The sequence below is a fragment of the Castor canadensis genome, chromosome 13 (assembly GCF_047511655.1).
Source record: "Castor canadensis chromosome 13, mCasCan1.hap1v2, whole genome shotgun sequence".
NCBI classification, from domain to species: domain Eukaryota; kingdom Metazoa; phylum Chordata; class Mammalia; order Rodentia; family Castoridae; genus Castor; species Castor canadensis.
Genome location: NC_133398.1, coordinates 75825084 through 75897172, shown reverse-complemented (window position 1 = coordinate 75897172; position 72089 = coordinate 75825084). Strand labels below are relative to the sequence as shown.

At 35.4% G+C, this 72089-nt stretch overlaps 1 pseudogene; it reads left to right on the top strand.

The window, feature by feature from the left end:
• The first annotated feature begins 13647 nt into the window (after positions 1-13647).
• Positions 13648-44665, top strand: LOC109675916 (aldehyde dehydrogenase 1A1-like; annotated as a pseudogene).
• The last annotated feature ends 27424 nt before the right edge of the window (positions 44666-72089 follow it).

Sequence of the window (72089 nt, the reverse complement as noted above, 5' to 3'; positions counted from 1 at the left end):
TTTGCCCTAGTGTGAACTTGTCTGCTTTTGTTAGGAACCTGAGGAGAGGGGGGTCCTCACGGAGACTGGCTAGATGTTTCCAATTGAGTGAGGGATGTAGGGTGAGCACAGATGGACTCAGAGTGAGCAAAGAGTCTGCAGGACATGAGGCTGGGAGGTAAGCCAGGCCTACAACATGCAGCAAGATTAACACAACTTGCAAACAAAACTTCAATTTTATTAGCCAAAGAGCAATGGGAGCCATTGGGCAGGTTTTAGCATTAGCAGGGATATGGCAACTAGATTTGTTTTTCAAGGATATATCTGACTTTGGTGACAAAGGATTAGAAAGGAAAACACTGGTGGGATATTCAATGATGCATTACAGAATTTTCTTCTCCTTATAAGTAATTCTTAAGCACAGTACCTAGAACATTTTAAATGCTCAGTAAAATCTACTAAAGTATTATTTTAAAGAATTTCTTCTAGTATTGTATCACATAGTATGAATATAGAAAAAGCAATAGTATCTTTCTAGAAAATTTCTGTATATCTCTTACCCTTATTTTTTGGCTAAGATTCTTTCCCAAGGAAACTCATTTATATCAATAACCTCTTATCACCCAAGTGAGTTGGGGGAAGGGAGCCTTTTAAGATATAACTTTTAACCATGAACTTTAACATCAAATTAACTTGACCCCAAAACTACCCAATGACAAAGAACTTTGGACATAGCTATTCTCAATGTTATTTAAGGTAAAGATTTCCCTCAATAATCAACAGTTTCTTATTTTCATATATTACAACATTTATGTAATCAGCCCTCCCTGCTTCTTTTCTCAAAGTGCAGTGTCATTTCTGTGATGTCTAATAACAAAAATGGTTTATCTTCAGACTCACTGCCCACATTGCCAACATCAAAAATCAAGACGTTATCTGAATCTTGACTTTGAAGCAACGATTGCTACAGGGAAATCTAAAAGCTCTTTTTGCCTGTAAGCAAGTGAAGACAAGATTAATAATTTTATCTGCAAAGTGATGGGGATTAATTTATAGATCCATATTACATTAAATAGAGACTACCTTAGTCAGTTGTTCTTTAAACATTTGTATGCCAAATAATTTACATTTTTAAGATGAGAAAAATTCATGTCAATCATTAATTTGCTCTCTTTAGGTATATAAATTGAGTCAGGTTATTATGTTCTATTTGATATAAGTATCTAATATGCAGTTTGAGAATATTAAGTGCACATGGATTCATACATTGAAAAGCTTACAAAGCAGATTTATCAACCCTGACATTTGTTCAAAAATTGGAAAAGCAGAGGTCTTGGGTTCAAGTCTATTTCTTGTCTAGTCCAACATTTTTGACTTTTGGAGGTCTGGACCTGGAACTCTAATTCCTGCGTTAAGTCAGGACTATCAACTTTGTCCATCATATTTATTTTATTTGAGAATTTTCCAAATTGGCACTATTAATAAATTCTGAAAAACATAACTTGTGATGATAATTCAGCATATTCAAATCAATAAACATAACACATCCCATCAACAAATGAAGGACAAAAACAGAAAAGGTACTTGATAAAATTCAATATCCTGCAGTGATAAAAATCCTCAACAAAATAGGTATTGAAGAAACACATCTCAACACAATAAATATATGTGACAAACCCACAGATAATTCCCTCTGTGAGTAGCAGGTTTCAGTAAAAGATCAAAGAACTAACACTTGAGACTATCTCAAGGAATCTAGTCATTTCAGAGATTGTAGATCACAATCTTCTTTCAGAATTAGTCAGATTATAAAACAAGGAAGTTGGGCAAAGCAACTTTGTAGTGAAGTGAAGAGGAAAAAGAAAAAATAGTAATTCTTAGTTCAAAGTGAACTTGTGACATGTGGGTCACTAAAATATCCTGTCTATTTGGATACCTGCACACCATTTCATCAGTTTCACACCAACACTATCAACAAATTTCTGATTATTTGTCCTATGGTGCTGAAAATTATAGTTACCAAAGAAAATTTAAATTTCTAAGTAAGAAAAAAGAAAGTTCTGAAAATTATTTCAAAATCCTGGTGCATTTATGAATACAAGGAGGCTAGGTCCTTTGGTATGACATTAATCATTTTCTTTTTGTCCCAATATTTGTAAGCTGGCATTTTCAGGTAGTTTGCAATACTAATTGATATTTATCAACTACTCCTTTAACTTGTAAAATGAAACAGTAAAACAGGATGATCTTCAACATACCTTAAACACTTATATAATGAAAACTTAAGGTAGAACAAACACACTAGTTTAGAACATATATGTAAAGAAGGGAAAGAACAGACTCTTCTCTTTCTGTAAGGAGAGAACATACCTGAACTATGACATTTCTGATAGATGGCTTCACTAGATGTGTCTCATGGAGTTCTGAATGCAACCATGTTGACAACTACTCTAATATGGTAAGTAAAAGTCACAAATGTGGCTTGGAAAGGAATGTCTTTAATCTAAGTAACCAGTTATCTCTGGTTTTTGCATTTATTTATTCATTTTTATTGTTTTATTATTCATATGTGCATACAATGCTTAGGTCGTTTCTACTCCCTGCCCCCACCCCCTCCCTTATCAACCACTCCCCCACTCCCCCCACCCCCTCAATACCCGGCAGAAACTATTTGGCCCTTATCTCTAACTTTGTTGTAGAAAGAGTATAAGCAATAATAGGAAGGAACAAGGCTTTTTGCTACTTGAGATAAGAATAGCTATACAGGGAGTTGACTCACATTAATTTCCTGTGCGTGTGTGTTACCTTCTGGGTTAATTCTTTTTGATCTCACCTTTTCTCTAGTTCCTGGTCCCCTTTTCCTATTGGCCTCAGTTGCTTTTAAGGTATCTGCTTTAGTTTCTCTGCGTTAAGGGCAACAAATGCTAACTAATTTTTTAGGTGTCTTACCTATCCTCACCCCTCCCTTGTGTGCTCTTGCTTTTATCATGTGCTCAAAGTCCAATCCCCTTGTTGTGTTTGCCCTTGATCTAATGTCCCCATATGAGGGAGAACACATGATTTTTGGTCTTTAGGGCCAGGCTAACCTCACTCAGAATGATGTTCTCCAATTCCATCCACTTACCAGCGAATGAGAACATTTTGTTCTTCTTCATGGCTGCATAAAATTCCATTGTGTATAGATACCACATTTTCTTAATCCATTCGTCAGTAGTGGGGATCTGGGCTGTTTCCATACTTGGCTATTGTGAATAGTGCTGCAATAAACATGGGTGTGGAGGTGACTCTGGAGTAACCTGTCAGAGTCTTTTAGGTATATCCCCAAGAGTGGTATTGCTGGATCAAATGGTAGATCAATGTTTAGTTTTTTAAGTAGCCTCCAAATTTTTTTCCAGAGTGGTTGTACTAGTTTACATTCCCACCAACAGTGTAAGAGGGTTCCTTTTTCCCCGCATCCTCGCCAACACCTGTTGTTGGTGGTGTTGTTGATGATGGCTATTCTAACAGGGGTGAGGTGGAATCTTAGTGTGGTTTTAATTTGCATTTCCTTTATTGCTAGAGATGGTGAGCATTTTTTCATGTGTTTTTTGGCCATTTGAATTTCTCCTTTTGAGAAAATTCTGTTTAGTTCACTCACCCATTTCTTTATTGGTTCATTAGTTATGGGAGAATTTAGTTTTTTAAGTTCTCTGCATATTCTGGTTATCAGTGCTTTGTCTGACGTGTAGCTGACAAATCTTTTCTCCCATTCTGTGAGTGTTCTCTTCAGTTTAGAGACCATTTCTTTTGATGAACAGAAGCCTTTTAGTTTTATGAGGTCCCATTTATCTATGCTATCTCTTAGTTGCTGTGCTGCCGGGGTTCTGTTGAGAAAGTTCTTGCCTATACCTACTAACTCCAGAGTATTTCCTACCCTTTCCTGTATCAACTTTAGAGTTTGTGGTCTGATATTAAGATCCTTGATCCATTTTGAGTTAATATTGGTATAGGGTTATATACATGGATCTAGTTTCAGTTTTTTGCAGACTACTGACCAGTTTTCCCAGCAATTTTTGTTGAAGAGGCTGCTATTTCTCCATTGTATATTTTTTAGCAACTTTGTCAAAGACAAGTTGGTTATAGTTGTCTGGCTTCATATCTGGGTCCTCTATTCTGTTCCACTGGTCTTCATGTCTGTTTTTGTGCCAGTACCATGCTGTTTTTATTGATATTGCTTTGTAGTATAGTTTGAAGTCAGGTATCGTGATACCTCCAGCATTGTTCTTTTGACTGAGTATTGCCTTGGTTATTCGTGGCCTCTTGTGTTTCCATATAAATTTCATGGTAGATTTTTCAATGCCTTTAATCAATGTCATTGGAATTTTGATGGGAATTGCATTAAACAGGTACATTACTTTTGGGAGTATAGACAGTTTTACTGTGTTGATTCTACCAAACCATGAGCATGGGAGATCTCTCCACTTTCTATAGTCTTCCTCAATCTCTTTCTTCAGAATTTTATAGTTTTCCTTGTAGAGGTCATTCACATTTTTGTTAGGTTTACACCTAGGTATTTGATTTTGTTTGAGGCTATTGTAAATGGAATTGTTTTCATACATTCTTTTTCAGTTTCTTCATTATTAGTGTATAGAAGTGCTAATGATTTTTCTATGTTTATTTTATATTCTGCTACCTTTCTGTAGCTATTGATGATGTCTAGAAGCTTCTGAGTAGAGTTTTTTGGGTCTTTAAGGTATAGGATCATGTCATCTGCAAATAGGGATATTTTGACAGTTTCTTTACCTATTTGTATTCCTTTTATTCCTTCTTCTTGCCTAATTTCTCTGGCTAGGAATTCCAGTACTATGTTGAATAGGAGTGGAGATAGTGGGCATCCTTCTCTGGTTCTTGATTTTAGAGGGAATGGTTTCAGTTTTTCTCTGTTAAGTATAATGCTGGCTGTAGGTTTGTCGTATATAGCTTTTATAATGTTGAGGAACTTTCCTTCTAGTCCTAGTTTTCTTAGAGCTTTTATCATGAAATGGTGTTGGATCTTATCAAAGGCTTTTTCTGCATCTATTGAGATGATCAAGTGGTTTTTGTCTTTGCTTCTGTTAATGTGGTTTATTACATTTATTGATTTTCGTATGTTGAACCACCCCTGAAATCCTGGGATGAAGCCTAGTTGGTCGTGGTGAATAATCTTTTTGATGTGTTGTTGAATTCGGTTTGCCATTATTTTGTTGAGGATTTTTGCATCAATGTTCATTAAGGAGATTGGCCTATAGTTCTCCTTTTTGGAGGTGTCTTTGCCTGGTTTTGGGATAAGTGTAATAGTGGCTTCATAAAATGTGTTAGGCAGTTTTCCTTCACTTTCTATTTCATGGAACAGTTTAAGGAGGGTTGGAATCAGTTCTTTTTTAAAGGTCTGATAGAATTCAGCAGAGCATCCACCAGGTCCTGGACTTTCTTTTTAGGTAGACTCTTGATTGATGCTTCAATTTCATTTTGTGTTATAGATCTAGTCAGGTGATTAATTTCCTCTTGGTTCCATTTTGGATGATCATATGTATCTAGAAATCTGTCCATTTCTTTAAGATTTTCAAATTTATTTGAATATATGTTCTCGAAGTAGTCTCTGATGATTTCCTGGACTTCCATGGTATTTGTTTTTATCTCCCCTTTTGTATTCCTGATTCTACTAACTTGGGTTTTTTCTCTCCTCATTTTAGTCAGGTTTGCCAGAGGTCTATCGATCTTGTTTATTTTTTCAAAGAACCAACTTTTTGTTTCATTAATTCTTTGTATGGTTTTTTTTGGTTTCTATTTCATTGATTTCAGCTCCTATTTTTATTATTTCTCTCCTTCTATTTGTTTTGGGATTTGCTTGTTCTTGTTTTTCTAGGAGTTTGAGATGTATTATTAGGTCATTGATTTGGGATCTTTCAATCTTTTTAATATATGCACTCATGGCTATAAACTTTCCTGTCAGTACTGCCTTTGCCGTGTCTCATAGGTTCCGGTAGGTTGTGTTTTCATTTTCATTGACTTCCAGGAGCTTTTTAATTTCCTCTTTTATTTCATCAATGATCTATTGTTCATTAACTAATGAGTTATTTAGTTTCCAGCTGTTTGCATGTTTTTTGTCTTTGCTTTTGTTGTTGAGTTCTACTTTTATTGCATTGTGATCAGATAGTATGCATGGTATAATTTCTATTTTCTTATGTTTGCTGAGGCTTGCTTTGTGCCCTAGGATATGATCTATTTTGGAGAAGGTTCCCTGGACTGCTGAGAAGAAGGTAATTTGTGTAGAAGTTGGATGAAATGTTCTGTAGACATCAAGTAGTTCCATTTGGTCTATTGTACATTTTAGATCTTGGATGTCTTTATTGGTTTTTTTTCTATTTTTCATTTTGTTTTATTTTATTTTATTTATATGTATATATATTTTTTCTTTCATTTACTTATTTTTAATTTTTATTTTTATCTTTATTCTTTTTATTTTTTATTTTCAATCCTCTCTCTGTCTCTCTAATGCCTTTTCAGCTTATGGTTGATTAGTACACTGTCTCTGCCTGTTTATATCTTTGAAACTTTTTTTGTTTGTTTCATTGTTTTGTTTTTTTTACTTGATTATTTGTTCTTCCCTTTTCCTGTAACTTCTTTGCTTTCCATACCCTCTCACCATTCCATTCTAAATATCACTAGTGCTATTATTATAAGACAGAAAATACTTAACTGCACGCAGTACAGGGACAATAACAACATCAAGGACAATGATCGGAAGACAGAAAAAACCAGGGAAACCAGTTTCCCCACAACAAAAAATTAGTACAGGAATTAGAGGAGAATGAAGAAAACAGATACTCAGATCCAGACTCCAACAAAATGAAGATAAACTATGCCAAAGAACCCAATGAAGCCCACAAGAATAATTTAAAAGAAGATATACTACAGGTACTCAATAAGAATTTTATAAAGATAATACTGGATAAGGTCAACTAAAATGTACAGGAGACATTCAAGAAATTCTAGGACAACAAAAAAAGAGAATTTGAAAAAGCAAAAGAAGAAATAAAGAAAACCATACAAGCACTGTATAAACACCAAAGTGAAACAGATAACTCGATTAATAAAGAGATAAATGAACTCAGGACAAAAATAGACAACATTAAAGAGGAAATGACCCAGGATATGGAAAACCTCAGAAAAAAGAATGAAACAGAACTGCAAAGCAAAACGGAAGGCCAATCCAGCAGAATAGAACAAACAGATGACAGAATCTCAGAACTTGAAGATAAAATGGTAATTAAAGAAAAAAAAACAAAAACAAAGAACTATTAATTAAACAACTCAAGACCTGTGAAAAGAAAATGCAAGAACTCACTGACTCCATCAAAAGACCAAACTTGAGAATCATGGGCATCGAAGAAGGAGAAGAAGTGCAAGCAAAGGGAATGTGTAATATATTCAACAAAATAATAACGGAAAATTTCCCAAATCTAGAGAAAGATATTCCCATACAGATGCAAGAGGCCTCCAAGACACCAAACAGACCAGATCAAAATAGAACTACCCCACGACATATCATCATTAAAACAAGTTCAGAAACTAGGGAAAGAATATTGAAGGCTGTAAGAGAGAAAAAACAAATTACATACAAAGGTAAACCCATCAAAATCACAGCAGACTTCTCAACAGAAACATTAAAAGCAAGAACAGCGTGGGGTGAGATCTTCTGGGCACTAAATGAAAATAACTTCAACCCCAGGATACTCTACCCAGCAAAACTAACATTCACAATACATGGAGCAATAAAAGTCTTCCATGACAAGCAGAAACTAAAACAATATGTGACCACAAAGCCAGCACTACAAAAGATTCTTCAAGGGATTCTGCACACAGAAAGTGAAACCCAACTTAACCAAACACAGGAAAAGAAAAGGCAAGAAAGTAGACAGCAACCTCAACTTAGGTACACACAATCAAACCTTCAAACAACTAAGACAACTAAATGACAGGAATCGCCACATACCTATCAGTACTAACACTTAATGTTAATGGACTTAATTCACCCATCAAAAGGCACCGCTTGATGTAATGGATTAAAAGGGAAGATCCAACAATTTGTTGCTTACAGGAGACCCATCTCACTGACAGAAATTAAGCTTAGGCTTAGGATGAAAGGCTGGAAGAAGATTTACCAAGCCAATGGCCCCCGAAAACAGGAAGGAGTAGCAATACTTATCTCTGACAAAGTAGACTTCAAACCTACATTGATCAAATGAGATAAAGAAGGACATTCCATACTAATAAAAGGGGAAATAGACCAAAAGGAAATAATAATTATCAACCTGTATGCACCCAATGTCAATGCACGCAATTTCATCAAACATACCCTGAAGGACCTAAAAGTATATATTAACTCCAACACAGTGGTTGTGAGAGACTTTAACACCCTATTGTCATTAATAGATAGGTCATCCAAACAAAAAATCAATAAACAAATCCAAGATTTAAAATATACAATAGATCAAATGGACCTACTTGATGTCTATAGAGCATTTCTCTGGTTTTAAGCTACTGTTAGTGTCTGATCTTTATTCCTTTCACAGTGAGTCAGCATTATTTGATACTGAATAAGAATGCAAATTAACTTCCACACTTGCTGTTATGTGACCTATAAAAAAACCCCTCAGCTTTATCATTTCCCATGGTATTCTAATAACTTTGCACCTCTTCACAACTCAAAAGGCCCTTATGGATGGGCTTCTCTCACAGGGAAGCCTGCATATACACCTGAAGACTTGTTTATATTTGGTTGCTGTGATGTTATCCACAAAATCATTTTCATTGTAGATGTTGTTGTTTGCCACAAACTTTGATTCAGACTTGACTTGTAAACATCCCAATGTAGTAGACACAGTGAATAATGTGTGACTAAATTATATTGTATGGTAATTGGATCTTCTTGAATTCTATAACTCTTGGGCCTGGCTTAGTGAAGACAAACCCACTTTGGTAAAGACATGAGGGGGTAAAGGGACATCATACTCTGAGAAATGAAGCCCCATAGAAAAATGATTCTAAACGAGATGAATTCTAACAGTTCAAGTGGTATAAAAATGTAAGTTTTCTGGTTGCTAATAGCCCTTTTTTAGGATATTCATGAGAGGTAAACATCAAGAAAAAGATTAGAAGGTCATTTCAAACATATTATTTCAAGAACATGTATTACCGTAGTTTATTGGTCAAAAACATGTGAGTCTTAAAGTACTGTTCTCATATAAGGAGAGAGAAATACAGAGTCCTGAATGGCAGCCAGGGATCCAAGTCCCAGAAGGAAATGCATTCAATCTATCACATTATTAAGATTTCTAATCTCTTATATTGTTTTGTAACATTTCACTCCACTAATTGAAATTGTTTCCAAAACGGTCAGAAAGTCTTCAGAGTTGCAAATAAATTACTGCACCAACATGTTTCTGCCACACTGGTCAGTCACATTATCAGATGAATTGCTTCAGTATAAATTATTCTTTGAGGGATTAGACTCAATTGGCTGGGAACATCATATGTTCAATAACCTTCTAACACAAATATATAGGGTCTCACTTGGTGTATGCATTTATAAAACCAACATGTGTTTACTTGGGCTTTAGCCAGGATCATATGTTGAATTCATTCTTGGATGAAACCAACTTGATCATGTTATATGATCTTTTTGATATGTTGTTGAGTTTGGTTTGCCAGGATTTTATTGAGAATTTTTGCATCTAAGCTAACTAAAGAGATTGACCCATAATTTCCTTTTTCTCTGTTGTATTATGGTCTGGTTTAGGGAATGAGTGTAATACTGGCTTCATGGAATGATTTTGGCAGTGTCTCTTCCCTTTCTATTTCATAGAAAAGTTTGAGGAACATACTTCTTTGAAGGTCTGGTAGAATTCAACAGTGAATCTGTCAGGTTCTGTCTTTTCCTTTTTTGGGAGATGATTGTTACTTCCATTTAGTTAATTTATATGCTTTGACTCAATTTAGTTGGAATATGTGCATAAAAAATTATCTGTTTCTTCTACACTTGATAATTTATTTGAATATAACTTTCCAAAAAGTTCTTAATGATTCCCTGGATTTCATTAGTGTTATTGTGATCTCCCCTTTTTCATTTTGAATTTTATTGATTTAGGTCTTTTTTCTCCTTATTTTATTCAGATTTGCTAGGAGTTTATCAGTCTCATTTAACTTTTCAATAAATAGACTTTTTGTTTCATTGATTCTTTGTATTTTTTTATATGTATTTTTTTGATTTCAGTCCTTATTTTTAGTATTTTTTGTCTTCTGCTAGTCTTGGGGTTAGCTTGTTCTTTTTTTTCTAGGATTTTTAGATGTAGCATTAGGTCATGTATTTGCTATCTTTCTATGTTTTAATTATATGTATTCATGTCTGTAGATTTTTCCCTTAGCACTGAGTTTTCAGTGTCTCATAGGTTTCTGGTAAGTTATACTTTCATTTTCATTAAATTCTAGAAAGTTTTTGATTTCTTCTGTTATTTCTTTGATGACTCACTGATCATGGAGCATGTGTGAGAACAAATTCCAGCAAGGAAATGCAAACAAAAACATTCAATGTTTCCAAAATAAAAGGATGTTTAACACTAATACCATTTACAAATATAATTATTGTATTTTTCTTTTGCAATAAAATATTTACATATATTAATTGAAACTGGAAGAAGTTTAAGATGCAAAGCACCTGAAGGATTTTCTTAATCCCAAGTTGCAAATAGAAAGCTTATCTTCAATAAACCTGAGTGATATGCAGAATAACGAGTACATGAACAATGGCAGAACGTACTTTTTGGGTATCTCTGAACTTGAGCATTATTTCACTAGTTTCTTCTCACTGCTGTAACAATACTTCCTAGTTTGATGGTCTGTTATGCACAGGATTACTCTCAAAAAATTTTATTTTATTTTTTCTCTCTTATAATTTTAGAGCTAGATTCACTGGTTGATATCAGCCATAAGGTTTAAAACAAAGATGTTTAAACAAAAACACTTATCCTATAGAGGCTCAAATATACCATTTCTTTTAGAGACCATAGTAACAACTGAGTTTCCTGATAGTCCCAGGTGAGAGAGACATCTACCATATCTGAGTAACATAAGACAATGACAGGCTATGTCAAGAGCAGTAGACCAGAAATTTTTGCTAGATTGAGGAAAAATGTCAGATGAACTAAAATTAGACCACAAATACACACACTCAAATTTCACTTCTATTTTTAAAATCAGCTCACCAGTGAAACACAGATTATCTTGCCTCAAACAAGGTTTGACTTTTCCAAAGTAGGAAAATCTAAATATTTAATTTTAAAACTCAAATAGGCATTAGAATTACGTGTTATCTGATAAAAGCGCAGGCTTCAAAAATACAGACTTACATACACTGCAAAAGGCTGACTCGTCAGCCATGCTTGAAGCAACAGGGTCCCAAGATGTGGCCTGTGACTAAGCAGGAAATTCAGCTTCAATGAATTGTTTAAGATTTTGAAATCAGAAAATGTGAGAGAAGAGTTGGAAGAAGTCACATTCAAGAGATGAATATTATCTTATGTTTCTTATTTCTCTCTCTTATTCTGTGTGTGTGTGCGCGTGTGTGTGATTTAACTTGTCCCTAGGAAGGAAAAGATTAAATACCCCTTGGCAAGAATCCCATGTTGAAGTATCAGCCCTGCCTCTCGCCTGCTGCATAAGCTTGACGTGCAATAAAAGTGCATTGCCCTGGGTTCAGTTTTGAAGTGTGCCTCCCCAGCCCCCTTGTTCTCACCAAAGCCAGTTCCCCACTGGAAGACAAGGAAGTGAAGAAAAATTCTCTCGCTCGTGTAGTCATTCCCAGCAATCTGCTATTCTGCAAAATAAGCTCTTGCAGTGCCTGTTACCCCCAAAATATACATCTTGGGCTGTATTGCTTCTGGACAGAAGAGATCTGCCCTTCAAATAAAGTAAAGGCTGTATAATAACTGACGTATAAATGATACTCAGTAAACATTTGTTGAAATGAAATGGGTAGATGTGGTAACCTGTCTCCAAAGCTGTTTCCTTTATACCCAGTAGTGTCTGGTCTAAGGAGACTGTTCGTTCTTACATGATTATGCCACAAAATCCAATCATGTATGGGCTAATCTAAAGAATGAGATGACATGCCAAGTGTGCTATGAAGTCTTGTGCTTCCACTTCCGGGATACCAAGTAAACTAGTGTTTGAATCCACAAACAACTGTGTAGATAGAAGCAGAAGAAGGCAACAAAACCACTGTTTCTGTTCCTCATGTTACCTAACAGCTCCTAGGCAATTGTGCATTTTACTCAAAGCACATTTATGAAAAAGAAACAAATGGCTTTTCCTAAAAGAAAAGAATTGATAGAGAGAAAGCATATTAAATAGAGCACAGGAGTTTCTATCTGCATCTCTTTTTAGAAGTCAGACTGGTCTGAAATGATATTTTTGGCCTTTTTCTCCTTAGCTCTGTGATGGTAAGCAAGCTGCTTATCATCTCACTGTCTATAAAATGGGAATATGATGTTAGGGTAGAAAGAGAAACAGAGGATCCAACACCAGATTCTTAGTTTCCCCATCCAAGTTCCATATTCAGTGAGCTGACAATTTCATTAGAAAGAAATTGTTACTGTTAATCAGAGCATCCAAAGAATTTTATGCTGCTCCCTTTTTAGCTTTTCCTTGAGGTTCAACACAATAAAGCACTGTACTTAAAATGGGAGTTGTACAGTTTCAAATTGTCCTTTATGAATGTTCTCAGCTTAAAAAATTAAGAATATAAGTTATTTGGGAGTGCTCTTTTAATTCTTTCTTTGTACAATTGTCTATAGCAATGACTGATGAATACAGCCACCTTCCAAAACCCAAGGTTGCTTTCATTTCAGATGAGTTTTCACAAATGACATTGCCATATAGTGTGCTGTGGTAGCTATGTATGGCAGTGTATTCTGAGTTCCCTCAAAGTCTTGCTGACATTTCTTTTTGCACATAGAAAATAGAGAGGTTAGGGCTCCTGAAATCATACGAGGTCTACTTCGCCAGCACTGAAGATATGAAGATACACCTGATGGATTGAATTTTTAAAGCTAATTGAAGGAGGATATAGATAGAAGGCCCTTCTTCCCCCAGCACCACCTGAGGAGATTGATTGATTTACTAACATCCCTACCCTGAGGATAACTGTGTAGTGTCTTCTTCTTCCTAGCTCCGACTGAGGGCAAATGCCCTTTTAGATTCGTTTTTAATTCTCAAATTCACTGATTCCAACTTTGTCAGAGAACCGAAAGTTACATAGTAGCATAAAAAGCATTCAAAGACAAACTCCCACCCAAACAAAAACAAAAAATGTATCTTTAGTGACCAGAGCACAGGTTTCAGCTTTGTAAATTAATTAAGCTGTATATAGTGAATTGTCTCCAGATGCAACTTTCAGCCTGGCGTGCTGGATTCTTAAGGATCTAAGTTTAAAGGCGAAGGCTTCCTTGAAACAAATAAATAGTGTCATTTATGTTCTGCTCCAAGTCTGCTCTTCTAGTCATATCCCAATATGCAAATAAACCTTAACCCTGAGCAGATAAAAAGGAAAAAGTAAAGCCAAGTGCCCTATCAGAACCAATTTGCTGAAACTTTCACCTGTGTTTCAGGAACCAAATCGGAAATGCAGTTCTCTGGAAAGCCAGACTTACCTACCCCACTCACCAATTTGAAGATTCAGTATACTAAGGTTAGTATAACTTTTTAAGTGCTGCTTTGCTTTGAGTTTATGAAGAGTATAGTAAAATGCAGGTCTGGGTTTAGTGTCTTGAACAAATAGTGTATTCTAAATCATATTAAACAATTTTTTGTAAATTTATGTATTGAAATATCTCCAAGTGAAAGGAGTTCTGTTCCGTGAGACAGGTTCACATAGAAGAAGTCAGTGGACTTTGGTAAGCAGTTTTATTAACTTCAGTACAGCCAGCCTATGTGAAAATTGAGGCAAATACTCTAGAATGGGTCAAACAAGTGAGAATTTTTTAAAAGAAAAAAACAGCACAATGAAATAATATAATTTTCCTGTATTTTAAATAAAATGAGTGTTAACATCAGATGACTTAAATGTGATAATAGTTTGAAGGCCGTTTCATAAAATTTCAATTGGACTTGTATTATTTTGCATATTTTGGGAAAGAAGCCATGCACATTTTTTTCTCCAGCCAATTTGTTGTTTTTGGAGCAGATGTGTATTGTTAACTGATAAATATTTAGAACAACAAGAGAAAGAGCCAGACCCAGACTTCAAAATCTGTAGTGAGGGATAATTAGGAAATGGATCCTATTGCTGTTGTTCTGAGAGTTTCTCTCAACTTGGCCTATCGCATAGTTAAGTCTCTTTCCTTACACATCTCAGGATTCCTAAATGAAAAATAAAACAGAAAGAAACAATCTAACCCACATCTTTTTCTCTCAAACTGGACCAGCACTGCAGTTTTTTGAACTCTTTAACATACAGAGAATGATGCTATTTTTGTATGAATAATTGTATTGGTGTGAAGAGGCAAATGAGAAGGCTTGTCCTTATCCATTTTATACCAAATCACAAATATCATAGTGTACTCATGTGCAAAATGTATAATCCTGGTAGCCATCATTTGGAATTTTTAATCACTAAGTAATTTGCATTTAGCATACTAATGAATTTAAACATTATGGAATGGTGTTTAGTACATTGTCCCTCGGGGTTTTAGCTATCAATAAATCATCCTTTAATATCAAGTAAGGACAAGTACCTGAATGAAAATACATTTTAAAACTCAGTCCATAAGTCACCCTTCTTTGAAATCTCTCTATATTGGCCAAGTGTGGTGTCTCATGCCTATAATTCTAGCTACTTGGGAGACAGAGATCAGGGGGACTATAGTTTGAAGGCAGCCCCCACAAAAAGTTAGTGAAACCCCCATCTCAACAAATAGCTGGGCATGTTGGCATGTGCCTATCATCCCAGTTATGTAGGAAGCATAAAGAAAAAGAATGTGGTGCAGGCCAGCCTAGGCAAACCAGAAGAATCTATCCCAAAAATAACTAAAGCAGACTAGACTTGGAGTATGGCACAAGTGGTAAAGTGCCTACCTAGCAGACACAGGCCTTGAGTTCTCTGAATACGAAAACAAACAAAATCAAACAACAAAACAAACAAAAACTGTATGCATCAGTTACCTGTAATAAAAATTAAATAAATAATTTAGCTTAACCATAATGTGTAAGATAAGTAAAGGGATGAAAAAATAAAAGAAATCCTGCATTTCACCAAAACATATTATATTTTTATTCATCACAAAATGGTATTTTTTAAATAAAAACACAGGAAACAACTTAAGATTCATAAAGCATTTGTTTTTTTAAAAAGTAAAAAACAAATAAAATTTAATCCCCATATTCAATTGGTATTTATTTATATATGTATTATTTATAATGGGTATTTATTAATTTCATTCCACCAGAAATTTTTATCTTGTAAAAAGTAAATGAGTTTCTAACATTCATTTCTTAGTGAAATACAAATTTAAGACCTCAAAACTTGGAACCCATACTTGTAAAATGACACTTCATGCTTTTGCCATATTTCTGCTCCTTTCCAGTGTATGCAGAACAACAAAGTTTCTGGAACCCTCTGTTTTTTCACTAAGAAAGGCTCACTAGGAAATTTAGTACCTGATCTCATTGAATTCCAATGACTTTAAAACGTCAGTGACAAAACATAACAAGAGGCAGTTTTTCTAGCAAGCTTCTTTTAAATCCCACTGTAAAGCCAGCTTTAAAGCAGTAAAATAAAGCATCAGAAAGGTGATCAATTGTGGTACCTGATCACCTGTAGCCTCAAATGTGTACGTTCAGATCACAACTGGAAAATGTGAGCAATGCTTACCCCAAATTCACAGCTATTTCAAGAAGAAAACAGTTTTAGCAACAGGTGACATTTTCTTAGTGTTGAAATGACTGGATACCTTCATGAAACTTAAACACACTACACTTTTTAGTGTGTTGTGCACTCATGCTTATGTGTATTGGTGTATGTTTATATATAAAATGTCAGAAACAATGAAAATATTTCTAGAGTATGTAGATACACATTTAGGCATATTGCATAATTCTTCATGTAAGTTTCCAGAAATTTCTAAAATTTGCTGCATAGTTAAATGTTTTTATTGTCTACATTCTCTACATTCCTACAGATCTTCATAAACAATGAATGGCATAATTCAGTGGTGGCAAGAAGTTCCCTGTCCTCAATCCTGCAACTGAGGAGGAAATCTGCCAGGTAGAAGAAGGGGATAAGGTGAGTTTCTAAATGCTGCTTCCCTGTCAGGCCAGGTTTTCTTCCATGTCACCATTCTGAGCTCCCAATCTCCATTGTAAATTCATGAAGACATGTCATGAAAATGTGGCCCTCAGGCAGGCCGGGGAAAGTTTATAAGTTATCCTTGGTCATGGAAACTAAATAGTCATGTAATGACAATGAGCTTCTGCTCTGTGCGATGTAGTTATTGTTTCATGGTATTTTCCTTGATTGTTTTACAATTGGAAAAGTGTTTAGCTTTATTATACAAAAGACTGCATAGAAAGGAATTGACCACAGAGTTAAAAAGAAGATAAATTCTTTACTCATATAAAATTCCCTCTTTATGTAGCTAGAGTATATTAAAAGGTGATATGAGTATTTAAAAACAATGTAATGCCAAGTTATTTCACTAAAAATCACTGAATTAACATTAACCAATATTTTATGACATAATTTTGAAGTGACTAAAGTTGAATAGCAAATTAAATGTTGATATATTTTAGCTAGTAATAACAAAAATGAAACCCAAATTTATATACTGACCATTTTTAAATGCTAAATCCTGTTTTAATTTAATACCTAAGGCAAATGTATGAAGGTGATACTATATTTAATTATATGTACAGATGTTAATAAAATGGAAGAACAGAAGGTTTAGTAATTTACTCAAATTGACATTGCAAATAAATCATGAAATCAGCATTTAAGCGTCATTCTCCCAACCCCAGGCAGAGTATGTGACTGGCAGGGTTATTACTTCACCTCGTGATTAATGTAAAAGTAAGACAGGGTGATGTTAAACAGCCTGAGGGGTGAAGAGAGCAAAAGGCTTCAGAATTTTGATCTGAACTGTATGTAAAAATTTGTGTTTCTAAGTTTAATTTGAAATAACTTTTCTGCTCTTTACCTGCCAAGAGATCACTAAGCTTTAAATCTGTGTATTGTAAGATATAAAGACAAAAATTTGCTACATGAAAAAACTATGATGAAATCAGCAAAATTCAGAGATGATACCATTCATGACACAATATTTCAGTTAATTGTAGCAATCACATGTTCCTGTCCAGGTTCCATTCCTTCATTACCTCAGTCCATGAGACCACAAATCTCAAGGTACTGACTAAGTCATATGGGCCTATTCCAAAACAGCAATAGACCTGGGGAACTTTCTGGATTTTCAGGAGGTTCTGAATTCAGATTGCAGTATCACCAGAACCATGTGAGACGCAGGAATAGAAGGGCAGGAGTACGGAGTTTAAACACAGGAGTCAAAAATTTGAGAAGTAGAAACAGAATCAAATGAACAGGTATCATTGGCTTTCAGATTTCATTTTCTGTGTGTGTGTTAAAGAGTTCAACTATTCATAAATTCTTCATTCCCAATGTCTTGAAGAAGAAGACTTCCCCATGTTTTCTTCCAGTAGTTTCATAGTTTCAGGTTCTTTGGGGATTCATTGATCCATCTAAGTTGATTTTTGTATATAGCAAAACGTAGGTTTATAGATTTAGTCTTCTGCATATGGATACCCAGTTTTGTCAACATCATTTATTTAACATGCTCCCTTTTCTCCAGTGTATGACTTTGATCCCTTAGTGGAAAATCAGTTGATTGTAGATGTGTAAACAGGGGCATGGATTTTGACAAGTAGATAGTTTATGATTGGAATCTGTTGTGACAATCACTTTACACCTTCATGAATTGCTAGAATGCCAAACTTGAGGAGAGAAATACTGATTGTCCCTACAAAGTGCTATAAGGACCCAGAAGTCTGTGTTCAAAGAGGCTTTCCTAGAAATAAGAGAAAAATATATTCTTACATTCAAAAAAGAAGCATGAATACCTTTAATCAGATGCTTCTAGAGATTCACACATTATTTTACATCAAACACACTTCTACTTACTTGAGTGACTCTAGCCAGGTTGAGGAGTTGAAATAAAAAAACACAGTTGTGTGAGCATAAACACACATACACACAAATGTATACACTATGTAGCCTAGGTGTGAAGGGCTGGATTAGAGACAGCAGAAAAATTGTGAACAAAATGTTTGGGCAGGTAAGATGGGGCCCAAGTACAAGAGTTTGTCCCTGGGAATGTCCATAAAAGAGAGCAGTTGCAGACATTAAAAGGGAAACCTATATGAGGAAGATTAACTTGTTAGCAAAAGACAATTGCAAGGAAGAGCATGAACTTGGTAGGTTGTTAGCCATATGAAATTATAAGAGCCTACAATAATAGAAGGCAGTGTCAATTGAAAGGAAATGTAAAAATGTAGAATTGCTGAGAGTTATTATAATGTTGTTTTGTCTTGTAGGCTATCAACAGTTGTCTTATCTAATGAGCAGTTAATCTGATGTCTGTCATGTTGAAATTGTGTATCAAGGGTTATAGTATTTAGGCTATAATACGTCTCTGTGAAGCAGCTTACCATGATTTTAAGTAAAACCTGAACCTTAAAGAAATTGTGGAAGAGCAGAACATATTCCATTTTAGAATACATAGACTCACTGTACCCATAAATTCTTCATCTGTGGATTTAATCAACAATGGATAACAATGTTAGGCTGTTGCCGACATGGACTATATAATTAGGACTACCATAGTTGTGTCTATACTGAATGTGCAGATATTTTTTCTTCTTATTATTCTCTAAACCATACATTATAACAACTCCTTACTTAACATTTACATACCACTAGGAATGCAACTAATCTAGAGATGACTCAAAGCTAAGGTTGTGCGTATATAAATACTGTGTCAATTTATATACAAGACTAGTACATTCATAAGATTAGGCTACCTATAAGTGCATCCCAAAACCAGTTCCATCTAAATACTTAGGGCCTACTGTACTTTTCAGCTTACAATACAATGAGGTGATGATTTATTGTATGTTTCATCCATTTGATTGAATACTTCACTAATCTATCACTAGTCTATTCATGATAAGAGAATGCTACACAGTGGAATGTGTATGAAATCTTTAGATGAATGGTTGGATGTTTGGATGCCTCTAAATTTACATAGCTAATAAAGAGAAATAAGAATTTAAATCCAGAATTTTTTGTTCTAAAACTATAAATTAACTATCATTGCCCTATTTCTGCTTCTGCAATATTAGAAAATAAAATGTGGGAAAAGGAAATGATCCAGAAGACATAAGCAAAAGAACTTCTTTATTTATGCCAGAATTCTTTAGGGATGTGATTTTATATGCAAGAGTTACTTGTCTTCAAGCCTGTTTTATGACTTCCATTTCAGAGGCAAAGATGCCTATGACAGCTCATATTTGGCCAAGGCCAGTAATAGAACATAGAGAAGAAGGATCCAAATGAAAGCTGTGTCATCCAGATCTTTTTATACACAAAGCTGCATTTATTTTATAAGCCCTGGTATCCAAAGACCCCACAGGTAGTCTCAGATTGCCTTTATCTCAAACAGTGCTCTCTGAATTAAATTTGGAAAAGGTTTCAACTTGTGGCATAAAACAGTGTCCATATATAAGCAATATATATGATTAATGGAATATTTAAAATAGGTACTGTCTATGTATTTCTCAAGAAAGCAAGAAATAAATACTCACACCCACCCACCCACACACACACACACACACACACATAATCCTCCCAAAAGTTTGACAGTAAGATAAACCACTACGTGATGAACTATAGTGAATGAATCTTGCTTATAGTCAGTAAAATTACCACTAGATCAGATCATACCTCTAAAAGCTCTTTTTGTACTAATTCATAATACTTTTATGATAAATGTAGATGGTCCCTGATTTATTGTGCTTTGATGTGAGAATAAGATTCAACAGCAATACACATTCAATAGAAACTTTTCTTTGAATTTTGATCTTTTCCCAGGCTAGCATATGTAATACTATATTCTCTTGCATTGCTGGGCAAGGCTCCCAACAATACATATAATCACAAAGGTAAACAACCAGTTCTATACCTCATAGTGCACTGTTCAATAAATTAAATAGGATAGTCAGTCAAGACTTCATTACAAAATGGGTTTTCAGTGTTCTGAGCACATGTATGATAGGCTAAGCTAAACTATGATGTTTGGTGAGTCAGACGTATTAAGTGCATTTCAACTTAGAATTTTTCCAACTTATCGTGTTTGTCAGGATGTGATTCTATTATATAACTCAAGGAGTATCTGTACTATAAAGCAGTTTATTTAATAGCATTTTAATTTGCTCATTTGTAAGTTTGGCTTCTTATTTGAATACACTAATAAAGAGAAAAATATCAATTTGAGGAGACATCATACTTGGATGGGTTTCAGCTTAACTGTAAGCAACGTCAAAAAATGAGTTTAATTTACTTCCTTCTACCCTAATTCTCCAACGGAATTATACAGCCTGTGAAAGCAGTTATGATTTTTGGAGTTCTGTGGTTTGGTCAGTCCTATTTACAAAACATATGTATTGTAATGATATGTACCTTTAAGATATTTGCAGATGACTTGATGTGAAAAATAAAATCACATGAAATTGTAATGAAAGAAGTGGTGACACTTATAGCAGGTATATTCTGTAGAAAATGAAAGGAAGTCTGAACAAAATCTATAGGGAATGGAGTTGCAGAACAGAGTTTGGAGACCACGTGGATTAGGAAGGAACTGAAGACTATGCCATATTTAGAAAACCACAAAGAGTCATTCCAACATACTGTACTGAAGTGTATAGAATGTGCTAGACTTTGGGCTATTTGAGTCTGTTTGTGAAAAGCCCTGGTCTGCTTTATAGAGTTATTGCCATTGGAGTTATTAATCCAACAGGTCGAGCCTACTAAATTGAATTCTTTGTAATTTACAGGCAGATGTTGACAAAGCAGTGAAGGCTGCAAGACAAGCTTTCCAGACTGGTTCTCCATGGCGTACTATGGATGCTTCGGAGAGGGGATGCCTGCTCTTTAAGCTGGCTGACTTACTTGAAAGAGATCGTCTGCTGCTAGCAGTGAGTATTGTCAATTTTGTCTTGGTGAGCACAATAAACATAGAATCGCCTTCTTCTGCTCTAGGTTAGACATTATGTGAATCTCCTAGAATGATGTATTGGGCTTCCCAAATTTATTGGCCCTGAACTATTTTAGTGGAAAATCTCCTCAGCTTTGTTATAAGTACTCAAAATATTTCTCTAAAATATATTTTATTTTTCTCTAACCTAACTCAACAAAATATTTAATAAACAGCTACTTTTTCCATTCAGGAAATACGTCTGTTCACAGTATTCATAATTAAATGCTCTCGTTTTTCATGATCATAGATGAAAATGGCAAAGAATAAAGAGATAAAATCTAATTGTTTTTATATTATAAAATATATGTTTTTATCTTTGCTGGTTGTTCTCTTTTTAACATTTTGGCAGTTATCAGTTGTGCAGAGTCAGCATATAACATGGGTAGGTGAGGGCTTTGATCAAGCCTCTCAGCCAGGCATTACAATAAAACCACTTTAACACAAACTAATATCCAGGTTGAATTTCAGAGTAAATTTTTGATAACATTAGCATCTTAGCATGGAAGTATCAAGAAGATTTTCATTTTATTTTTGAAAAATTAGAAATTATAGTTAAAGGATAATTTATTACTCAAAGACACAGATTAATTAGAAATTTGAAAAAATATAAAACCAGAGGCTATGTACAAGAAAACTGTACTAACCAAAATGTCCTATGGGAAGACAGAGACTTCACTAAAATTTGTCTTTTCTCATTTCTCTGATTTGTGGAGTGTATAGTACTGACTGCCTATGTCATCAAGAGTCCTTCAACCCATTCTACATGTGGGGGAAAAAGGGAAGGGAATCACAGTCACATAAAAATCATGTTTGCTTACTTTTAAGCATGGTGGACAGTATAATATAGACACAGAACAGCTTTAGCAGTTAATCACTTGATGATTCCTACCAGGTCACCACCCAGCAGAACACTAGACCCCAAAGAGTTCTTTAAAGCTCTACATAAGAAAAGAAGGAAAAGAAGAGAAAGGTCATTGTATAATTGTTAAATGGCTAGACGAGAAAATGTTGAACTTTAGAGTTTGACTATCAAATGATAATTATTGCAATAGTGTTCAAAGCAGGATGTTTGTATTTGAAAATTCTGCGAAGAAAATTTGTGGCTGAAAGATCCAGATTGTATAAATTGATGGTCTTCAGGTAGAAAATGGAAATTAAAAATAAGTTTTGAGGCATGATTGTCACTAACACTAAATTATCATCATAGGCATATTAAAAGTAAAATTGTGTTAGAACTCTGATCGGACCAAAAAGTCTAGGTAACATTTTTACCAGTTAGCTATATATCCAATTGTCATCAACTCCTAGAACATTGGTGACCTGGAGCTATGAGCTATTGATAGAAAAAACATTAGAGTTCACCCACCATTATCTCACTGTACATTCCACTGGGATGTTGCTATATGACCATAAACAAGTTATTTTCATTCTTTTTTTTGAAGAAGAAGGTAGACAGGATAATTTAAGATTTCTTCTAGTTCCACAATTCTCTCACACATGATTATTAGAAATATTGACTGTATATTTTTAATCTAAAACTTGTGGAATTTTGGATAAGGGGATTGATCTGTTTTTCAGACAATGGAGTCAATTAATGGTGGAAAACTATTTCCTCCAACATACCCGATGGAGTTAGGAGTATGCATAGAAACCTTACAGTACTTCACAGGCTGGGCTGACAAGATCCATGGCTACACCATACCAAGTGGTAAGTAGATATAGGAAACCAGCAGGGTTGGTGTAAGGTGAGATGATAACAGAGCTGAATGATTTCACACTTTTCCTGTTAAAAATGTCAACCAAATTAGGCAGAATTATTTTCCCCGTGACTTTAAGTCAACCCCATTCTGAGCATGGACATTCTGTTAAGGTTCAATGAATGCTTGTTAAAGGTGTTTCTACATAATCCTGCAGAAGACATGAGATATTTTAGAAAATATTACAGTAAGAGCATTCTTATAGCTGCAATTACTAATTTGAAGGAATTGTCTCTCAAAGTGATCAAACATTAAATAGTTGGCCTCTGAAATTTTTATTTGAATTTCATTTCCATAGTAACATTTATATCCTTTCTATCATGCAATTATTGTCTGTTTGCATGTTCCAGTATGAGTCTGTTTTGATCGTCTGTGCCTGTTCCAACTCAGTATAGACCAGACTAATTAAGCTAATTCAAATTGATTCATTTCAAACAGCTTCATATCAAGAAGAGGCTACATTTATATCCTAAATTAAGAATCTCTTTTATGAACCAGGTGCCAGCAGCTCATACCTCTAATCCTAGCTACTCAGGAGGCAGAGATAAAGAGGATTATAGTTCAAAGCCAGCCCAGCAAATACTTCATGAGATCCTACCTCAGAAAAAAAGCCTTCAGAATAAAAGGCTTGTGGAGTGGTTCAAGGTTTAAGCCCTGAGTTCATACCCCAGTACCCACACAAGAAAGAATCTCTGTATGTAAAGGTGCATATATGCATTATTTAGTGCAATGTGCACATAACAGAATAGACATATGAAAAAACATTAATGTGGGAAATATTAAGGGTAAACTATAATTCCTATAAATGTGTTGACTTTAGGAATATACCTCCAGAAGTGTCCTGTTTTGCATTTCTGATATAATTGAAATACTCAGTAGGTTAGAAGTGGTAGCCTGGAAGTTCAAAAAGGGAGAATGAGACTATAGTGGTACCAAGATGTATTTGGCTATTTTAGTAGTTTTCTAATTTACCCTCGGAAAACATTGAGAAAAACCAAGTAAAGTCTCTATGGTTCTTAAGAAGGAGAGTTCTTGATGTGAGAGCCAGAAGGCTTCAGTGGGAACTAGAACAGAGATGAATACAGTGAACAAAGCTCTCAGGATGACCACATCAAATACAGACACGTGACTCAGTCAAATCCACACAGGAAAGAAAAGTCTGTCACTTTAGGCATTACTTTTCATGGATTAAGAGAGTTTGCTTTTTGTTTGGTAGGCAAAAGAGCAAGTTCTTAGACAGGCTTACTACTTGGAGGGAGACTTTACTACTTATAAATTGTATTATCTTTTTTAAAAAGATTATTTTACCGGTAAAATAAAAGCAGCTGGAAACACAGCTGAATATGATTCTTCTCTTCAGCAGAGATGACCCTGCATTCTTACTCATTGATTTTGTATAAAACGTTGAGAATAAGAATGGTATACAAAACAGGCCTCCTAAGCGATGATAAGAGTTATCTTTCAGTTATTTCAAAATCTTGCCTCTTTACCTTCACTTAGCTCTGTTTTATGGTTTCTGTCCTTCCATCTTACCATTTGAGGGTTTAATGTTTTATTTTATAAAAGGTTGGAAATACCGTCTTCCTTCCTTTTTAAAAATTACTTTTCACATATTCCTCTCCCATTAACTTCAAACCATTCTTCTGTGAATATCAAATATGTTTGGCTTTATACTGTTATGCTGTGCTTTATTTTCTAGATGGAGATGTTTTCACTTATACAAGATGTGAACCTATTGGCGTTTGTGGCCAAATCATTCCTGTAAGTTGTTTTAGTTGGAGAGGGGGAATCCCAATTCTATTCAGTTTTGTGTTAAAACTCTCTATAATAGAAATGGTTGGTTACAAATGTGCAATCTTTTTTTTAGTGTATTATTGTGGTACCGGGGATACATAGTTACATTTACAAAAATGCTTATAATATATCTTAGTTAGATTCTCCGCCATCATTCTACTTTTTTCCCTGCCTTTTTTTCTTTTATTTTATCCTTTTTACTTACATGTGTATACTTTGTTTGTAACATCCACACTCCCAACACCCACCCACTGAACCTGTTCAGCCCTCTTGTCTGATTTTGTTGAAGAGAAAACATAAGCAATAATAAGAAAGATAAATCAGTTTTGCTAATTTCAGATAAAAATAGCTATACAGAGAGATTCCTAGTGTTGCTTCCATCCACTTATATATTGCAACTCACATTGGTTCATTTCTATAGAACCTCTTCGCTACTTCCTGGACCCCTCCCCATAGAGGCCTCTGCCAATTTAAGATTACTTTATTTGCTCCTCAACAAGATGCATATCAAACACATTCAAGTTTTAGGTTTCCTTTCCTTTCCCTATTTCTCCCATTCATGTTCTCCCCTTAGTGTGTGACCCATGTCCAATAATATCACTGCATTTGTTTTGGGTCTATAATCTCATATGAAGAGAACATGCAATTTTTGGTCTTCTGAGCCTGGCTAACTTTGCTTAAGATGATGTTCTCTAGTTCCATCCATTTACCTGCAAATGACAAAATTTCGTTCTTCTTTGTGGCTGAATAAAATTCCATTGTGTATAAATACCACATTTTCTTGATCCATTCATCAGTAGTGGGGCATCTTGACTGTTTCCATAGCTTGGCTACTGTAAATAGTGCTACAATAAACATGGGTGTGAAGGTGCCTTTGTATTAACCTGAGTTGCATTCCTTGGGTATATTCCTAGGAGTGGTGTTGCTGGATCATATGACAGGTCTATGTTTAGTTTTTTAAAGAGCCTCCATAGTATTTTCAAAAGTGGTTGTACTAGATTACATTCCCACCAGCAGTGTGTGAAGGTTCCTTTTTCCACCACATCCTCGCCAGCATTTGTTGCTGTTGGTGTTCTTGATCATGGCCATTCTAACAGGAGTGAGGTAGAATCTTAGTGTTTTTTTGATTTGCATTTCCTTCATGGCTAGGGATGGTGAGCATTTTTTCATGTGTTTTTTGGCCATTTGGATTTCTTCCTTAGAAAAAGTTCTGTTTAGTTAGTTGCCCACTTCTTTATTGGTTCATTGATTTATGGGGAGTTTAGATTTTTGAGATCTCTGAATATCTGGTTATCAGTCCTTTGTCTGATGTATAGCTAGCAAATATTTTCTGCCACTCTGTGGGTGGTCTCTTAAATTTAGAGACCATTTCTTTTGTTGTACAGAAGCTTTTTAATTTCAGGTAGTCCCATTTGTCCATCCTTTCTCTTAGTTGCTGGGCTGATGGAGTTCTACTAAGAATGTCCTTGCCTATTCCTATTGTTTCCGGGGTATTCCCTGCTCTTTCATGTACTAACTTCAAGGCTTCGGGTTTGATATTAAGGTCCTTAATCCAGTTTGAGTTGATACTAGTACAGGGTGACAAACAAGGCTCTATTTTCAGTTTTCTGCAGGCAGATAGCCACTTTTCCCAGGACCATTTTTTGAAGAGACTGTCTTTTCTACATCGTATGTTTGTGATAACTTTGTCAAAAATAAGGTGAGCATAGCTGTGTGGATTCATATTCAGGTCCTCTATTCTGTTCTACTGGTCTTCATGTCTATTTTTGTGCCAGTGCCATGCTGATATTGCTATGGCTCTGTAGTATATTTTGAAGTCGATGTTGTGATTCCTCCAGCACTGCTCTTTTTGCTCAGTATTGCCTTGGCTATTCACTGTCTTTTGTGTTTCCAAATGAACTTTAGAGTAGATTTTTCAATCTCTGTGATGAATGTAATTGGAATTTTGATCCGTATTGCATTGATCATGTAGATTGCTTTTGGCAGTATAGCCAGCCATTTTTACTATGTTGATTCTACCAATCCATGAGCATGGGAGATCTCTCCACCTCCTATAGTCTTCCTCATATTCTCCTTTGTCCCACCCACTCTTTTTTAGAATATTTTCAATCAGTCCTATTGTTCCATCTTCATACATGAGTATGAGCTCTAACATATTTATCTTTAATAAGATTATTTGTCCTTAGCTGAGGGTAAAGCGAATATACATATAGAAGACATGTGCAAGGCCCTGGGCTCAAACCTCAGAGCCACAAAAATACTGTACTAGCTATAAATGCTGCCAATAATATTATTTGGTGAACAAAGTAATTGATCTAGAGAAAAAGGAGAATATTCATACTTCCTGAACGTAAATAACATGTTAAGCTTAATCAAAAGCATATTGTGATTCCTCCTCTGGTAGAATAAGAATTCAAAATTACAGCATTTGATTTTATATGAAGCTCTTTTCTGCTTATGTCTCCTATCTAGATTACTCAGAACATGTTATCATTTACTCATTGCTTTTAGAAATGTACTTAAATGGCATTATTAGGTGATCACAGAAAACCACAAAATTATTACCTCACATCTCCAGAGGAGGGGTTTGTAAGTGTAGAATTTACTTTAGCAGGTGCTTGGAGCAACTCAAAGACTCTCTTGCTAAATATTGCCTTCTAGTGGAATGCCCCACTGGTTATGCTCATTTGGAAGATAGCACCTGCTCTTAGCTGTGGAAACACAGTGATTGTCAAACCGGCTGAGCAAACTCCCCTCACTGCTCTTCTCATGGCATCTTTAATAAAAGAGGTAAGTTTCCTAAATCAAAACATGCACACAAATTTAAGAGTCTTATTTTATAATAGGAGGTCCTCATTTAGTGCTCCTACAAACTGTATTATTTACAGATGATTTTTCTCCAGTGATGGGTATGAATGTAGCAGGAGAGCTGGCTGGGGTTTCTGGTCATCAACCCAATAGGTCTCCACCAGACTCAAAGGTTTGGAATCATTCACTTGTGACCAATTTCAACTCTCATGACCATATATTCATGGTAAAATGAAGAAGTGTTCTTTCAGCCATTTGAGGGCCTGTTGGGTTCTGTAAATACATTTAACTTAAAGGAATTTTTAATCTATCTGAAGGTAGAAGCCATTGAGTTCTTTTGTAACTGCTTCTCTTTTTAACCATTTAGGCAGGGTTTCCTCCTGGTGTGGTGAACATCATCCCTGGTTATGGGCCAACTGCAGGGGCAGCCATCTCTTCTCACATGGACATTGACAAAGTGGCCTTCACGGGATCAACAGAGGTAATGTCATTGACTCAGGCTGGCAGTTAAGAATGCTGACATCTCTAACCATCAGAAGCATGTCCTATGTAATTATTTTTAAGTCAACGCAGCCTTAAAATAAAATTATTTTCAATGTTTAGTTCCTTATTCTAGCCTTCAAATGTGTTCATATAGCATAAGCAATTGTGGTTTCGATGAAATGAAATACTTCTTACAAAGTCAGAAGGAATAAAGTGAGCTGTTTTTAACGTTTACATTGCTTTCTGTCATGTGAATTACAGCTGCTAAACCCATGTCATCTGATTGGTAAAGTTTATGGTGGAAAATATAAATTAGGCCACAGTGATTTATATGAATAAATGCAATTATATCTTGAATATTAGAACAATTAAATAACAGAGCCTCATCCTTAGCTCCTTATTTAGGGTGTCTCTTCTTAACACGTCCTGAGCCTCAGCTTTCCTAGGTGTTACTGATGGCCTTGATTAACTGTTCTCTCTGGTTCAACTTGGCCAGAAATAAAGTTAAAAATCAGGGTTTGAACCATGGGCACAATGAAAGGAAGCAGGTGAGACAGAGAGAGTGGTGAAAGTGTACTATATATCAAGCAAAAACATTCTTAAGTCATTCTGTTAGGTTATGGCATTGTTAGATGTTCAATATAAAAGACAATGCATCCCTCTCATTTGGTATACAGCATAGAGGATGAAGACTGCACATAATTCCCTTTACAAAGCCGCCTATGCAAATAAAAAACAAGGCAGGATGAGATAAGATACACACAAAGTGCTACAAAGGGGCTTATAAAAAGGAATGCTAATTTCAGACTTGCGCTAGAACTTGCTCTGGGTTTTAAGGAATACTTGTGTTTTAACTCCCTGGAGACTGAGAGGCAAAACTGAACAATCTAGACAGTGAAGAAAGTTGATTATTTTATAATCCTAGTTAGTCACTCCATTATGTATATATTTTAATTACACAGAAAATTGAGATGAGACAAAGAAAAAGGTTGCATTCTGCACATCTATAATTGAGACAAAGAAAAGACAAACTATGAATTGAAAATGTCCAAAATATAGAACAATAGCTATAAAAAATGGTGAAGCCACAGGTTGAAATCACAGCAGAGAAGGTAAAAGAAGGAAGGCACTGATTCTGCAGTCTCACATTCTAAACTTTCCCCAACAGAGACTCCACATACATTTCAGGGTCCAGATCCTATACTCTCTTCTCAAGTTTTCACTATGAGCCGCTGTTCCCTGATTCCAGAGGCAGCATCACTGCATGCTTGTTTTCACTCACCCCTCACTCCATAGAGCATTTGGGGGAACTTGTACTTACAAAAAAAGATAGTCTTGAAAGTAGATGACTAGGAAATATCTAGATTCAAATTCTGCCTCCACCTCCCTTAGCTACGTGTCTCTGAAAAGTTAACTACCCTTATTAATTTGGTGTAAAACACGGGCAATGATATCTATTTTACTGCGATGTACAATATAAAGGCAAATGAGTTAATGAGTCATAAAACATTTATCACCCTACCTAGCACTCAGGAAATAGCCTATTTTGTGTTCAGTACTCATTTCAAATTTCTCTTTCCTCCCTCACTTTAATTTCTCACACTACTTTAGGAAGTGGGAGGGAAAATTTCCCTTCCATTTGATTTTCCTGGATCTTTGCCACTTGCCCTACTACTTCTGATTATTCCATGAATCTTTTTATTTCCCCATGCATTGCTCATTTGTGCCCTAAGCTATTCTAACATGACTCCCCATGTTCCTTCTCAGGCTTGCTTCTTATATCTGGTGTTCTAAGAACCTAATGAATTTAAAATCTTCCTTTCTGTTTTCCACTGCTGTGATATTTGATTATGAAATTGTGTGCCCAATATCTTATTATCTCTCCCTTCCCTAGTGTTCTTGAAGGTTGCTAGTTCATTCTTAGTTCAGAAGTTAGTACAATAATTACCTCTGAATGAATGCTGAAGAAGTAAATGTATACAACATGGTTTTAGAAGTCACACAGAAAAAAAAAATAGCCAACTCAAATGCTCTTAAGAACCTATTGTTGGTTCTCTTCCAGCTTCAGGTTTGTGGCTTGACTTAAACCAGGAACCTTCCAAATGCTGTTTTAAGCAGCAAATATTAGATTACCTTCATTTTGTTCAGTAGAAAAATTCTACCAAGTTAGAATTTTAATGTGTCATCAAATTCTCCTAATATAGAACCCCAACTACATTGCATAAGTTAGAAAATGTTCTCAACAATTTTATCTTTCTGCTCCGTACAGCAATGACACAACACCATGCAACATATTGTTCACCAATAGTCTTAATAATTCATCTTTGTCATCATCACAGACCTCTTTGAAAAAAATGATAAAATATGCAATTGTTTTCCAAGTAAGGGGATGAATTCATAGATTAAATATTAAAGTTTCCTTGTTCTGGATTTAGCTAGATTTGGGTAAGTCTCAAGTAAGCATTTAATTTGCCATCTAAATCTGCACTAAGAAAAAATGTAATCTTTCTTCCTCACTCATCCTGCTAGTCAGATTTCACATTTGTTCTTTTAATATCTGTAATATCGAGTAAAAACTTCTGATTTTAGTTCATACTCCAAGACAAAAGTTATATGCTTTAGTCACCAGTAAATCTAAGTTTAAAATAAAATACAGACTAAGCTTCTTCCTTTGCAACACTTGGTTTCAGTTTGGCAAAATAATCAAAGAAGCGGCGGGTAAAAGCAATCTGAAGAGAGTCACCCTGGAGCTCGGCGGGAAGAGCCCCTGCATTGTGTTTGCTGATGCTGACTGTGAGTATTATCCCTTTGTTAACTTTTCACCTTTCCTCCATTTTGATATCTGATAATGCCATGCAGTGAACTTGAAGTTTTACAAACAGGTAAGTTCAAAGTGTAGGGAATTAATAATACTAACATTTGTGCAATGTTTAATAAGTAGTATGTTCTAAAAAAAAATCCTCAATTAAGATCACAATGGTAACACGGGTCAATTCCATGAACTATTTGTGTTTATAATTACTCTTGAAAGCATTTTAAATTGTCCTGAAGTTATAACACATACATAAACTGAACATGGCTACAACAGTTTGTGGCTTTGGAATAGATTGCTACTTCCTAATCTGAACCCTAGATAATATAAACGTTTTGCATTTCAGAACCATGATGTATATTTAATAATCATTACCTTCAAATTTTAGTATTGTAATAGCATAATAGATTCTGCAGACTTGATGGACTGAGACCCAATATGAGGCAGTAATTTCACATTTGTCATCTCCCTTCATTCTGAGTCTTATGCACATCAGATAGGATGGCTAGAAGAAATTATACCTATTTTAAAATTTATTTTTTCCAATCAAGGATAGCTAAGCTTACATATGTTAATTCTACAATTTTGATGTTATCCCCAGATATGATATTATAGGTTCATTCTGATTATATTATCTAATAGAATCCCCAAATAACTTTCTACATAGGAGTTCATTATCAGAAACAGTCATTAAAACATTTCTCTAAACCTTGTAAATAGTTGCATTATCAATATGTGAGGTCATAAACACAAATGGTTCATAGAAGTACCTGTGTTACTGCTGTGACCTTAATGAAAGTTTTACTTAGAACATACTACCTTTGTGAACATTCTACAAAAATGATAAGATTTCTAATTTTCCAAGTCTATCTGTGAACTGCTTCTCCATCTTACACAGTTATGCTGAGATCCCACGTTCATACAGAACTGCTTTAGTGTTGAATAGAATCTTCAGCAATTAGAAAAACAAAATGCAAATAAAACATTTTTCTTTTTCTTGGGATCAACAAGATACTAATGGAGCAAGTCAGGTACACTGTGCCACCTATTTAAATAGAAAAGATTTTATAAGCATATATGAAATAATATTACATATGCTTTATGTATATTTGGAAATATCTGTCCTAGAAAAAGATCATAAGATTGGCAAGTGATTCTAAAGAGCAGTGGGGCTTAGTTAGGTTTTCATGTTAATTTTTTCAGAAGTGTCACTCTTCCTGTTGATGAAAATATTTAAGAAAGTTTTAAAATTAAAATTACTTAAGGAAATGGACAGTGCAGATGTTTTTGTTATCTACCTAAAACCTGAGGCTTGAAAGAAACATTCATGATATACAAAAAAGTTGATATGTATCTAGTTTATCAATGTTTTATAAGTATATGGAGTCAATTCACAGTAAAGGAATATAAGGACCCCATTAACTATAAATGGAGATGCTTATAAAAATTACTTGAAATGATATTTGATCTTATGATCAAATCCATGATTTTAGTAGTATTCATATTAAAGTTGTAATAGTAATCATATTTTATATGATAGTAATTGTTATTATTTCCATAGTAAATACAGGATTTTAAAAATTAATTTCTCATCTGGCATTTAAGAGGTGAACTATGGTTAGCTCACCACCAATTACACAATTCATCATTTTTCTATATCACAATATTGCCTATGACAATCACATATGAAAATATAAAGTATTTCTTCTTGAGAGCTGTGAGTATGGCTGGTAGAATGCCAGCCATAGCAGCCTAGCAAGCACAAGGTCCTGAGTTCAAACCCCAATACTGACAAAAAAGAAAGTATTTCTTCTTTAATGTTAATGCTTTCTTTGCAGTGGAGCAGGCCGTTGAATTTGCACACCAAGGGGTATTCTTCCACCAGGGCCAAATGTGTGTAGCTGCATCTAGGCTTTTTGTGGAGGAGTCAATTTATGATGAGTTTGTGCGAAGGAGTGTTGAGCGGGCTAAACAGTATATTCTTGGAAATCCTCTGACTCCAGGAATAACTCAAGGCCCTCAGGTAAGTGAGCAACAGAAAGAACGCCATACCAGGAGGCAAGAATAAAGTTCCCTTTTAGGGTCTGATTGTGATTTAGATTTACCTCTCATCTGTACATCTTTAATAATACTTTACCAATTTGGTGATTAAAACATCTAATTCCCCATGTTAAAGAAATCATTCTGTTCTTGGGTTGTACATCTTTTATGTACAGAAAGAGTGAAGTGAAGGTAAGAGAATTGACAAACACTATCAATTCCAAGTATGCAGTTAGATGACTGCAAATATTGAAACTTACAAGTCCTAACACAACTGGCTAATAAAGTAATAACTTGTTTTTCATTTAATTTCACTGTATTTTGGATTTGTCTTTGAGTTTAGTGAATACAAAGATGAATTGCTAATTTTTATCATATTTATTAACTTCTCAAATGAATGCAAGAAATATATTTGATTCCAATGTAAACTGATCTCAGTACAAAAAGGAATACAATTCTAACTTTTTTCTTTATTTTCTATCTAAATATCTGTCTATGTCTACAAACATAAAGTGCTTTCCTCATTATACTTGTACATATGTAGGAAGAAAAAAAGGGGAGAATATCTAAATATTTAATATTGAACTTTGGTTGGCCAATATTTTCCTCCATTGAGGAGTCTGCAATTCAATCACAGTCTCAAAAACATTGAGTTGAAATATGTCATTATTTCTCAGAGGAGGTAGTTAAGATAGATTTTTAAAGATTTTATCTATTCACAGAATTGATTTGTCAAGTAAGAAACCCAGTGGTCTGACTGATTAACGTAAGACTTCAGTCTCTACAAGTAATTTTATTTTTATCACAAGTTACACTGAATTCACAAGTAAGTAAGCATTTTAGAGTTTTGAGAAACAAGAGACTTAGAAGAACTCAGGAGTTCTGTACTTTCAGAGTTTTTCATCTGTTGTTATCTGTTGTCATAAAAGAGAGTTTATGAAAAACAGACACTCACTTACTAATCTTTAGCCTAGTGCGTCCACCATTATTGGTTAAGTAAAACACATATAAAATACATCTGTAGAATCTTCTTCATTAATATTACAAAAAAGAGTAATATAGAGAAAATAAAGGCCAAAATAGTTGTTCAGGAAAAATAATTTTAAAGGAAGTTTATTTTTCTTATTTGAAAGATTAAAAACTTTAAGTTTGTAAAACAGTTGCATGACTGTGTATTATTTATATTTGTATTATATATGTATATTCATATGTATATTTTTCTTCATCTTAAAAGTGATTTTACTATTTGACTTCATAGACAAAACTATGTAACTTCTTTTAAACCTGGAAAATCGGAATTTTCATTTGAAAAAGAAGAGATTATATCTACAAAGAACATATTAACATCAACAGAGTAGGATCTTGTCATGGTATAGAGAGATAGGTTTTGACTTATAGGTTTTATTTAAAATAAAACCTCCCTCAAACTCTACTTCCTCACCTGTAAAAATGGACACATTAATATCAATCTTATGTGGTCACAGAGCAGTGAAATAATACAAGCTACATAATGCATGCTTCAGAATGCTATCTTACTGTGTATGCCCAAATACTTATGAAGTAAGTGCAAATTTCATGCCTCTAAACCTTGGTGACAGTTATATAGATGAATAACTTTATATATTTGCTCTCATAGGTCTTTTTGATCTATGGTTTGTAACTAATTTTAGGGTAGTGTCTGCGTTTTTTTCAATTTAACTTCCTTTTCAACTCATCAAACCTAAGGAATCAAAAAGTCTCCACATTCAAACACATAAAAATATATAGTTTAAGAATATTACAACAATGCAGTGACCTAAAACAATCCAAAGACCAGTCCATGAACAAGTAACTCTCCTGGTAGTAAGGAACTCCTGTTACTTATAAGCATTACGAAACAGTGCTTGAGTTCTGTAAAGAAAGCCAAGTTCATCCTTAGTCTATCTTAAACCTGCTGAATGAGATTTGTATTTACAGTGAATCAAAATTATCCAGGCCAAATTGAGTGCGTCCCTCAATGTAGCTGAAATGCTCTGTCACTAGTCTCACTCTCTAGCGTGGTGTTCCTCCATTTTTCTTATGCATTTGAGTCACACTGGGACGTAGTGGGTCTAGAACCACATTGTCAGTAGCAAGACATTAAAATAGAAAGTCTCTATTTTTAGAAGTCAGAGATTACATAAGTATTCCTACAAATAAATCTTTTCTGTCTCTTTCTTTAGTGCACATGTAGGGATTGGATTCTTACCACGTGTGCACTCTGTCAATTTACAGAGAAACAATACGACTTGGGTCACATATCTTTTTTTTCAGCAGTACTGTGGTTGAACTTAGGGTCTTGCTATGCTGGGCAGATGATCTACCACTCTAGCTACTGCACCAGCCCAAGGGAAACATATCTAGAAATAACCAAAAAAATCCTGATTTTGAGGTCATAGTCTGATTATCATCTTGCACTAGGTAAAGAAGGTTTTCATGGAGGTATATGGAATCCTTCACTATTTACTAGAATGCTTTAACAAGGCAGAATGTATCTAACAGCAACCCTTCAGTCTGATTATATTAATTAATATGTAATAACAAAAATATCTCTCCTTTTAAACCAATACCACAACTTCTATAAGCTGTTGGAAATGATAGGCTTTCATTGTGGAAGGTCTTATTGAGTACTATGCAAAGAAAGGGTTCAAGAAACATGGTACCAATTATTGTGCCAAATTTTCTAAAGTAGTTTCTGATTGCACATAGCACTTAATAATTTAATTAGATGAGAGCTGAGTTGTGTGAGGTCAGAAATAACTTTGTGGAAGCTTTTTATTGAGACTTCAAAATGGAGAAATTTGCAGAATCTAAGAAGAAAATAAAAAATTCTATCTTTCTGAGTAGTGAGAATAGACAAATTAACCTGGCAAGAACCCCAATCATCTTAGCCCCTAGATCTCCTTTTTTTACTTCAAGCCACACCTGATACAGGAGTCCACACTGATAATATTAAACCAATAGTGAGTCAATCATTCAAACTCCCATTATAAGAAGTAAGATAATAATCCAGGGAATGGGGGAGAGGTATGTGTTTCTGGTAACTTCCAACCAGGACTCTGATTGCTTTTTTACTCGCCCTTAAAATAATATTATTTAAAACAGTTAACTTCTGTAATACTTGCCATAAATGTACATGTGGCCCATTTAATGAAGCAGGGAGATAATAACCAGGACTGGCCATCAATGTCAATCAAATCTACTGATCTGGAAGATGCCCCATCCATGTGCATGGACCAGGTCAGAAGGGACTCTGTAAGGATAGGAAGTGAAGCGTCTTTTTAAAATCCAAACACATCTGATTCCCAATTGCCTTATCTAATTAAACCAGGATTAAACTTCTCTCTTTTTCCTTATATTCACTTTATTTCAGTTAGGACTACAATTTCCCAGCAAATGTGCAAGTTCATTATCAAACTTTTCCTCCAGAGTGAATAAATGACAGTTGTGTTAAAGGTTCATGTGTTTTTGCCATTCCAATATTCACATCTTACATGACTCTAGATTTATGTTTAATAATATAAATATTGTTGAGGTTTCTTTCCTAAAAGTTTATGTGAAGTGAATGTCCCAAAGAATGAATCTGAACCTCTCTCAGCTGTTTTGTTCAACATTAGATTTAATAACAATATTCTAGCATTTTTAGCCCCTCATTAACAGACTCATGACCTTTGTTAATTGCTAATATTTTTTTACTATTCATGTGCTATTTCTTAAATAGATTGACAAGGAACAACATAATAAAATACTGGACCTCACTGAGAGTGGGAAGAAAGAAGGGGCCACACTGGAATGTGGAGGAGGACCCTGGGGGAACAAAGGCTACTTTGTCCAGCCCACGGTCTTCTCCAATGTGACAGATGAGATGCGCATTGCCAAGGAGGAGGTAATGGTGTCGTTCTGTTCTGTTCCTTTCTCTGCCATGCGTTGTCTCTGTGCACCAGCTGTGCCTCTGACATTCTCAGCTCTTTGACCATCTTTCTCAGTAGATGGTACTCTTCATTTCTGCTATGAAAAATGCTTAAATTGTCTGTGATCAAGACTCAATATAGTAGGGAATCCACTGGGCCTGCCAAGAATTTCTACCTAAATACAGAGCAGGATGCTTAATAATCTTTAGGGGATTCCTTTCTTCACAGTCCAGAAGTAATGGAAAAATGTCTTGCCATTTGTGACAACACAGGTAAGCGTGAAGACATTTTGCTACATGAAATATGCCAGGCTCAGATAGGCACATGCTGAACCATCCCAATTATATGTAGAACATGAAACAGATTAACTCACAGGAGCAGAGAGTGGGATGGAAGCTACCAGGGCTTTGTAGAGATGAGGACTGGGGTGATGTTGGCTAAAGGATACAAACTTCAGTTAGAAAGAATAAGTTCAAGATATCTACTGTACAGCATGATGACTATAATTAATAACAAAGGATCATATACTTGAAAATTGCTGATATTAGACTTTATGCTTTCTAAACACAAATAAATATAAACTAATGTCTAGATCCTATGTATTGTGACCATATTTACTCTATGTATTTTTATTACACACATACTTTTGATATACTTAAAATACTATTCAGCCACAAATCACTCCTCAACTTCCACTGCATTCTTCACCTTCCAGTTATCTTCTTAAGTTTCTATGTATAAATATAAAAAACGTGTATACACCTATCAAATATTTAAAAACATTACACACAATTAGGATGTGTGAAACCAATAGAACATGAAAGGTGCGGAGTGATAGAGCAAATAAGAAATTGAACATAATAGATATAATTACATGTATAATACACAGTATATACACAGAATATATTTGTACTTCATGTCCATCGTATGACAATTCTTCTTCTTCTTTCTTCCTTTCTCCACCCCCTTCCCTTCCCTCCTTCATCTCCCTTCTTCCCTCCCTCCCTCCCTCAAATCTTTCTTTTTGGCAGTACTGTGTTTGAAATGAAAGCCTTTCACTTGCTAGCTTCCTTGGCAGCACTTGAGCCAAAAACCAGCATTTTTTGCTTTACTTAATTATCAGTGACAGTTTTACATTTTTGTGCAGGGTTTGCGTCAGACCGTGATCCTCTTGCCTATGTCTCCCACATAGCTGAGATTATAGACCTGTACCACCATGCCGAGCTTATTTGTTGAGAATGGAATCTTGCTAATTTTGGGGCAGGCCTGGTGTCTCAAACCAACATCCTTCTCTAAGTAACTGTGATGACAGGCATGAGCCACCACGTCTGAACCTGAGGTTATTTTCCTCACTTCCCCTTCAAATATCAAATCAAGGAGAAGGGTGACAATCAGATTTTCAAACAGAAGAAGTAAATAGGGAAAACAAAATATAGTACGTGCATATCGAACTGAGCTTCTCTACATCAACTCATTCCTCAACAGAATTATAACATTTGCATGTATTGGAAAATTCTTGTCTGGTTTGAGCTGTAGTTCTTGTGCATCTTGATCAATACCAGAGAGAAAGGGCTAGAGAAAACAATCATAATTCAAGTAAACATTTATCGTGTTTCTATAATAAGTGTAGTAATCACAGTTATGTGGGAAGCAAAGAGCAAAGATGGGAGAATGAGAGTTCAAGGCCACCCAGGCAATAAAATTAGTGAAAGCATATCACAAAAAAAAAAAAAACAAGCTAGGGATGGTAGTGAATGTCTATAATCCCAGCTAAGAGGTAGGAAGAGGTAAGAGTATCACAGTCTGAGGACAGCCCTTGGCAAAAAGCAAGAGAACCTATCTGAAAACTTTCTAAAGCAAAAATGGTTGGGATGTGTATGGTCAAGAGATATCTATCTATCATCCATCTATCTATCTATCTACCTATCATCTATGTATATATTTATATATGTATATATAGCAGAATACTATCTTAATGCTTCGAAGTAGGATCCTAGAGCCATGTAATCTGTTCAACTAAAATTATACAAAATATTAACACATTTGCTGCTGCAGCAGCTTCTCTACTTCTAGTTCCTGGGTTACAGTGTCATGATTACACTTACAACCTTAGGATTTGCACTCATTCTATACTGAATGTCAGCCCCCCACTCCCCATATACCATGTACATCAATGGGGAACACTAGAAAATCATTTGTCATTTCTGATTGATTTTTGCCTACCTCATTCACTTTTCCCATAATACTCTTTTTACACTCAGAGGCGCATCTCCTTTATTAGTTTTAATAAATATTTCATTAATATGCAGAAGTTTGCATTTTAAGAGAAAGTCTGCTTATCTGGGGTGAGACGCAGAATGAGTTTGGGCCGTGATAACTAGAGACTACTGGAATAATCCAATTGTGAATTTTGTTTCCTGTTCTATGATTACAGCCATTGCCGGTGACCTCATGCTTAGTATAAGTTCTATAAAACTTATTTCCAACACATGGAAAATAAATGTCGCCTTATTTACTTGTATCCTTTTTTATTTCAAAGGGAATTTAACATATGATCATTGCCTATTTTCACCTTCCTTTTCTACACCTCCCTGTTACAATTCTTACACATGGGTCTGAACTGAGAAACAAACCTTTAACCAATTTAGAGTAAACCTACAATATAATTTAAAATATTTAGTTATAACCTATTTTTTTTCATTAATTTTTTTGTGCTATAGATATTTGGACCAGTGCAGCAAATCATGAAGTTTAGATCTGTAGATGAAGTGATCAAGAGAGCAAACAATACTCCCTATGGCTTAGCAGCAGGAGTCTTTATCAAAGACCTTGACAAAGCCATAACAATCTCCTCTGCTCTGCAGGCGGGTGTAGTGTGGTAAGTGAAACTGAAGTTATATAGGCCTTTTGGTGTTTCACACATGAAAAGGTTCACTTCACTTGAACTTTTCAGCTTGAATTTTTTATGTGAAGTTTCATGGCCAGCTAGTAAAGTAGATGCTACATTATAACAACAACAACAAAAAATCACAAAAGCAACAATAAAAATCCTAATTAAATAACTATTTTTCTGGAAGACCTTTCTTTAACTCTACCAAGCCTTTGGAAACTACTCAGCCAAAATATTTTATGGATATTTGATTTAGGCAATATAGGTATTACTAAGCAAGTCTAGGCATTTAGCATTATGCTATGTACATAGAAAATTTTATAAAAGTAACTTTGGTAAAGTTTAATTAGATAAGAGACTGTTTACTGAGAACCTTATGGATACAAACATTTAATTTTTGTATCAGAGTCTTTCTTTTCTGGAATTATTAGAGATAGCTGAAAGTTGCAATTTAGAAGAACTTATTTGAATTTTGAACAGCATGTCCACCTCATTTTGACCTAGTTTATGTCTTTTTTATATTTACTTTAGATTTAAACTCTAAGGCTGTGCCTCTCAAAGTACTGTATCACTTCCCAGTCACCTGTTCCTGGACTGTTTCCTCAACAGTTTTTATCCCATCAAACTTCCTGTTCTTTTCTCAGTCCTAGCAAAAGCACGAGATTATTTTCCTTCTCACACCTATTCAGGAAAAAAAAGAAAAGGAAGGGCAAAATAGTTTCTGCTGGTATTGAGGGGGTGGAGGAGAGAGGGAGGGGGTGAGGTGGGTGGTAAGGGAGGGGGGTGAGGGGAGGGGAGAGAAATGACTCAAACATTGTATGCACATATGAATAAAAGAAAACAGCATTAGATGATGAAAAATGTCCGTATAGACACAGCTAAGCAATTTCTCTCCCTCTTTGTGCCTTGCATCTTTTCCTCCTAGCCAAGTAAGAGTCATCTTCCTTGACTATTTACTCCATGTGGCAAAGTATCTCTACCTTCATCACTTTATTTTACCTTACAAAGATTATCTGTTATCTCAAATTTATTGGTGAAAAGCTTAGTGGGCTTAAGTAACTTATTTAGATACCAGAAGAAATAGCAGAACTGACAGTCAGACTTATTGAGTCTGACTCTAAAACAATGTCTCTCAACCATGGCAGTATATTAGTGCAAGTTCGGTATCTGTGATCCCAAAATCCAAAATCTAAAATGCTCTGACATTCTGCTAAAAAAAATTAGAGTTTTAGATCATTTTGAATTTCAGGATTCGTGATACTCAACCAGTAATAGGAGAATGACTGAATTTCAAAGTTGCTGGTATTTTACTCTTAATTTTAAAGTAGAAATCTTATTTTTAATTGAAAGAGCAGTTTTCCAAAGCTTACAAAAGCCTATATCTAAAGGTATAAATTTATTCAAGGAACTATCCCTCCAGTATGGGAGGCATGGGTAAGGACTCTGAGGCCTCGTGAGAATGTGGTACTGTGAGAATTGGAATAGCAAATATTTTTCCTGAGGCAATATCTGAACATTACCTCAAAATCAAAGAATGACCAAAGTCTTGGATGCACAGTACAGATTATCTGGGGGTCACCTGGCTGTTCAACTAATGTAATAGCATGTAGGGAAGAAAAATATAAAAATACAGCATTCTTTTTTCCTTTAATTTTTTTGTATGTAACAAGAATCATTAGGTAATTAGATTTTGCATTGAACTTTGGTCACTAGGAAATTTAGAGCTAAACAAATTGTTCATGATATAAGCAACTGCATTCTAAGCCCCTCTGTTGTCTGGATCTTCTATTGAAATCTTGTCTGTAACTTTATTCATATTTTTGTAATTGTATTTCTTCATATAAGCATCTTTAAACACTCTGTGACAGCTGATAAGCATATTGGTAAATAGGACCAGTAATTTTTTTAGAGGTACTGAAGTTTGAACTCAGGGCTCCATGTTTGTAGATACTCTCTGCCACTGTAGCTATAGCACCAACCTAAAGTCCAATTCTTCCCAAGGAAAAACTGAACTGAATATTATGATACATGCTATAATTGCAAAAAATGATTCTGATTGTAGCCTGATAAGTGAATAAACCTCAAGAAAATTACAAGACCTATTGAGTATACCTATACAGAAAATTTTAATCTCTAGCAAATATATATTTCCTGCTGTGGCATACTGGCTGTTCTATCTTTTATAATTCAGTACTACTTCTTGAAGACATGATGTATCACCTAAAAGACTACCCATATACACAGTTGTAGCATTCTGTGGTATATACACATACACACACACACACAAATCTGAATACATTTTGTATTCTGCTTTATAGTGCTATTCTTTATCTCAATGACAATATTATATGGAATGGAATATAATTCTTTAAAAGATCTCTAAACTTCTAAAATTCTCAATTGAATAATTGTTTAATAGGTTATGTATCTATAATGTACTTCCTTATTTTCAGGGTAAATTGCTACCTGATGTCATCTGCCCAGAAGCCCTTTGGTGGATTTAAGATGTCTGGAAATGGACGAGAACTGTAAGAACAAACTTTTATTAAGACAAATGCTTATCTGATGGAAATGCTTGTTATTCATAGGGAATTAATCCATATTCACCACCTTAAATAAAATATGCCTTCTTTCTTTCACAGAAACTCATACCACCACATAGTTTATTAAATGCTGGATGTATTTCATAAGAACAGAAAGGCAATAGCTGAAGAGAAATATAATTTGTTAAGCTCCTACTACTTATAAGGAACTGTATTTAACACTATGCATTGTATTTGAATTATTGCATACTTTTAGGATTCCTTATTGTGTGTATGAATGTAATTCATTTGGGAATCATTTTCAGAAAAGAGGTAGAATCTCTAAATTGGTGATTGTAAGAAACATGTAAAACAACTAAATTATTTAAACACATCTCTTAAATAACTAAATTATCTGTCTCATCTCAAAAAACTTTGTGTTAAAAATGAATGTCTGCATTAATATTATTGAATACACCAAAATTTTAAATTACCTGAATGAGTTACTTTTTCTATTAAAATGTTAACCCAGAGGGAAATTTGACTGAAGAAAACACATTTTAGATTTGTGAGTAAATTGTGAATATGTATACAAAATGCATGGCATGGTTCCAGTTGTCTAGCTTATGAGCCTCGATTTCCTCATACTTAAAATGGAGATATTCCTGCCCTTCCTAAGATAGTTGTGAGAGATAAAGATCACATACAGTGTTCAATCTCTAGCTTTATAATCAACACCAAGTGAGGACTCAAAACTCTTTCTTCTTTCCCTCACTTATTCTCTTTATAATGGTGGTCCATTACTGGAGAATTCCTTGACAGAGCAGATTAATTTGTACAAAACACTATTACAATGGTTAGATTACTCTAAAGGGCAGTTAGTTCATTGCAGGCCCAGCGACATCACATGTACCCCTGGGAATGTTGATAAATGGATTTTAGACAGTGGAGTCTAAATCCTTTCATTACTTTGAAGAACACACCCATTGAAGCTTCTGAAAGCTATTTTCAAAAACTTACTTGCCCAAGAAAATAGTCAATGTAAGGGGATTAGGATTCTCAGGAGAAAAGATGTCTTTGACATACCTGTACATCACAAGAAAGGAAGGGCAGAAAAGGATCAGTATCTTATTCTTCTATATGCCTCCAAGTGCATAGGTGAAATGATTTTAAGTATATTCTTATATACATGCAATTTGATCTTCTCATCAAAATAATACAGAGGACATCTGAGCCCAATCCATTGATTTATCCCTTTGACAAAGAGTAAACCATATTTTCTAAAAGTGGTCAAAGTCATGATGCTGATAATAAGAAACTAGGGTACAAACAGATTGATTGTCTTTTGTTAAGTTCTGGTCAATTGGGTGAATTTAAAAGTTTCATAAGCAAGTGGAAGGGCATAGGCAAGGATGTTTAAAGAGGAACACCAATATCAACAAAAATAATGTAGGTCAATCTTTCCCCACTATCCTTCTTAAAAAGAAGAAAACAAACATACAATCCAAAAAGAAAGAAAACTCTAACAGTAAAGGTCAGGGTTTCATTCGGTTTTGTCAAGAATAAAATGATATTGTTAAAATTACAGCTCTGAAACTAGAGTTCACCTTAGAAGTAAGTTGGAGCATGGTAACTGTCCATCCACTTATGATCTGTGCCAAAGGAGATGGCAGATGTTCAGCCAACTTTTGTTTATGATTTTACTTGAGTGGTTATATATTGCCTCTTCTCTTTAATTATATTTACTTTATTTATTTGAATCTAATCTAGGACTGATAAAATTTTTTTGAGTGAATTCTCTTTAAGAATTTAAAACATTAATGGTCAAGTAAAATAATGTTAAAAATGGACAATACCTTGGAAATCAACTGAGTGCATATCATTATTTTAAATGAAAGACATTTTCAGAATTGTTTTCACAAGATTTTTGCTCAACCACATAACTTTTGATCAACTAGCTACTGTATGAAATTCTCTATACACAGAAAATATGTTCCATTGTTCCTGGCCAGATAAGAAAAAAATGCGTGTACCAAATCAAAGACTGCAGTATACATGCACTGCTTTGAGCAATGGTGTTTATATGTATCTTTTCTCTGTCTCTAGGGGAGAAGAGGGTGTTCTCGAATACACAGAGACCAAGACAGTCACAATGAAAATCTCTCAGAAGAACTCCTAAAAATGCCTCACAAGGAGGAGAGAAGATTGTTCTTCAACAGCTAAACATCTTCTACAAGCACTAATATATTGCTATTTAAATATAAAATTTTTCTTTAATTAAGTTTTGAAACATAAACTAACCATTAGTATTAATACCACACCTAGAAAATATGTATCTGACTCTGAAGGAATCATTTATCTCTTGATGTGAGTCCAATTCCTATCCTAAATGAAAAGGCTGTATTTGAAAACAAGCTCTGCACATGATAAAAGCGAGAGCACACGAGGGAGGGGTGAGGATAGGTAAGACACCTAAAAAATTAGCTAGCATTTGTTGCCCTTAACCCAGAGAAACTAAAGCAGATACCTTAAAAGCAACTGAGGCCAATAGGAAAAGGGGAACAGGAACTAGAGAAAAGGTTAGATCAAAAAGAATTAACCTAGAAGGTAACACCCACGCACAGGAAATCAATGTGAGTCAATGCCCTGTATAGCTATCCTTATCTCAACCAGCAGAAACCCTTGTTCCTTCCTATTATTGCTTATACTCTCTCTACAACAAAATTAGAAATAAGGGCAAAATAGTTTCTGCTGGGTATTGAGGGGGGGGAGAGGGAGGGGGTGGGGGCAGGGGGGAGAAATGACCCAAGCCTTGTATGCACATATGAATAAGAAAAGAAAAAAAAAAGAAAACAAGCTCTGTGTAGCTCTGACATAGTTGTATGCTTTTCTATATTACTCCTTGTCCAGACTAATCATTTTATTGAAGAGGTTCATTAACCATTTAGCCTCTTACATAAAGGTAAAGATTCCTTAAAGTACTTAATGCACATGTTAGCTTCAAAGTAAGTAGCTATTTCCCCAGCAGTTATAATGTACTTGAAGTATTTTGAAATGTTTCCTAGAATGTCATGTCTGCTTGTCAAATGAAGTACTTATTTGTAATCTACAGATAAAGTTTAATGCAAGCAACATTGCATGATTTTTGTAGATTGAATTCTTTTAGTTGATAGTTTCGTTAAGGTGATTTACTATCTATCCCAATCTCTCAAAAACACTGTTAAATAAAAATAGAGATAAACTTAAAAATAATATTACCTACACGTATTTCCAAATGGATCAAGACAAATTCTGAAATAAATAGCATGCATTTCTGATAGATAAGAGCAGTTCCCCCAAGCATTTATTGAGCTCCTATGACGTTCTAAGCAGAGGTGTTACACAAAACTGATGAATGGTGAGTGGTCTGTCATTTCAAATACTTTAATTTACCGGAGAAGAGAGATACGATCCCTGCCACCCAAAAGATGAGTGGGCAAAAAATAAAAGTGAGCCTTCTAAATACCATAATGTGCCCAGGGAAAGTAAAGAATTGTGACCCAGAAAATTGGAAATGGTTTCATGAAGGAGATTTGACTGAGCATGAACCTTAATTGAAAGGATTTGCAGTGACTAAAGGAAAAAGGACAACATAGTTTCTCAGGATATATTTCACTGAACAAATTCTGGAGACATTGTATACAATACATTCTCCTATTAGAGTTTCAAACTGCACATTAGTAGCATCTTCTAGGATCTGAGGAGACCTGCAGCCTATTTAGCTTTGTTTTCATATAATTTTTCCACCAAATTTAATTAGCAGAAAGTTTGCCTTCCCTCTTACTTCATTTAACACCAATGAATAGTAAGAAACCCATGTATGAAGATGCTGTTCTATGCAATGAAGCAGCCCTTAGTGTTCTAGGGAGAGCCATGAAGATCACAAGGGAGCAGCTGATGTAATGTCCTGTGTGCAAAACTAACTGAATAATGCTTTCATTGTGCCCTCAAAACAAAGACTATCTCACCCTTCTGCCTTGTTCCCATGTAGGACCCAAGTAAAATTGAGAGAATGTTTATATATTACTGTACACATATTGAAATGTTCTTTTTTCAACAACTTAAAGTTTAAGCTTAGTAATCTTTAGGATAACTTTATTTAAAAATAAGATTTTATTTTAAGAATTTAGTTTATCATTTTACAGTAACAGATCCCATATTGACACTTGTATGATGACACTAATATATTCATGTATAGCAATGTAAGAATGAATTAAACCCATTAACTTCTCAAACTTGAATGAATTTCAACTTCAATTTTAAGTTTCACAAACATGTGGGAACTTATAAAATTTTCAATTTGAGCTTCCTTGTAAGATTTGGGACATAACAAGTGTTTTGAAAAGTGGAAGAACTAAAGCCATGTAGAACTGAGAAATCTTTAGATGTTGAGAAGAAAAAAATGTTTAAATGTGGAGAATGGTTGAGATTTCCTAAAACCAAGTAGTGCTTTCATTTTAAAAGCATGCATTTTAAACAATGTGTAAATAAACTAATAGGTAGACAGGTTAGTATTGCAATGGAATCCCACAAAATAACTTGTCAGTACAACTGATAGGGCTCAACAAAGAACAAGACAAAACCCAAAAGCAAGTGTAAGTATTTGAAAATTAAATCTCCATTGTATAAATAAAACATTATAAGATTCAACAGAAAATGTCTGTTTTATATTGGCTCATCCTGATCTTCTGGATATTATTATACTTCATTATTTGTATGAAATATATAACTGCCAAGAATTCTTAAGAATTTGAAAATGAAACCTACAGCTGACATCATAATTAACGGTGAAAAACAAACCATTTCCCCTAAAATCAGGAATGAGACAAGGGTGCCCACTATCCTCACTCCTTTTCAAAATAGTAGTGAAATTTCTAACCAGAGCAATTAGGCAAGAAGAACAAATAAAAGGAATACAAATAGGGAAAGAAACTATCAAAATATCCCTATTAGCAGATGACATGATCCTATACCTTAAAGACCCAAAAAACTCTACCCCAAAATTCTTAGACAACATAAACAGTATAGCAAGGTGCCAGGATATAAAATAAACTTACAAAAATCTAGCTTTTCTATACACCAACAACGAACAAACTGAGAAGAAATATATGGAAACAATTCCATTTGCAATAGCTTCAAAAAAAATCAAATACCTAGGTGTAAACTTAACAAAAGATGTGAACAATCTCTACAAGGAGAATTAAAAACCCATGAAGAAAGAGATCAAGGAAGACTACAGAGATGGAAAGATTTCACATGCTCATGGATTGGTAGAATCAACATAGTAAAAATGGCTATACTCCCCAAAGCAATCTACATGTTTAATGCAATTCTCATCAAAATCCCAATGACATTCATCACAGAGATTGAAAAATCTACCGTAAAATTCATTTGGAAACAAAAGAGACCACGAATAGCCAAGGCAATACTCAGCAAAAAGAGCAATGCTGGAGGTATAACAATACCTGACTTCAAACTATATTACAAAGCAATAGCAATAAAAACAGCATGATATTGGCACAAAAACAGACATGAAGACCAGTGGATGCAGATGATCCAGATATGAATCCACACAGGTATGCCTACCTTATTTTTGACAAAGGGGCCAAAAATATATAATGGAAAAAAGACAGCCTCTTCAACAAATGCTGCTGGGAAAAGTGGTTATCCATATGCAATAAACCAAAACTAGATCCATGTCTATCACCCTGTACTAGTATCAACTCAAAATGGATCAAGGACCTTAATTTCAAACCCAAAACTCTGAAGTTAGTACAGGAAGGAACAAGAAACACTCTTTAATAAGTATAGACAAGGACTTCCTCAGTAGAATCCCAGCAGCCCAGAAACTAAGAGAAAGGATGGACAAATGGGACTTCATAAAATTATAAAACCATCTGCACAACAAAAGAAATGGTCTTTAAATTAAAGAGACCACCCACAGAGTGGGAGAAAATATTTGCTAGCTATACATGAAAGGACTGATAACCAGAATATACAAGGAACTTATGAAACTTAACTCTCCCAAAATCAATGAAACAAGAAAGAAGTGGGCAACTGAACTAAATAGGAATTTCTCAAAAGAAGAAGTTCAAATGGCCAAAAAACACAGGAAAATATGCTCACCATCTCTAGCCATAAAGGAAACAGAAATCAAAATCACACTAAGATTCCACCTCAGCCCAGTTAGAATAGCCATTATCAAAAACACCACCAACAATGTGTGTTGGCAAGGATGTGGGGAAAAAGGAACCTTCATACACTACTGGTGAGAATGCAAGCTTCCAAAAATAGTTGGAGGCTTCTTAAAAATCTAAACATAGATCTGCTATATGATCCAGCAATCCCACTCCTGGGGATATACCCGAAGGAATGCAACACAGGTTACTCCAAAGGCACCTGCACACCCATGTTTATTGCAGCGCTATTCACAATAGCCAAGTTCTGGAAACAGCCAAGATGCCCCACTACTGATGAATGGATCAAGAAAATTTGGTATTTATACACAATGGAATTTTACTCAGTCATGAAGAAAAATGAAATGTTATCATTTGCAAGTAAATTGATGGAACTGAAGAACATCATTCTGAGTGAGGTTAGTCAGACTCAGAAGACCAAAAATCATTATCAAGTCAATTGATGTCTTTTGATGGAGGAGTCATCATCTCATTTCATTGTTTTTATTGTATAAGGGTTTGTGTGTTTGCAATTAATTCTATGCTACTCTCTAATTATCTGCTGTTTTCTTGAGATTTCATAATTCCCATCCTTTCAGTGCTATGTTTACTTTCATCTGTGTTTAGGATTGGTTTGAGATACTGCTGGAATGCTGTTTCACAGTTCATGTACTATTACAGTTTCTGTTTATCATGGAAAGATTTTTATTCCTCCTTCAATTTTGAATGATAGCTTCACTAAATTGAGTACTTAAGTTTGAAATTATTTTCTATCAGTGCTGGAAATACCTCACTCCATGCCCTTGTTGCTTTTAAGGATTCTGTTGAAAAATCTGCTGTTATTTTATGGGTTTATCTTTATATATAATTTGATTTTTTTTACAGCCTTCAATATTCTTTCCTTTCTCTGTGTGATAATTGTTTTAATTATAGCACATCATGTAGAGGTTATATTTTGGTCTTGTATTCTTGGCATCTTAAAGACTTCCTCTACTTGGATGAGCATCACTTCCACAAGATTTGTAAATTATATGCCCTTGACTTGTATCTCTTCTCCTTCTCTGAAGCCAGGTTTGGTCTTCTGGTAGAGTCACAGAGTTCTTTTACATTCTTTTTGCAGATCTGTAGTCTTTTCTGTAAGTGTTCTTCTATTATTTCCTTAATATCTATGTTGTCTTTGAGACCTGAAATTCTGTCTTCCACTTATTCCAGTCTGCCAAGGAGGCTTTCAGTTGTATTTTTTATTTGACTTATGAAATTTTTGATTCCAAGGTTTCTGTTTGATTCTTCTTTTTTTTTTTTTGAAACTGTCTATATCTTTGTTAAGCTCCTCTTTCACATTTTGTACTGTGATCTTTATTTATTTTTTTTTTTATAAATTCTGTGTTTTTGTTTTGGTGTTTGTTAAAAACCTCTTTGAGTTCCTTTAGTTGTTTCTGTTTCTTCTTGAGATTTTCATCCATGTTCTCTTGGGATTCAATGAGTTGTTTTTGTATGTTTAAGCTCTCCTTTAAGCTTGTTAAACATTTTTATCATAGTTCTTGTGACCTTAGCAACTGGGGATTCATTCCCTTCACTAACCACCCATTCCACTATTGTATGATTGTTAACCTTTTAAGAAGTCACATTTCCCTTCCTTCTTTTATTCCCCATGTTTCTATTTTGAAGTTTGCTCATGTGGTATAGACTAGTTGCTTAAAGTTTTTATTCACCTGTTGTATTTCCCTTGATTTAATTTTTATGCTCTGACTGGCTTAATAGTTACTAGGTTGTTGTAACTTTCTGCTCACTGATATGGAGGTATAACTTAGCAACAACAAATTCATAGATTCAGTGCTGAGCCAATTATTTGCATAGTATATAAAACTTTTGGTAGTATTATGTATAAGCAGTTGGTATGGAGGAAAAAGCAGTTTTTGCATAGAGATTGATATTTAGGAAATTAAAATAATAGGGACAGAAGAGGAGATGGGGAAGAAGCTGATGGGGCAAGAGGTAGAAGTTGTATGAGGTGTGGGGGCAATGAGTAATAAGGCCCTAATTTGTGTAAAGTATAATTCAGTCATTGTGGGGGAAGGTGATCTTGTCAGGGATTGCAGAGGGATAGGAAGGATGAAAGTAATATGTAAGGTTGGAGAAGTAGTTAGTTTGGAAAAGATAGGTTCAGTGTGTGGGGGAAAGTAGGAGGAGGAAAGAAGAAAGGAGAGGAAAGGAAAGAAAAAAAAAGAAAACCCAGCAAGATATCAGATTGTTGACATCCCTAAACTCCAGTGGCACCTAACTACCCCAAAGAAGGTAGACACTGGGAACCCAAAATGATACCCATGAGGCTCTATAAGCAGTGATGAGCAAACCTGTCTGTGAATCCACAAATAGAGAAGCAACTAACTAGGGGGAAAATGGCACACAATCAGCACTTCAAATCACCCTCTGCTGAAGACACACAGTTCCACAGCACACTGTGCACACTGTGCACACAACCCAGTCCTCCCTACCATGCCTGACCACAGAAGAGTACTTTCTTCCAAGCCAAAAACCAGAACACAGCTCCTCCAATGAGTGGTAATATGCAACTCTGTCTGCACCAGGAGGCCTGCCTCCCCACAGTGCACAGAGGTCCAGCATTTCCTAGGATGCCTGCTTGTTCACCAATGGGACACAGATGGGTGGAGAAGAACGATATCAATAAAAAACTTGATTCTTTCATAAAATTTATGTCCATTGTTGCTGAAATTGTGATGTAGATCTCTTATTCATTTGCTTTCAGGGTTTCCTTTTATTCTGTACATTTCACCAGTGGTTTTGTCTTCTTGCTCCTCAAATCTCTCTTTTGAGCTCCCTCCCTTCCTCTTCCCTCACTGTAGGCATTCATAAGTCCTTAACAAATCACCTTCAAGTTTGCAACCCTAAAACTCTCTTCTCCTCCCCTTTTTGCCACCTCCCCCATTCATACTTTCTTCCAACCACCAGAACAACTCCTTAGCTATCAATTTTCTTTCTCTTTGTCTACCCTCCCACAATCCTCCTTTGCTACCAATTATTCCAATAGGTAAAAGGATTCCCAGTCTTTGTTTTTTCTCTTTGTTTTTCAGTTCTGTGGAGTTTATATTTGTCTGTCTTTCCAATTCACTCCAGTATTTCTCCCCTAATTTACAGCCTATCTATCTCTTCTATCATCCTAGTCTGCCTCTTAGTTAATGCTTTATATTAGCTCAGCAACCTCCCCCCCCTTCAACATAAACTTTTCACCTCTTATTACCCACTGGACCTTTCCCTCTGTCTCTGCCATACAACAACTGTTACTACCATTAGCCTTTGGGGACCACAAAGATTTATCTTTACTCCAATTAAAAAACAAACATACTGAAAGAATAGTAGGAACTGATCTTCATCAGAGAGTAGTGAAACTTCAAGGCTGCATTTCAATAACTGAAACAGCCATATTAGATAAGCCTTCTTTCCCTATGTGGCACAGAGGATAGAGTTCAACATCTTGAGAATAAGCAACTGAAAGGATAGATATTGAGCCACTACCCTCTCACCTTGAGACTAGAAAACAGACCAGAGTTCAACCACTGCCCAATCCTGTACAATCCTTCATAAACCCTCAACCACAGGTGCACAAAGGACTGAAACCCTGAACCAAATCAACCCCAGATAAATCTCAATGCAAAAACATGAACCATCAAGAGAACAGTTCTTCTTTAAAAGCCACCTACACCTTTTCAATGAAAACTGTAAATCATTGAATGGATAAATCAAAGAAGACATCAGAAGATTGAAAGATCTCCCATGTACATGGATTGGTAGAATTAATATTGTAAAAATGGTCATACTACTGTAAGCAATCTACATATTCAAGGCAATCCCTAGCAAAATTCCAATGACATTCTTTTCAGAGATAGAGAGCTCAATTCTAAGATACATATGGAAAAACAAAAGACCTCAAATAGCCAAAGTAACTCTGAGCAAAAAGTCCAATGCTCAAGTAACACAATCCCCAACTTCAAAGTATACTACAGAGGCATAAAATAAAAGCAGCATGGTATTGACATAAAAACAGACATGAAGATCCATGGATTAGAATAGAAGATCCAGTCATTGACTCACGCAGCTACAGCCAACTGATCTTTGACAAAGGATCCCAAAACACATGATGGAGAAAAGACAGCCTCTTCAACAAATGTTGCTGGGAAAACTGAGATATTCACATGGAGAAGAATGAAACTCAATCCCCGACCTCCACCCTGTACCAAAATCAACTTAAAGTGGACCAAAAATATTAATATACGGGCTTGAAACTTTGAAACAACTCCAGGAAGTAGTAAGAAATACACTGGAACATATAGGTGTAGGGATTCACTTCCTAAACAGAACTTAAAAGGCTCAGGATCTAAGAGAAAGACTGTGACACAGGTTACTCCACTCCAGAGGCACTGGCACACCCATGTTTATTGCAGCACTATTCACAATAGCCAAGTTATGGAAACAGCCAAGATGCCCCACTACTGACAAATGGATCAAGAAAATGTGGTATCTATACACAATGGAATTTTATGCAGCCATGAAGAAGAATGAAATGTTTTCATTAGCTGGTAAATGGATGGAATTGGAGAACATCATTCTGAGTGAGGTTAGCCTGGCCTAAGACCAAAAATCATATGTTCTCCCTCATATGCGGACATTAGATCAAGGGCAAATACAACAAGGGGATTGGACTTTGAGCACATGATATAAGCGAGTGCACACAAGGAAGATATGAGGATAGGTAAGACACCTAAAAAATTAGCTATCATTTGTTGCCCTTAACTTCAGAGAAACTAAAGCAGATACCTTAAAAGCAACTGAGGCCAATAGGAGAAGGGGACCAGGAACTACAGAAAAAGTTAGATCAAAAAGAATTAACCTAGAAGGTAACACACACGCACAGGAAATCAATGTGAGTCAACTCCCTGTACAGCTATCCTTATCTCAACCAGCAAAAACCCTTGTTCCTTCCTATTATTGCTTATACTCTCTCTTCAACAAAATTAGAAATAAGGGCAAAATAGTTTCTGCCGGGTATTGAGGGGGTGTGGGGGAGAGGGAGGGGGCAGAGTGGATGGTAAGGGAGGGAGTGGGGGCAGGGGGGAGAAATGATCCAAGCATTGTGTGCACATATGAAAAATAAAAAAGTGAAAATTAAAAAAAAAAGAATGAACAAATGGGTCTGCATCAAAAAAGAAAAAGCTTCTGTAGAAAAAGAAAAAGTTACCAGACTCAAGAGATTGCACACAGAATGGGAGAAAATTTTTTCCAGCTATTCACTTGAGAAGGGACTAACATCTAAAATTTACAGGGAACTCAAAAAACTGAACCCCCAAAGAATGAACATCCCAATAAAAAATGGACATATGACTTAAACAGGGAATTTTCAAAGGAAGAAGTAAAAATAGCCAGTAAAAACATGAGGAGGTGTTCAACTTCCTTGGCTATAAAAAAATGCAAATCAAAACTACACTTACATTTCATCTCACCCCAAGTTAGAATGGTCATATTCAAAGGCAGTAACAACAATAAATGCTGGAGAGAACGTGGCAAAACAGGAACCTTCATACACTGTTGGTGGGAATGCAAATTAGTACAACCACTATGGAAATCAGTATGGAGATTCCTCAAAATACTAAAAACTGACTTACCTTATGACCCTATCATAATACTCTTAGCCATATATCCAAAAGAGTGTAAGCCAATGTGTAAGAGAAAAACCTGCAGACCATGTTTATTGCAGCTCTCTTCACAATAGCCAAACTGTGGAAACAGCAGAGACGCCAATAACTAATGAATAAATAAAATATTGCACACACACACACACACACGCACACCATGGAATATTACTCAACCATATAGAAAAATGAAGTAGTGTCATTTGCAGGAAAAATGAATAGACATATAGATCATAATGCTGAGCAAAATAAGGCAAATTCAAAAGGCCAAATAGCACATGTTTTTGCTCATTTGTGGAACCTACACCCAGAATGAGGATGATTGTAATAATGATAAAAATAATAATGATATTTTGTGCACTTCCATTCCCTTTTCCATTCCCTCCTTCTCCGAGTTCCATAGAGTAGAGCCTCTATTACAAACATTTTTGACATATACATTGTATATGATCACGTTTGGTTTCATGTATATGCTTATCCTTTGGCTCTATATTCCACATATGAGAGAAAACATGCAGCATTTATCTTTCTGAACCTGGCTTATTTCACTTAATATGATGTCCTCAAATTGCCTCCATTTACCTTCAAACCACATGGCTGACAAAAACTCTATTGAACATTGTACAAGTATATATTGTACTAATATATAACATGCTGTACTCTATTGAGTGTGTATTATATATATATATATAAACATTTTCTTGATCCATGAATCAGTTATAGGGCATCAGGGTTCTTTCCATAGCTTGGCTATTGTGAACTGTGCTGCAATAAATTTTGGTTTGCAAGTGTTTCTACTGTATCCTGACTCATGTTCCTTTGGATGTATGACCAGGAGCAGTATCACTGGATCATATGACAGTTCTATTACATCTGTGATGGTAAAGGTTATAAGGGTATGCATTAAAAGTTGTTTTAAAATGCAGGGGAGTTGGAAGGGAAGTGGTAAGGAAGAGAAATGAAAGGGTTTAAATGGAGCAAGGTAAAGTATACTCACAGCAGGGATTCAACAAGGAATTCCTTTGAACATTGACTTTGAAATTAATTATGAAAGACAGAACCGTAAACAGATACTGTGTGGAGGATACTTATGGAGGGGGAGGGTGAATGAAGGAGATTAAGGTGAGGGAATATACCTGATGGACTTCATATACTTTTATGAAATAGAAAAGTGAAACTTCTTACAATTGCTTTAAGTGGGGTGGGGAGGGAGTGTAGAGGAAGAGATGGGGAAGTGATCTAACCAATGTACAACATAAGCCTATTTGGAATTGTCACAATGAATCCCCCTTGTACAATGAATATATGCTAATAAAAATTTAAAACACTAAGAATGACAGGAAATGATTGTATGTGGGGGACTGTCTAGAGGGCATCAGTAGGAGAAGAAGGGGGAAAGAAAGGATATTGAGGGGTGAAGAGGTTCAAAGTACACTGCATATACACATGTGAAGACAGCATAATGAAACCCACCAAACACTGAAAAGGGAGAGTGCAGAGGAGAGAATGGGATTATTATGGAGGGAGTGAATTTGTTCAAGATACACTACATAAGTGTATAGAATTATCAAAATGAATTGATGTATGCTAAGTCAGTAATAATTTTTTTAAGGATATCAAATTGTAAAGTAAATGAAAAAGTATTTACTGGAAGGAAGTGTAATGTCATAAAGATTTCTTCAAATATTAAAGTAACAAAGCAAGAAACAAAACAACCACTAAGTTTTAGAAAGAAGGATGTAGAGGAAGTTTGAGTAATTGAGACATGTTTTGATTAAGAAGGTCAAAATGAAAATAAAATGTCTATGGATTAGAAGAGGACTGGTAAAGTGGGATTTTTGTCCCAAGACAGGGTGGCTTAAAAGAGGGAAAAGGTTAAAAACGAGAAGATTTAAGGACATTGCAGAAGGTCTGTGAAGGGTGAACTTTGCAGAAGGGAAATAGTACATTGACAGACATTCAAGGCAAAATTATTTACAGATTTTAACACACCAGAGACATGTTGAGTCCTAAAATAGTTGCTATCCCCAAAGTACTGTATACAAGGGAAGCTGCTAAATTATCAAATTGTTAACCATAACTGTTCTAAATCTTTTGTCATCCACAGTTTGGGCTCTTCTTGGAAGCATTTACAATCAGGCTCATAGAAAACATGCCAAAAGTACACTTAGATAAAGATTTCTGAAGAAACTAAACTTTTGTATAATAAAATATTTGGGTTTTCTAAGAATTTGATAATTATAAAGGGGTAGATCCCAGCTGTCAACTATGGAGAAGATAAGATTGAGCTCAGCAATGAACTCCATACTTACGGAACTGACCTCACAGGTATTCAATGACCAAGACTTGGAGGCAAAGCTGATGAAGACAAAGAAAGCCAAGGGCACAGCTAATATTTATCCCTCATGTTCTAAATTCAGCTGGGACCCAGGGGACAATAAGGCCATTCCAAAAGAGAAGGACCTTGCAGCTGCAGCATGTCACCTGTCTTCCCATTGGGAGTAACACAAAGACCCTGGAGGTTAGAAGCCAAAAGAGCCCTGATAAAGCTCTAAAGGAGTCCCTTCCTACCAGTAGGAAGGTTAGCCAACTTCCAGGTTAGCTAAAGCTCTCTGATTAAATAGGTACATGGTTCTGACCATGGCCTTGGTGCTCAGTGCCCATATATTCACTCAGACAGAGGGTGTTATTATCATCCAAATCGCACATAAATATAGGACGATACTGATTTGTTTTTGAAAAGCAAAAAATTTCTCTAGGAAGTGACTGTCATCACAAAGGTTACAAAAACAATAGTCTGTTAAAAGCCAGGGATATACCTGGACAAATAAAGTACTAGAAGGGCAGGCTTGAGGAACAGAGCTGCGAATCTATTGGCTATATGGATTTCTGGCTTGGCTATTGGCACTGGACCTCCTTTAATATCTTTGAACATCTTTTAGCAAAGAATTCTCCAGCTTGTATCTGGCACTGCAAAATTTACAAGGTCTTTCAGATTTCTCTCTTCTGGGGCCCATAATAATGGTATTCCCTTAAGGTTTAGAAATGACCACAATCAGTTTTAATTTTAATTATTAAGCTCTTCACCCTGTATATAAGATTGGCCTTCTTCATGAAGCTTTTCTTAATAAACAAAAGCCAGAAACTTCCACTGTCCCTTTCACTGGACTTCACCAAAGTATTATTATTAATGTTACCTATTATAATCATTATCTTTACTGAATGTCCAACTATTGCACATACTCAATTGCTCTAAAACCTCTTACTAAGCAACTACATGTCTCTCCAAATCTATATCCTTCTCACTAGGTCCTACCTGTGGAAAGTTCCATGACTTCCCAATAGAACAACTCTGGGAGGCAAGCCATAACATGTAACTTTGGGGTCAGGATGCAAACCCTAGCATAAGCAGAGACTTTTCTCTGAGCTCCCCTTATTGTCTGTAGGCAGATCCTCCAAAAGGAGTTCAATTATCATTAATTCCCACCCTGAGAAATTTATCAACCGGGGAAGATGACAAACCCAAGAAGACTGTCACCTGTTCTGAGGACTGATTCAGACACCTTGCATTACCTGAGAGACTTTTTGCCTCCATGACAATAAACATTTATTCATCCTACATCTCCTCCATTTACCCTCACACAAGAAATGTCAAGCTCCTATTCCTTTTTGTAGCTCAGTATGCTACATCATCTTCAACCACCTGACCCTGCACTAATTTGCTAGGGATTCAGTAAGGAAGTTCCACAAACTAGGGTGGGAGGGGTTAAACCACAGAAATGTATTGTCTCATAGTAGTAGAGGCCAAAAATCCAAGATCAAAGTGTTTGCATGTTTGGTTCCTTCAAATGACCGTGGGAGAGAATCTGTTGAGACTCCTCCCCTTGCTTCTGGTGTTTAGTAGCAATCTTTTGTTTGCCTTTGCCTGTAGAAGCATCACACTTGCCTCTGCCTTTATATAAGGGCACAGGCACATTGAAACCATGCCAGCCCTAATGCTCTCATCTTAACTGATTACATTTGCAATGGCCCTGTTTCCAAGTCACGCACATTCTGAAGAACTGGAGAGTAAGATTTCAATACATGAATGTTAGGACGGGACACAATTCAACCCAAAAGGGATGGGCTATTGATTATTATAGTTCTGTAGTTATAATACAGAACAATAAACCCAGTGAAACACCTGAGAAGGACAGCTATACTCACTTCAGAGTTAAGACAGTAAGACAAGGTACTCAGGGAAGACACATAGTAAACATGATCTTGAACATGTTCTCAGACATGTTCATGTTTGACCTTAAAGTCAGATTTACTGATGCCATTTCCCTGAATTCAAGACTGTTATACAGCAAATCAGTACCTAGGAAATCTTAAATGGAACAAATCCAAAATCAGTCTCTGATTTCCATCCACACCCTTACACATATTTGACCTATAATACAGTTCATCTCTTTCCTTTGCTGTGTTCTAACAGAAGGTCTGATTTTGATCTACTTCCAAATTAATTTCCAAATCCAGTCATTTTTACCCCCAATGTTACTACAAACAATCCCCATGCATACTATGCATTTAATTTAGAAATTATTGACTCCACAGTGATGTGAAACTCATATGCATTTAGTAGAAACTGTACCTGTAATTTGGGCCAGGTTAGCTATGTGTAGTAGGATAGTCTCTCTGGTAAGGGCTGTGGAAATGGCCAGATGCAGTTCCCACAGAACTATGGGGTAGCAAGAGAAACGATCCATTCTCTACAATGTGCTGTGATGTTAGGCAGTTGGAAGGACTCAATTCATTAAATGGATTCCATGCAGTCTTGACTTAACGATATTTTCAACTTACAATGTATTTATTAGGATGTAAACCCATCCTAAATCAAAGAGCATCTGTTTTTTGATCCAAGTTACCTTCATCTCTGTCTGGAATAGTTGCAATAGTACCCTACCAGGAATTCCTGCTCTACCCTTCCTCCCCACCATAGGCTATCTACAATTCAACAAAAGACTGATCTCCTGAAAATGTAAACTTGATCACGCTGTTCTTTTGTTTTCATTTTCATTTTTCTTTCTTTCTCTTTTTTTTTGACAGTACTGTGGTTTAAAGTCAGGACCTCACACTTGTAAGGCAGGTGCACTCAACTTAAGCTTCTCCACCATCCCTCATGCTGCTCTTTTCCTAAAAACCTTGTGAAAATTTCTCATCTGCTTTTCCTGCTGCATTACCAGGACCACTCTTCTCCATGACACAGACCTCTTTAATGTTCCTCAACAAAGCCAAGTTGCAATATATTGCAGGACCTTTGCAATGACTATTCAGGATCAATCTTCTCTAAATGTTCATAACTGACCTTTTTCAATTCCTTCAGATCTACTCAGATGTCAACATCTCTAGAAAGCCTATTCAGACAACCAAAATAAAATCTCATAACATCACTCTAATCCTTCTGATATCCCTCACCCTGATCAGGGTTTTTCATGGGATTTACACCTTCTACAATTCTTGTTATGGTTTTGTTAAGTGTTCCTCAAATGCCCATATGATAATGACTTTGTCACCAGCCTGTGGTACTACTGGGAGGCTGTTGAACCTCTAGGTAGGTTGGGCCTACTGGAGAGAAATTACATCATTGTGGGTATGCTCTTATAGGGGATATAGTGAAGGGACCGCAGCCCATTTCCATCACTCTTTGAATCCTGGCCACCAGGATTCATGGAGGTGGTGAACAAACGAGCAAACCACCTCCATGGTGTATTGTGCTACTGCAGGCCCAGAACAGCAGGGCCAAGTGACCATGGACTGGAACCTCTAAAACTATAAGACAAATGAACCATTCCTGTTCTAAGTGGATTTTCTCATAGTCATGAAAAACTAACACTATACTGTATAAGCTATCTCCTTTAATATTTATTGATTTATTATTATTTTTTGTGGTGTTTGGATTTGAACTCAGGGTCTTAAGCTTGCTAGGCAGATGCTATACTGCTTTTCACACTCAGACTCTTTTCTCTGTTTATTTTGGAGATTGATTCCTGTTTTTCTCCTAGGGCAGTGAACTGTGATCCTCATATTTTAGGCTCCCTGCCATAGCTGGATGTCAGACATGTACCACAAAGTCCAGCATTTTTCCATTGCAGAGGGGTCACACAAACTTTTTTGCCCAGGATAACCTAGAGCCACAATTTTCTTAGTCTCAGTCTCCTTTTTAGCTCAGGATGACACAATTTAGCCAGTACACTCTGCTATTGGTGAAGAAGTGGGTCTCATAATTTTTTTTTTTTTTGCTTAAGCTGGCCTTAAAACAACTTCCTCTGGATCTCAGCCTCCCAAGCAGCTAGGATTGCTGGAATCAGCCATCAGCTCCTGACTTACTTTATTGTTCTTTGTAAGCTACAGACAGATAAGCAGTTTTTTTTTTTTTTTTAATCAGGTTGGTTCAGTGTTGTACTTCCAGGGTCTCAAGTTGGAGAGGCTCAAAACTACATTTTAAAGAGCAGGAAAGTACAAAGGGAGCAGGGAAAGTGGGAATGGGAGCAGATAAAAGCAAGAGAAAGAAGAAAGAAAATATAAGAAAGAAATGATCTGGGGGAACTCTTTCAGCAGGGCCTGTAATTTTAATATATCTCCCCATGGACTTCAGAGTCCTTCTGGGGGAAAAGTAAATGCTACACTTTTTCTTCAGTGTGTTCCCCAAATTTGGGCACACACAAATAGCAGACATTAATATATTATATATGTGTAAGTATAAGCATGAAAGTTCTCATTCTATTTGTTTGGCATCTGTCATTACTCATATATGGGCAGCTTCACCTATAATTTAAAAGAAAGATGGGGTAAGGGGTGACAGTAATCAAAACTGAGCTCCCTTTTTCATATGAAAAGGCACAAATCATTCTGGGAAAACTCAATATTTTGGAGCCTGGCCCTGAAACTCAAGTGAAAGCCAGCAAGACTTCCTCAGCCAGTGGGCTACAAGAACAAGTCATATAAGTTTTCTTTTAAAAATATTAAACTCATCTCACTGTTTTGTAACACAAGAACAAACATTTCAAAATGCTTCTCTTTTGGTCTATTTTTTATTTGTCTCTTCCTAGTGTTCTTAGGGAGTATAAATGAAGGAGACAGAATAAGTGAAAAGGACATGACAGAGAACTTGTTCTTAAGTTTTTTGCCACCGAAATGAAAAGTTTGTCATCATAATAGTATCTATTGTCTCCTGCTGAGCATATAATGGTTTCATTTAATTCTTTTAGCATCATACAAGGAAATTATCCTGTCTACTTTACAGAGAAGAATTTGGCCAAGGACATGGAAGCATGAGAAGTTGCCACAGCCATGCATGTCCTCCCTGCTGGGAACTGTCCCATCAACAAGACACTTCAAGCTGAAGTCTTTCTAGCTCCAAAACATGTGCTCTGACTTTTGCATCACAAACATCCCTGTGCCTTGTCAGGACACACATTCTGACCCTAAGTTCAGAAGGATACACTCAAGATGCATAGTCTGTAATAATATATTTAATTCTTGACTGTGGAATTTCTGAAGAAGGCAGTTTTTAAACACCCTTCAACAAGAATTCATGAGGCCTCCCCTGGGCCAGACATTGGGGTGGACATTGTACGTCTGGTCATATTAGAATGACCCAGAACTTGCCCCCCACCAAAAACTAACAGTCCAGGAAAATTGGGTGAGGGGCAGAGAGTGAATTGGACAACATAGCACAAAGGTGCATATTTACATGACACACATTCAGTAACAATGAGACCCACTAACTTCTATGGCAGAGTTTCTCAACCTTGGTACAACTGACAGTTTGGGGTGTGAAAATGTTTGTTGGAAGGGACTACCTGTGCATGTGGAATGCTTACCAGCCACTCTTAATTCTATTCACTAGGTGCTGATAACATTCTTCTCCACTCATGATGACCAAAACTGTCTCCAGACATTGCCAAAAGTCCCCTGAGAGTAAGGAGCAAAATCAACCCAAGCTGAAAATCACAGCCCCAGAGGCATAGCATAGCAAAGATAAGCAATGATATCAAATCACTATCTGTTGATAATTCAATGTGATTTTTAAAGGATTATTTGTACACCATGTACTTTAGAAATCTGATCTTGTTCCATTCTCATAACAATCTCTTGATGTGTACAAACTGGAAAAATGCACATTTTGTACATGAGGACACTTAGGCACAAAAACAGAATTACACAATAATCACTGGTGGAGCTGCTATTTGAATCCTGGTCTGTCATGTTAATCAGTGTCCTGAGATATAACGAACATTTTTAAGTGTTGATAGGCTCACCCATTTTCTTTATGTGTACACAGAAAGAAGCTAGACTCATCAGTAGGAGAAAATGAATATTTTAAATTCTACATATTATCCATTTGTGAATATTCTATCTTCTCTATCCTAAATTTCCTTAATATAGTTTATATTAGATTATTGAGGTATTTGATTTTTTCCCATATATCCAGAGAAATATGTATTAATTTTGAAGAAAAAAATAAGTTGTGAATTTTAATTTATCTTTGGCATTCAAAGTCAAAGCTTTGGCCCAGCAACCTACTGCATGGGGCCAAAAAAAGCAACAAAAAAATAGCAAAATGTTATTGGCTAAGACCAAATGCAGCCAGTTATTTCTGTTTAGAGGAAAGCAGATGCCTACACCCCATTTAATAAGAAATTGTAATCCTAGCTACTTTGGAGGTTGAGATTGGTAGGATCTTGAGGAGGGCCCATGCAAAAAGTTTACAAGACCCTACCTTAACAGAAAAAAGGGCATTGTGATGGCCAGCCATAGTCCCACTTAAGGTGGGAAGTATAAAATAGAAGGAACTCAGTCCAGGCTGGTCTGGACAAAAATTGAAACCCAATCTCCAAAGAAACTAGAACACAAAAGGCTGGAAGTGTGGCTAATGTGGCAGGCTGACTGTAGCCATGATTTCAAACACTATAATTGCCATACAAAATTGCAAAGTATCCCTATGATTAGTAGAAAGATTTAAATTATACTGCCAATTCTATAATTTATTCAGAAACTTCTAAGTGAAATATTTCCTTTATAAATAAAATAGTCGATTGAATTTAGTTCTAATAAAAAATTATTTTTTATTCATTCTTTCACTCCAGCGGAAAATTACGTTCAACTTCTAATGAGTCCTCTTTGGTATCTGAGGCCATTAGTACACAATCCAAAATTGAGCAAATACATGAACATAAGAACTGTATGTTACTGAAGTCCTAGTAAATCAATGGAATCCTTTGAGCATGGTTTTGAGTTAAGAAAGGGCAGGACTGTCGATAAAACCAACAACCAAATTCTACATCAGAGTGTGAAGGACAGAGAACGAGTGCATGTCAGAACTCTGACAGCCCAGTGTACATCAGTGTGCATAGTTTATGCCCTGTGGTGCTCTGGTGGTGTTTTATAGTTTCAATGACTTGGTTTCAATGAAAAACTCTCGGTAGATAGGAGACTGTTTAAATGTCTGGCTCAGGTTTCCCTTTCTGCCATTTAATTGGAGAGAAGGAGAGGGAGATCTGCTGGTTAATGGAATAAACTTCCTGTAGAAACAGAAAGATGGTCTAACTTAAAATGCAAGGCAAGTTATCTTCAAGCATTTGTAAATTACATTAGGAAGAAGTGTAGGGAACACTGGACTGATTGATTTATAATTACCTCCAATCACCATGCAAAGCAAAGGTAAGATAAGCAATCACAATATAACAAAACAATACAAATTTCACAAGTTTCCACAACAAAGAATTATCACTCAGCCTGGTAATATTTACTCCATTCACCTAACATATGTTTATCCCATATTAAAACATTAAGCTATGAAATATTAAGCCTAGGGCTCATGAATACATAGGAAACAAAGCAATTCTTTCTGGTTCAACCCCTTAATAACTGATCAAACTTTCTGCCCCTTTCTCATTCTGTCCACTTTTAGGGCTATTTTTAAATGTCACTTTACAAAAGTTTTCTCATTAATTTCTTAATTGTAATTATGTTCCCATGTTACACACTCTCATAAATGCTGCACATTTTCTTTGTAGTACTCATAGCAATTTATTATCTCATATGTGTGAGTTTATTTGCCTGTCTTCCAATTTGATGTCTTCTCTTCCTTTATATTCACACCCCAGTAACGTAGTAGAGATTTCACACACACTGAATTAATGAATAATAAACAAATGAGGAACAGAAATCAGGGACGTGTTTTTTAAGAACACCAAAGAACAGCTCCTGGTAGGCCCTGGATATACTTTAATACTCTCCCACAAATGTCTGTGATATTCTTGCTGGAGATACATATATAAAATTAGGTCAGCTGAAATGAGTCTACTTTCATATACCATAAGTATCCTAGTCATAGACAGAGAATGGAGACACATTGACATAACAGACAAAGCAAACATGGTAATAACAAGGTGACGTTCCAGCAGGAACATATGAGGGAAGAAGTAATCTTTTTTTTCTTTGATCTCCTGTCTGAAACAGAAACCATTAGCCAAATTTACATCTGAAATGTAACCCTTTAATAAACCGGCCTCTGACTTCACTTGGTGGCAATAGACAAACCTGTGGAAAGAAGCCAAATCAAATGAAGATCAAAAGGCATCAGATCCTTTAATAAACTGGCCTCTGACTTCACTTGGTGGCAATAGACAAACCTGTGGAAAGAAGCCAAATCAAATGAAGATCAAAAGGCATCAGATCCCTTTCTTGTCCAAAAAAAGGAAATTATCCAAAAATCCAACTACATGACTTTCTGGTATGTGTTTCTCTCTCTTAGAAACACATCTGAAGAAATAGTTCAGGAAAATCGTTTGTCTCTAACTTTCAACCTACATCTGCCCTAACCAATAAAGAAGTGAGAAACTGAACTAAACGGAACTTTTTCAAAGGAAAAAATCCAAAAAAACACATGAAAAAATACTCACCATCCCTGGCCATAAAGGAAATTCAAAGCAAAACCACAATAAGATTCCACCTCACTCCTGTTAGAATAGCTACCATCAAGAAAACCATCAACAATGTTGATCAAATGTTGGCAAGGATGCTGATGGAAAAAAGGAAACTTTACACACTGCTGGTAGGAATGTAAGCTAGTACAACCACTATGGAAATCAATATAGAGGCTTCTTAAAAAACTAAAAATGGAACTGCCATATAATCCAGAAATACCACTCTTAGGAATATACCGAAAGGAATGTGACTCAGGTTACAACAAAGGCAGGTGTATACCCATGTTTACTGCATCACTATTCATAATAGCCAAGCTATGGAAATAGCCAAAATGTCCCACTACCAATGAATGAATTAAGAAAATGTGGTATTTATATACAATGGAATTTTACTGAGCCACAAAGAAGAATGAAATTTTGTCATTTGCAGGTAAATGAATGGAACTGGAAGACATCACCTTCAGCGAAGTGAATCAGACTCAAAAGACCAAAAATCACATGTTCTTCCCAATATGCAGATTATAGACCTAAAACAAATGTAGTAATATTATTGGACATGGGTCATACACTAAGGGGAGACCACAGATAAGAGGAATACGGAAGGGAAAGAAAACCTAAAATTCGAATGTGGTTGATGTGCTCACTGTAGGGGAGTGAATATAGCAATTTTAAACTGGCAGAGGCCACTGTGGGAAGGTGACCAGGAAGTAGTGAAGAGGTCTTGTAGAGATGAACCAATGTGGGTTGTAATACACATGTGCATGGAAGCAACACAAGGAATCACTGTGTATAGCTGTCTTTATCCCACACTAGCAAAAATGCTATGTTTTTCTTACTATCTTTTATGGTTTTTTTTTCAACAAAATCGGAGAACAAGATGGTGGAATAGGTTCTGCCTGGAAGGGGGATGAGGGGAGCAATGGCCAAATTAATGCATACAGTTTTGCTATGGATTTTAAAAATTTCCAAGAACACTAGACGTTCCATTGAACCACAAATTGGTTTCAGGCTATAAAGGACTGACTGGAATGTGGATGGAGGCAAAGAGAAAAGGAATTTGCTTTCTATTCCATATATATTGGCATTTTCCACTTCCCATGCCACAGTAAGGAATCCTATCACCTGATGAGTAGTAGCTCACAGTCCCAGCACCTGTTTTTAGTGGTGCTTCATTTGTAGTTCCAGGACTGGACCCGGTAGGCCCTCACTGCAATAGTAGGCTCAGTGACCCCAACACCTCCATTTACTTCTCAACTTCAGGGTTGCTGCTCTTCCCAACAGCTATTTAGCATGGAGTTACTCGAGTATAATCAAATTCCTATATTATATACCTTTGTTTGCAGAACCTAGACTGGTTTCTGACCTACTTCTTTCTCAATGCCCAAACATCCTGATTCTGATGAGTGTCAGTAAATGAGGAAAAATAAGCTAGTCACTAAAAAAGATTAATATTCTTTTTGAGAAAACCGTAACTGAAAACAGAAACAATTTTTGACATTGGACATTAGCACATACTAATTGTACATTGGATTTATTTTGTTATTTCCCTTCAGGAATATAATGTGCTTTAATTATATTCATCCCTTTCATTACTCTTTCTTACCTCCCCCTTTTTCAATAATTTATTGTGTTTCATTATTTTATTTTCATATACACTTAGTACTTAGTCATATTTACACCCCGCCATCATCTTCTCCTGTTGCCATATCCCTTCTTCCTGGTTACCCTTTTACATTTTCCAAACACTTTCCCTTTTATATTTAGGTAATTTTTCATTTTTTTGGTCTAGCTTCCAGATATGAGAAAAAAACAACTGATATTCGCCTTTTAGAGTCTGTCTCATTTTGCCTGACATGTTGATCTCCAGTATTATCCATTTTCCTACAAAAGTCATAATTTCATTATTCTTTATAGCCGAATAATAATCCATTGTGTATATATACCACATTTTCTTTATCCATTCATCACTTGATGGAAACCTTGGCTGATTCCATGACTAGGCTCCTGTGAATTCTGCCCTCATAAAAATGGATGTGCAGGTATTCCTATTGCATGAGGACTTAAATTTTCTTCAGTCATATGACTAGGAGTGATATAAGATCACAGGATAATTTCATTTTTAGTATGTTGAGGAAGATTCATACTGATGTTCATAGCTGCTGAACTAATTTTCATACCAACCAACAATGCATAAGGTTTCTTTTTTCCCTGCATTCTTGCCACCATTTATAGTTGTTGTGTACTGTTGATTACTATTCTCACTGGGGTGAGATAGGATCTAAATGTTACTTTGATTTGCATTTGCTTTGTGGTTAGAATATTGAATGTTTCTTCATGGATTTATAAGTGACTTTACTTCTTTTTAAGCTACTGTCTATTCAACTTCTTTTGCCTTTTTTCTGATGAACTATATTGAATAAGACTATATTGAATAAGATTGGCAAGAGTGAACACCTTGCCTTATTACTACCATCAGAGGAATAGAAGAATGGTTTTATTTTTTCCATATTTAGTATGATACCAGTTATAAGTTGACCACAGATAGCCTTTATTATGTTGATAGATGCTTCTTCCATTCCTAGTTTCTTCAAGACTTTTATCAGCAAAGAATGTTGGAGTTTGTCCAAGTTTTTTTCTGCATCCTTTGAGATGGTCATGTAATTTTTGTCCTTTATTCTGTTTCTGTGCTGCATTGTTTATTGATTTGTATATGTTGAACCATCCTTGCATCGCTGGAATGGACTAGCTTGATCTTAGTGAATGCTGTTTTTATTATATTGTCGAATTCAGTTTCAAGTATTTTTTTTTAATTTACACATTTGTATTATTATTTTAATTGTTTTAAGAACAATTAACAATAGATCTTCCCACTTAATAAAATTTTAAGTGTGCAATTCAGTATTAGTAACTATAGACACAATGTTGTATAGCACATCTCTAGAACTTATTCATCTTGCATAATTGAGTATTTATGCTCATTGATTAATAATTCCCCATTCCCTCCATAATTCTGTTCTCTGAGTTTATGAGCTGGACTATTTTTACTATCACATGTAATTGTACTCATCTAGTATTTGTCCTTCTATGAATGGGTATATTTATTGCATCTAGCATAATGTCCTCAAAGTTTTACTATGTTGTTGCATGTTGAAGCATTTCTTTCTTTCATAACTATCATCTAGTGGCAGTCCCACTTCTGTGCATATACCTAAAAGAGTAGACATTGAGATATCAAATAGAGTAGTTTGAGAAGGATTAGTGGGAGATCTTCCTTAAAATCTAGAGAAGTTCTGCTGTGAATCTATCTCCTCCCGTGCTCTACTACTGCTTCACTCTCATTACTCATCACAGATCTATTTTATTTTTTTTTTATTTTTATTTTATTATTCATATGTGCATACAAGGTCACAGATCTATTTTAGTGGCTCTTACCATCTTGGGTCACTTTTACTATGTCACATGCATCTAGAAACATTCATTACTTGTATGTTTTCCAGTTTACTGTACTATAAGTTCTTTGAATATTCACTAATTATAATCAAAAATTTATTGGTATTTGTTGTGATATCCTGCTTTTTGTTTCTTATTTTGTAGATTTGAGTCATCTCCCTCTTTCTTTTGTTTGATGTAGCTAAGTGTTTGTCAGTCTTGTTTGTCATTTCAAAGAATCAACTTTATGTTGTACAGATTCTTTGTATCATTCTCCATTTCATTTGGGCTTCTTCTTTATTATTTCTTTCTACCCACCAATTTTGCATTTTCTTGTTCTTGTTTGCCCAAGAACTCTAAGTGTATCATGAGGTTATTTATTTGCAATCTCCTTGATTTTTTTGTAGGCACTCATAAACTTTCCTCTTAGTATTGCCTTTGCTTTGTCCCAAAGATCCTGGTAAGTTGAGTTTTCATTTCCATTTGATGCTCAGAATTTTTCTATTAAACCCTTATTTCTTCAGTGACCCACTGATCACTCAAAAGAGTATTTTCCGTTCTCCATGTGTCTGTATATTTTCTATAATTCATCTTTCTGTTAAATTTCAGTTTTATTTCATTGTGATCTGATAAAATGCAGGAAATTATTTCAATTTTCTTTTATTTGTTAAATCTTATATTCTGTTCCAAAATATATATTTTGGAGAAAGCTCTGTAGGCTAATGAAAAAGAGTATATAATGTGCATTCTTTAGCTATGGTGTAGAATATTCCTTTTATGTCTGTTATGTCTACTTGATCTATAGTATCACTTACCTCTGCAATGTCTTTGTTGATATTTTTTTCCTCTGGATGACTAATCAATTTGCAAGAGTGGGATTTAATAGTCACTCACTGACTTAGGATCTATGTATTCATTCATGCCCACTAGTGTTTGTTTTATGAAATTGGGTACACTGATATTCAGTACATGTATGTTTAAAATAATTGTATCCTTGTGATGAATCATTACTCTTATCAATGTGAGGTGATTTTCTTTGTGTTTTCTGATTAATACTGTTTTGAAATCTACTTTCTTAGATATGTTCATAGCTATTCCTGCTTTCTTTAAGACACAATTTGCTTGGAAAATTTTATTCTATCTTTTCATTTTCAACTTATGTTTGACTTTGCCAGTGAGTTATGTTTCTTAAATGCAACAAATTATTTTGTCTTTTAAAATCCAGTTTTCCAGTCTGTACCTTTTGAGTAGACTATTGAGAACATTATTATTAAGGGTTATTATTGAAGGGTATGTAGTAATTCCTGTCATTTTTTGCTTTCATAGTGTTCGGTTCTTTCCTAATCCTCATTTATTTATCTACTCTTCTAATGGGATATATTTATTCACATATTTTCATTATGATTGTATTCATGTCTGTGGCATTTCTTTTAGTACATTTTGCAGTCGAGGTCATGAATTCCTTTAGTTTTTGTTTATCATGGAAGGTGTTTATTTCTCCTTCCATTATGAAGACTATTTTTTTTTTTTTTAGATGTAATCAAACTTGGCTATTTTCTTTCTACACAGAAACTCCAGTTCCTGCTACCCAGAGGCAATAAGCTTCCAAGTCTAGGGTTGTCCTCCAAATGCATTAGAAAGTAGGAGTAAACTGAGCACTGACATCCAGACTAGAAGAGGAGAACTGAGGAACTCAGGTACTCTGCCTTCTGGTCTCAGTATTTTCAGATTCTGCCTAGCAGTTATCCACCCTCTTAGAGTGAGGAGTCAGGGGAAAACAAGGGTCCATGGGTTCTGGGCTCAGTTCTCTCAACCACCAAGTAACTGGAAGGCAGAAATCAAGTACTCTGCTATTTCATTTTGGGGCTCTGTTTAAACAGTGATCCTAAGGGGATACAGCTCATTACTTCCCAGAGAGAGTGTGGCCTCTGATTACGTTTGTCACTGCTCATGCTCCCACTGTTTAAGCGCACAGTTGTTCCATGTCAGATCCTTCCCCTTTCCATACACCCTCTCATGGTCATCTCCTACTTACACACTGTTGGTCTCTCCAGGCTCCCCTAAGGCACATTTATTTCTTGTTTTCAGGTCCCCAAAGTAGCTCAGTCCCAAATAATACCCATTCAAGGATCATGCCTAGATATAGCACTCCAAGGTGTAGGTAATGAAAAGGTATTTTTTTTGTTCAGTGCCAGTCAGGTATACCGGAGTAGTCAACATCATAACAAATCCTCACACTGGGTTTAAGGCATATGGGAATTGTGGGCTGATCCCACAGATAGGTCTGCCAGTCTGTCACCAGATCCCCCCTGGCTTATCATATGGTTATGTCTTCAGCTTCCTTTCCCATCCCCCAGGAAAGTCATGGTTGGAAATGCAGACTGTTTCCTACATTTCTCTATCTGCTTTCCTTTCTCCATGCTTTTAAACTGTTCTCTGCCTCTCTTGTGATTCCTAATGCTCTTCCTCTCTTTCTCTTTTCATAATATAGTCTGTCTTTGTTACCCTGAGTCTTCTCATTATGGAGTCAAACAAAGGAAGCTTCTGTCATTTTGTCCCACCTCTCTGCTAATCAGATCAGAAGTGATGTAAATATTTTTTAACTTCAGAAGTGACATCAAAAATAATGATAAGTGTGTGTATTCTTTTACCTGGATATTTATGCTTTTTAAATCTATAGATTTGATGCAATCTATATGAAATGCTCAATGACAATTTTTTTAGAAATAGATAAATCTTTCCTAAAGTTCATGTGGTATCGCAAAGCATTCCAAATAATCAAAACAATCATGAAAAAGAAGAACAAAGTTAGAAGTCCTACACTTACTGATTTTATAACTTACTATAAATTATAGTATTTTAACTGTGTGATACTGACAAAGACAGACAGACATATAAACAAGTGAGATAGAAATAAAGAGCCCAGAAATAAAACCTTCACCTGCATAGTCAAACAATTTTCCACATGATGTCAAGATCATTCAAGGGAAAAAAGTACAATCATTTCAGCAAATGGTGTTGAGAAGACTAATTGCTCACATGCAAAACAATGACAATGACATTGGATCTTTACCTTACAGTATATCCAAAAATTAAATCAAAATGTTCCAAGGACCTAAATGTGAAGCAGTAAAGCTATAACTCCTTTAGAAGAAAATATGGGAAGAAACCTTCATGAAATTGGATTTGGTAATTTCCCTTTAATATTTTTGAACCATGATTCATTATATATAAATAATATACATGTTATTAATTTTATATATCCATATATGTATATATAATGAATATGCATATATGTGACTTTACTATACATAATATATAATTGTATATATGTACATATTTTATATATATACAACTA